Source organism: Cannabis sativa, chromosome 3 (assembly GCF_029168945.1).
Source record: "Cannabis sativa cultivar Pink pepper isolate KNU-18-1 chromosome 3, ASM2916894v1, whole genome shotgun sequence".
NCBI lineage: Eukaryota > Viridiplantae > Streptophyta > Magnoliopsida > Rosales > Cannabaceae > Cannabis > Cannabis sativa.
The window spans coordinates 77,736,772-77,808,860 of record NC_083603.1 but is presented as its reverse complement, the minus strand read 5'-3'; the positions used below and the strand labels follow the sequence as shown (position 1 = coordinate 77,808,860).

The 72,089-nt window shown below is 34.0% G+C and overlaps 3 protein-coding genes across 4 annotated transcripts; 2 read left to right on the top strand and 1 right to left on the bottom strand.

Annotated features, from left to right (window-relative positions):
* Nucleotides 1–39,387: 39,387 nt before the first annotated feature.
* Nucleotides 39,388–42,081, top strand: LOC133035858 (uncharacterized). Of its 2 annotated transcripts, none has more exons than XM_061112287.1 (2): nucleotides 39,388–39,694; nucleotides 41,375–42,081. In XM_061112287.1, exons 1-2 carry the CDS (start codon nucleotides 39,677–39,679, stop codon nucleotides 41,939–41,941), a joined length of 585 nt encoding a protein of 194 aa, XP_060968270.1. In that variant the 5' UTR covers nucleotides 39,388–39,676; the 3' UTR covers nucleotides 41,942–42,081. The 2 variants fall into 2 exon arrangements, with proteins under 2 accessions (XP_060968270.1, XP_060968269.1); XM_061112286.1 differs by having other exon boundaries at nucleotides 39,422–39,698.
* Nucleotides 42,082–42,134: 53 nt separating this feature from the next.
* On the top strand, nucleotides 42,135–49,969 carry LOC133035859 (uncharacterized). The gene is made up of 2 exons (XM_061112288.1): nucleotides 42,135–48,870; nucleotides 48,943–49,969. The coding sequence occupies exons 1-2, from the start codon at nucleotides 48,754–48,756 to the stop codon at nucleotides 49,390–49,392; spliced, it is 567 nt and encodes a 188-aa protein (XP_060968271.1). The 5' UTR covers nucleotides 42,135–48,753; the 3' UTR covers nucleotides 49,393–49,969.
* A 519-nt stretch (nucleotides 49,970–50,488) lies between these two features.
* LOC133036300 (uncharacterized) lies at nucleotides 50,489–52,496 on the bottom strand. The gene is made up of 2 exons (XM_061112854.1): nucleotides 52,350–52,496; nucleotides 50,489–50,869 (listed from the first exon to the last, which is right to left on the bottom strand). The coding sequence occupies exons 1-2, from the start codon at nucleotides 52,494–52,496 to the stop codon at nucleotides 50,489–50,491; spliced, it is 528 nt and encodes a 175-aa protein (XP_060968837.1).
* Between the last annotated feature and the right edge of the window lie 19,593 nt (nucleotides 52,497–72,089).

Genomic DNA, 72,089 nt, shown 5'->3' with positions numbered 1-72,089 from the left:
CAAGGTTAAATTCCTCTCTTTTGGGCCTTGTGTGAGAGTTGGGAGCCTTAGAAGTGTGTACGACATACTGGACCCAGCCCCCCCTCACATGAACAACCCCAATTGTGAAGGTCCATTTGCCTGATTTGGATAACTGTGCTAGGTTAATTATATTAGTTTGACCTATTAAAAATTGATTAGCAACATAATTAATTTCATTCTTCCTTGAAATTAATTTAAGAAAAACATAGTTTGAATATTTATATTCTGGAAAACTATATGTATTTTTCTTGTGTTTAATTAAATATGGAATTATAACCATATAAATTCTTTCTGAATCTTAATTTTATAATTTCATTAAATATTCCTATTTAAGTTGAGATTTAGTTAAATCTATCAAATCAACTTAGATTTGAATATTTTTGAATTTCCTATTATAAATTAAGTTGAGGAATTTTAGGAATTGGTTATTAAGATTCTTTAGATATTTTTTAAGTTGATATTTTATAAATATGGGAACTTAAAATGGAATATCTTCTAAATTAAGTGGTTACTACTTAATTGGTAATATTTAATTGAGTCATTGATTGAAGAATATTTAAGTTGGGTATTGAGATTTTTCTAAACAACTTAAATAAGATATTTTTCAAAATTATTCTATTTTTGAAATTTAATTAAAGTTTTACTTTAATTTGTAATATTTCATTATTGAGATATGGAATATAAATGATTAAACAAAATACATATTTTTTTAAATAATGAGCTTTAATCAAGAGAAATTCGATCTCCATTGTTGGTTTTACATAGCTATTGTTTTAGTGAGTAATCCTCCCTAATGGAGGAACGTTCATTAGCAAGTTAGCTCCGTTTAATCTCGAAAGATAAGTATTCTTATAGGTTTATTTATATGGTTCATGACCACCCTAATGGTGGCGACTATGTAAGACTTATAAGAATACGAAACAATGGTAGAAGCTCATAAGATAGAATTGCCTTGACTCTCGCCTAAACGGGACAACGCTGAATTCCAATCTTGATCGAATAAAAGGTTGCTAGAATGTTTGACATTTTAGATGAATTGACAACTCTATTCAATGGATGATGCTTTGACTCTCGCCTAAACGGGACACTGTATCAGTTCGTTGGAAACCTTGGAAAATAAACTATGTTAGATTTAGTATTTTTATAACATAAGTGATTATTTGTTTTCTGAACCTGTGTATGAATTTATAGAACCAAAACCTTACTTCTGTTTATTAATATGTTGTAGTGCCAATATGAATAACCCTCATCCCGATCCACTCCTAATTAGTATCTTTGCAAAAGAACTCAATAGTGTGAAAATGCATCCTGGTAGTTGCATTAACTCGCACCTATTGTTGATGAATCTAAAATTCCAAAAGGCAAATCTACTAGGAATTGATTTATCAAAGGAACAATGGGTAAAACTCATACTTTATAGTCTTCCTCAGGAGTATAACAGTTTTGTTCTATATTATTTATTGAACAATCCTAACTCCTCCGACATGGACAAACTCGAGTCTGAGTTGAGGGCCCATGAGCGGGATCTGATTGCAATGAGACCTCCTAGCATTGCAAGCTTTAATCAGAGGAAGAAGATTAACCATGAGGGCTCTAACAAAGCTGCTTCTTCAAGTACAATTATCAGACATCATGTTCTATGTGCGAATTGTAATGGAAAGGGACATAGAGAAGAACAATGTCCCAGGCTTCTAGACAATTCAAACGAAGGTGATGCTTTTGTATTTGAATCATGTGTTTTAGAGTACGACAAATCCTCCTGGATTGTTGATTCTGGATCTACTAACCATGTATGTTCTTCATTGCAGCTGCTTGAAACTTGGGAGAATCTTCACCCAGATGAGTTAAAGCTTAAAGTTGGAAATGGCGAGTTGGTATCAGTTAAAGCAAGAGGAACAGCCCGAATCAAGTTTAATTCTAAGAAGTTTTTACTTTTAGAGAATGTTTTATATATTCCTAATTTTAGTAGAAACTTGATTAGTGTTTCATCTTTACAGACACTTTTTTATATATTAAATTTTTCGAGTTCAAATTGTTCAATTTCTCGTAATGGATTTCATATATGTGTTGCAAACATGGAACGAGGGCTTTATGTTTTAAGACCTGATACTCAAATCTCACTAAATACTGAACTTTTCAATATAGCTAAACCTAGAAGCCTTAAGAGAAAATAGATTGATAATGATGATCAAACTTATCTATGGCATTTACGTTTAGGTCATATAGGCTTTGATAGACTCAATAGGCTAACCAAAGACGGTCCATTAAAAAATGTCGTCTTAGGAGAACTGCCAGTTTGCGAGTCTTGCCTAGAAGGAAAAATGACCAAACGTTCTTTCTCTGCGAAGGGAGAGCGTGCCAAACAACCCCTAGGGTTAGTGCATTCAGATGTTTGCGGACCGCTGAATGTAAAAGCCAGAGGAGGTTATGAGTATTTCGTCACTTTCATTGACGATTTCTCTAGATACAGTTTTCTTTACCTAATGCAAAAGAAATCTGAAACGTTTGAAAAGTTTCAGGAATTTCATGCTTTGGCTCAAAACCAATTAGGTAAAACATTAAAGATCTTGCGAACTGATAGGGGTAGAGAATATATGGATATGCAGTTCAAAGATCATTTAACTGAACTTGGAATTGAATCCCAATATACTGCCCCAAGCACTCCACAGCAGAATGGAGTTGCAGAAAGAAGAAATCGCACTCTCTTAGAAATGGTTAGGTCTATGCTGAGTTATTCAACTCTGTCTACGTCCCTTTGGGGATATGCTATTCAAATGGCAAACAACATTTTAATTGTTGTACCATCTAAAGCAGTCCCTAAGACACCCGTCGAACTATGGAATGGTCGTACACCTAGTTTACGCCATTATAGGATTTGGGGGTGCCCTGCTCACGTCTTGAGAAAGAAAGAAGGCAAACTGGAATCGCGAACTAAAGTTTGCATGTTTGTCGGAAATTCTAAAGAGACTAGGGGTGGACTATTTTATAGTCACAAGGATAACAAAGTGTTTGTTTCTACAAATGCTACTTTCCTTGAAGATAACTATATGAAAGACAACAAATCGAAAAGTGAAATTGTATTAGAGGAAATGCTCACAGATACTGTTCCTTCAAATGTACCATCCTCTTCTACTCAAGAAGAGGAACATCCCACTCCCTCAGTTGTAGCAACTGAGAAAACTACTACCAAAGCTCCTGTTCAGAAGGTCACCGCTCCTCGTCGTAGTGGGAGGGTTTCTACAAAACCATCTCGTTATGGATTGGATGGTGAAATCAATATGGTCGTTGGTAACGGTATTGATGACGACCCATTAACCTATAAAAAGGCAATGTCAAGTCCGCAACGGAAGCGATGGTCAGCCGGTATGGATTCAGAAATGGATTCCATGAAAAAGAACAAAGTCTGGGAATATGTAGAACCACCCGATGATTATCGTCCAATTGGATGTAAATGGGTCTACAAGAAGAAAAGAGGTGCTGGAGGCGAAGTCAAAACTTTCAAAGCTAGAATGGTCGCCAAGGGTTATACCCAAAGAGAAGGTGTGGACTATGAGGAAACTTTTAGTCCGGTTGCCATGCTCAAATCCATCCGAATTCTTCTCTCCATAGCTGCCGCTTTAGATTATGAAATTTGGCAAATGGATGTCAAGACAGCCTTTCTTAATGGGCTTCTTGAAGAAACCATCTATATGGAGCAACCAGAAGGTTATGTTCTTCCTGGGCAGGAGAATAAAGTTTCCAAATTAAACAGGTCCATATATGGACTTAAGCAAGCTTTTCGCTCATGGAATAAAAGGTTTGATGAGGTCATTAAAACCTATGGCTTTCATCAGAATGAAGATGAACCTTGTGTTTACCAACTCAAGGAAAACCAAGTAGTAGTATTCCTGGTCCTTTATGTTGATGACATTTTGATCATTGGCAACAATGTCAAGAAAATGACTCACATCAAGGAATGGCTTGACACTCAATTCCACATGAAAGACTTGGGTGAGGCAGCCTATGTTCTCGGTATTCAGATTATCAGAAACCGGAAGAACAGATCCCTTGCTCTCTCTCAAACAGCTTACATTGACAAAGTTCTAGAGAGATTTTCCATGACTAATACCAATGGGGCTAATATGCCCTCTAGACATGGTATCCATCTATCTAAGGAACAGTGTCCTACTGATCCTCAAGAGATAGAAGACATGGCAAAAATTCCTTATGCTTCTGCAGTTGGAAGTCTAATGTATGCTATGCTATGCACTAGACCTGACATCTGCTATGCAGTTGGAATCGTGAGCAGGTATCAGTCAAATCCAGGACGGGTACATTGGAATGTTTTGAAGTATATTTTGAAATACTTAAAGAGTACAAGAGATTATGTATTAGTCTACAAGGGTGGTGCTTTAAATCCCTTAGGCTATACAAACTCAAATTTCCAGGGATGTCTTGAAGACAAGAAATCTACATCTGGGATGGTGTTTACTCTTGGGGGTGGAGCAGTGGTTTGGAGAAGTGCTAAACAAACTGCGACTTCGGATTCTACCATGGAGGCAGAATACATAGCTGCTGCTGAAGCAGCTAAAGTGGTTGTCTGGCTTAGGAAGTTCTTCACCAGTCTTGGTGTAGTTCCTGGAATGGAAAAGCCTGTACTCCTGTTTTGTGATAACAATGGAGCCATAGCCAACAGTAAGGAACCTCGGAGCCACAAGAGAAGTAAGCATATAGAAAGAAAGTATCATATTATCAGAGAATATGTGGCAAGAGGGGATGTACTGGTTGAGAAAGTGGATACGCAGGATAACTTAGCTGATCCATTCACCAAAGTCTTGGCAGTAACTTCATTCGAAAAGCACCGTCAGAATTTAGGATTAATTGAAATGTACTGATTTGTTTTATATTAGTGTAAGTGGGAGTTTGTTGGGTTTTATGCCCTAAATAAAACTCTATTTCAATGTAATCCAAATTATTCAATATCAATAAAGTAACAGAAGTATTTTTCATTCATTTGTGTATGTTTTGGTTCAATTAATCAATTGTTTGTCTATTTGATTTATAAATTCATCCAAACCCCTTTTCACATACTTGATCATGTTTATTGTGTTGTCAACACAGTGGAAAGTAAACATGACTATGTGAATAAAGTATTCCTAGATTTATCAGAACACTAAGTTTTACTGATATGACAATCTACAACAGAGATTACTTGCATTTGGAGAAATGTTATGTTCTTTCCAGAACATAGGTTAAAGTAAAGCTCAGGTTGGATGCATGGAGTATGCATTGGAATGGACCGATATTGAACTTTGAAATAGATTTTTGAAACTTACAGTAAATATCTATTCAATTCAATATCATAAGTTGATCCTAGATCACATGATCTAAATCCTGATATGGTTAGGCTCAATCTCAAGAGTGTTATTCGTGTTCTTTGATTTGTTAGTTAAGCCTAATTTTTGGTCAGGACAATACATACATTTTGGGAACACGGTAGTGCGATTGAGTGGGAGCGCTAACATAAATATGGAATCTATAGCTTCTATCTGGCGAATAGTAAGCAAAGAGTGATTTCCTTCGAGCTTAACCAAACGAGATAAATGATTGAGTACTCATTTCACTTAGTTGAAATATCATTTATACAGGGTTAAGTGTTTTAAGGATAAAATACATTGTAGGGTGTTACGGTAATTTAGTCCCTTTACAGTGTAAATCATCCATATAGAGGATCATTGATCACATTAGGATTATAACAATGGATAACTAATAATGTGTGTATATGGTGGAACATATAGAGCATTCTATATACTGAGAGTGCAATTTTGAGTTCTGTGTGTGGATTGAACGAAGAATTAATAAGTCAGTGAATTTAAGTGGTAAATTCTAGATCTGCTTATTAGAAGCTCGGATATATAGACCCATGGTCCCCCCACTAGTTGAGACAATATTACTTGTAAGACTCATTTAATTGATTTTAATTAATCAATTAAAATTCTCAAGATAGACTGTGTCTATTTGAGAATTTATCACTTATTAAGGGCAAAACATTAAATAGAGATTTTGAAGGGCATATTTATTAATTAGGAAACTTTAATTAGTTTTATTATTAATAAAATAAATGACAATATATTATTTGATAATTAATTTTAATTATTAAATAATTAGATTTGACATTTATGTGGTTGAACAAAGGAATTGGCTGTTTTTGACAAAACAGGAAACTATCAATATAGGAAAAGGAAAGTTGGAAAAGTGGCAAGCCTTGTTTCCACAATGCCTACGCCGGCCACTTAAGCTTCCGTTTCTCTTTGATTTTTTTCAAATTTAAATGTCAATTAATTCAATCATAGCCCTGGGTGGTCTTCTATAAATAGAAGGCAAAGGCTTCAGTTTTCATAACACATTCACAACATTATTCTGACAGAATTTTCTCTCTGAAAATTCTCTCTGAGCCGCCACCCTCTCTCTCTCTCTATTCCTTCACTATTTCGAAATCTATAAGTGTTAGAGTAGTGCCCACACACATCAAGTAATACCTCAATCATAGTGAGGAAGGCTGTGTAGAATTCAGAAACAACAAAGAAGGACTATCGGGCTCAGATCTTGATTATACTCTGCTACAGAAAGGAATCAAGGGTTAGAGATCTGAGTGGGAGGAGACATATATTCCGCTGCACCCAATGTAAGATTTTTGATACTTTTATATGTTTAATTTTCCATCTTTTTAGAAGTTCATATTTAGGTTGTTAAATCAACATACTTGTGAGTAGATCTAAGTTCCTGGTAAAATAACTTCCAACATATGTTTCATTAACATCCTAATATGAATTCTAAAACAATGAAATAAACACATATAAAGTTTAGGAAACCTTACATTGGGTGTAGTGGAATATAATGACTCCTTCTGTCCAGATCTCTAGCCCTTGACTCCTTTCTGTAGCAAAGCATCACCAAGATCAGAACAAGGATCTTTTTCTCTCTTTCCTTTGATGTTGATTCTCTTTCTTGTTGTTTGGAATCTCCTACAGTCTTACACACTATGATTGAGATACCACTTGATGTGTGTGGGCACTACTCTATCACTCAAGGATTTCAAAATTGAAGAAGAAAAGAGAAAGAAAGTGGCGGCTATAGAGAAAGAATAGGAGGCTCAACTTTTTGTCTGACAAAGTTAACAAAAGTTAAGTGTGAATGCGAGCCATCACTATCTATTTATAGGTAACCACCTAGGTTTACGTTAGAATTATTTGGCATTAAAATAAATAAAAAATAAATGATAAAATCCATTAAGTGTGGCCGGCCACGGGCTTTGGATAATGGGCCTCACTTATGCAATTTTGCTGTTTTATCATTTCTGCATCTCATTTTCTCAGAAATGCTAATTTTCAAATTCAACCATTTAAATGCCAATTCTAATTATTTAATAACTAGAAATTAATTATTAAATAATATTGTCATTTAATATATTTATTAATTAGACATATAAAGTCTCTTAATTAATAAATAAACCTAGAACCTTTTTTTTTTACAATTTCGCACTTGCTTAGTGAAAATTCACAAAGTAGACATAGTCTAACTTTAGAATCATAATTGATTAATTAAAATCAATTAACTGAGTCTTACAAGCACTATGGTCTCAACTAGTATGGGGACCATGGGCCTATATTTCCGAGCTTCCAATAAGTCGAACCAAATTTACCAAGTAAATTCCCTAACTTATTAATTCCTTATTGAATCCACACTTAGAACTTGGAATTGCACTCTCAGTCATATAGAACGCTCTATGTGTTCCACAATATAGATACGTCATTAGTCATCCATTGTTATAATCCTAATTTGATCAATGACCCTCTAATAGATGATCTACATTGAATAGGCACTAAATTACCGCTACACCTTCAATGTATTTTATCCTTAAAACACTTAGCTCCGTATAAATGATATTTCAGCAAAGTGAAATGAGATCTCCACCATTTATCTCTGTTTAGCCAAGCTCGAAGGATATCATCGTTTCACTTCTAAATTCCTATAGAAGTTATAGACTCCATATTTATGTTAGCGCTCCCACTCAATTATACTATCATGTTCCCAAAATGTACGTATCACCCTGACCCAAAAGTAGCTTAACTAACAAATCAAAGAACATGTATAATACTCTTGAGATCGAACCTAACCATATCAGGATTAAGATCATTTGATCTAGGATCAACGGGTGATATTGAATTGAATAGATATTACGGTAAATTTTAATATATCTAATCAAAGTTCAATATCGGTCCCTTCTGATGTATACTCCATACATCCGATACTGGTAAACTTTGCCAATGTCCTGGAAAGGACATACCGCTTATCCAAGGTGTAAGAATACCTATCGCTGATTATACCATGCCAGTCTAAATCAAGTGTTCTGACAAATCAGGGAATAAACTTTCGAAGATATAATTAAGATTATATTCCACTGTGCTGACAACACTATAATCATTAACAAATTCATATGTTCTAGACTTAAATAGAATTCATACATTATATATATAATCATGAAATAAATCATGTGAACCATGCAACATAAAATGTTATTTCTAATCTTTATTAATAAGTAAATCTGATTATATTGAAATGGGTTTTATTTAGGGCACAAAACCCAACAGAATGTCCTTCTCTTCAATTTTGGATTCTTCATCCAGACTATGATTGAGGTACCACTTGATGTGTGTGGGCACTACTCTATCACTCAAGGTATTCGAAATTAGAAGAGGAAAAGAGAGAGAGAGGGGTCGGCTATAGAAGGATAGTGAGTGGCTCAAATTTCTGAAGGCAATCTCTTGAATCACTTGGAAACTCTTAATTTGGTGAGAGCCATCACTATATATTTATAGGTAACCACTAGGTTTAGGTTAGTAATTATTTGGCATTAAAATAATGAAAATAATAATTAAAAAAAGCCTCTCCAAGTGGCCGACCATGGTGTTAATGGGCCCAACTTGGAATTTCGCAATTTTAACAATTTTTATTTCTATTTTCTCAAAAACGCCGATTTTCTAATTCTAACCTTTTAAATGCCAAAACTAATTATTTAATAACTAAAATAAATTATTAAATAATATTGTCATTTAACATAATTATTAATTAGACATATATAGTCTCTTAATTAATAAATAAAACCTAGAATCTCTTTTCTTTACAATTTCGCCCTTGCTTAGTGAAAATTCACAAACTAGACATAGTCTAATTCTAGAATTATAATTGATTAATCATAATCAATTATCTGAGTCTTACAAGCAGTGTGGTCTCAACTAGAATGAGGACCATGGACCTATATTATTGAGCTTCCAATAAGCCGAACCGAATTTACCAAGTACATTTCCTAACTTATTAATTCCTTGTTGAATCCATTTTTAGAACTTGGAATTGCACTCTCAGTTATATAGAACGCTCTATATGTTCCACCATATAGATACGCTATCACATTTAACCATCGTTATAATCTTAATTTGATCAAAGATCCTCTATATAGATGATTTACACCGAGTAGGGATAAATTTACCGTTTCACCCCTCAATGTATTTGGTTCCTTAAAATACTTAGCTACCATAAATGATGTTTTAGTGAACTAAAATATAATCACTGAAACAAGAGCTCATCTATTTACGTCTATTTAACTAAGCTCGAAGGAAATCATCACTTGACTTCTAAGCACCTATAGAAGCTATAGATTCTATATTTATGTTTAGCGCTCCCACTCAATCATACTATCATGTTCCCAAAATGTACGTATCACCCTGACCCAAAAGTAGGCTTAACTAACAAATCAAAGAACATGAATAGCACTCCTGAGATTGAGCCTAAGCATATCAGGATTTAGATCTTTTGATCTAAGATCAACTAGTGATATTGACTTGGAAAGATACAACGGTAAGTATTATAATATCTTAACTAAGATCAATATCAGTCTAGTCCAATGTATACTCCATACATTCGAAACTAGTATACTTTACCAATATTCTGGAAAGAACATAACACTTATGCAAAGTGTAAGTATACTTCATCGCTGATTATCACATCAGTGTAAATCCAAAACACTGATGAAACAGGGACTTAGTCTTTTGAATTATATAATCACAATCACATTCCACTGTGTTGACATCACTGTAATTGTGAATGAATATATGTTCTGGACTTAACCGATTTTGTGCATATATTAAACCATAAGCATGAAAACTACATATTAACTTAAATCGCTTCTAATTCTCTTATTGATAACAAATCAGATTAGATTGTAATAAGTTTTATTTAGGACATAAAATCCCAACAATTTGCATAATTTTAAGCATTATGCTCCCATATATAATTACAAAACTTAATGTAATTTTTTTTTACATGTATAACCAATCACATGGGCTTACATTTATACAAGATTGATGATATTAGTTTCAATAAATAAATTTATACCACACTATATTTTTTTTTAAATAATTCTTTTAACAATTGTTTAAACATATTTAATAAAAATAACAAATATAATTACAACCTATTGATTTTGACGGATAAGTCTCTATGGCACGACCTTGGTGCCTAATACATATCATCTATATAATAAGAATGGAAAACAACTTGTTTTTGTCGTTTTCCACTTTTTTTTTATCTTTTATATTTTATTATTTTTTTACAAATTAATTTTTGTACTTGTTATTGCCATCTTAAGGTGGTCAATAAGTGGTACCCAATAATTGGGTAGCAATTTTTTTTTTTATTTTTTATGAATGATCTTTGTACTATATATTTTTTTAGAGAAATGCTAAAATGTACCAGTGGTGCCAAGCACCCTCCTACGTGTCAATATCGCTATTGGTCTAATTTAGTATCGGGTCCCATATAGTTTAATATAATAGCTTTTAGGGAGTATCGCTAGCCAATCGCAAGGCGACACGTCTTAAGGGTGCTAGGCACCACTGGTGCCCAATAGCAATGCTCATTTTTTTATAATTAATTTTTTATACTATTATTACTATGTAGTACCTTAAGGTGCTCAATACCATACCGATGTAATATACTATATTATGAACAGTTTTCTAAACCTTTTATTAAATTAAAATTTGTAAGAACTGAATTGAAATGCACCAATAACGATATGTTACCTTTTGTGGTGCTTGACATCTTAATGTGCTCATTAATATTTTTGTTATTAATATGTATATATTTTTATTAGCTTCGATTGTATTTTTTTATTATTTTTTTAAAATGATCGTTGTACTCTATTTTTTGGTAAATAATTTTTGGTACTATTATTGATATGTGGCGTCTTAAGGTTCTCAATACCATACCGATGTGGTATCTAATAATTTGTTACCAGTTTTCTAAATTATTCATCAAATTAAAATTTGTGGGAACTTATATTGAAATGCACAAATAACAATATGCTACCTTTTATGGTGCTTGACACCTTAATGTGTCTCTTAACATTTTTGTTATTAATATGTATGCATCTTTATTACTTTGATTAGAATTTTAATTTTTTAATTGTATATAAGTTTGCAAGAATATCTCTAATGAGACGTGTAAAAAAATGTAATATATTTGGCAAAAAAAAAAAATTGTGATATATTTGCATCAATTTTAGCATTATGCTCCAATACATAATTACAAAACTTGATGTAGAATTTATTTATTTTTTTTGTTTTTTTTTTTGTTTTTTTTTTATGAATTGTTTTTGTGCTATTTTTTTTGGTAAATACTTTTTTTCTTATTATTATTGCTATGTGACACCTTAAGGTGCTCAATACTAGGGGTGTTCATGTGGACCGGCAAACCGCGGATTCAATTCGGACCAAGACAGTCCAAACCATTTTAAACCGTAACCGGAGGGACCGCTGTTGGTGGTCCGATTGAACCCAACCGTTCTTAGCATTATGGTCCGGTCATGGTTTCTAATTTATTTTTTTGGTTTGACCGGACCGAACCGTGAATAATAATATTTATGTATCAATGTATGTGTATATATATTATTTGATAGTTTCATTCTTCGTTAATCTCGGTCAAACTTCAAATAAATTGATAAAATTATTCTTTTTGGCTTAACTTGGCAGGTTGGCAGCTATTATTAGCTAACGTCAATATAATATCACCAATCAAAAGTCAATTCCAATTTAATTTATTAATATATATATATATATGTATGCATATATAAAGTAGTTACTTAAAAAAAATTAATTTAGGAAATTAGGATGTATTTACCTGTGCCTACTGCGGCACACTGCCTACTAATCAGTCTAATCTATTAAAAATTTAAAATCATTTCCGTAATCCCTATAGCCTATTATTAGTCTATTATAGCTCTTGCTCATTTAAATTGTTTTTTCTTCTCAAGTTATAATCGCCTAGGGGTAAGTGGTAACTACTATATATATACATATATATTAATAAATTAAATTGGAGTGAGAAGGAAAAACAATAATATTTTATATATATACTGGTAGTGATCGTCCATTCTCTCTAATCTATCAAACTCAAAGCCTCTAAGTCTAATCTATCAATATTTATTTTTAGTACTACCAACCATTCTCTTGGTCTTGTCTCTATCTCTCTATCAATATTCATAATTTCTTACAACAGGTATAAATTATTTTATTTATTCAATTTTTGTGTATAGACTATAGATAAATTACATAAATTATAGTATATTGTACAAATACAATCTCGTTTGTATATATTTTTTTATTATTATTATATATAATAATTATTAGTGTTTATAAATGTATATATTTAGTCATTTATATATTATTCTAAAACAAATTGAAACTCCATGAACTTCACTAATTGGTTTTCTCCACAGAATTTATCAACTTCCAATGGCATCAAATATCGATCGTTGATAGACAACACACCGACGTTCACAGAGTACACACCAAACTCCAAGTATGCTTCGAGCTCTTCTTTTATTAATTATATATATTCAAAAATATTCCTACCTGATTATTTATGTATTTTACCAATTTTAATATTTTAATATTATCTATATTTTGTGAGTTTTTATTGTTTTACTTTTGTCATATATATATGTGTGTGTTAATAGTTGTTTTAGACTCTTAGTTTGGTTTTATTTGGCCTTTTTTTCTATTGTTATTTATTATTTATTACTAGAGCCTAGAGATTCTTCCAATATTAAGAGTTTATACTAATAATAAATATTATGTTTATTTAGTTTGAGTGAGATATGGAGGCTGAATAACCTAGTTTAACCGAAAATCAAGGACAAGAACCTCCATCCCAAAATGGTACTCCTACCATTACTAATGAAATTAATACACAACAAAAAAAGTCTAAGAAAATTTTAGATGTTTGGGACCATTTTAAGCCAGTCAAGGAAGGTGATCCTAATAATCGTAGGTGTGCATGTAACTATTGTGGAGCTAGTTACGCTTACAATCCAACAAGGAATGACACTTCTACAATAAGAGCTCATTTGAGTAGATGTAAGAAGTTTCCAGGAAAAGAAGAGGATAAGAAACAAAAACTGTTGTCTTTCACAAAAAGAAGAAAGTAATAGCCGAAGGTGCTAGACAACATTTAGCAAAATATATTATATTGGATGAGCTTCCCTTTAGACATGTAGAAGGAGAAGGGTTTAGGCAGCATTCCCATTACATGAATCCAAAGTTTGACCCTCCATCTAGGATTACTATTGCTAGAGACATTTACAATGTGTATTTAGATGAGAAGAAGAAATTGAAAAGTGTGATGAGTAGGGAAAGAGTATGTTTGACTACAGACACATGGACTTCCATTCAAAACATCAATTACATGTGTGTGACATCACACTGGATTGATGGAGATTGGAAATTGCATAAGAAAATCATTGGTTTTTTTCAAGTCTCCAACCACAAAGGGGATACAATTGCAAATGAAATGATGGGATGTTTGAAGGATTGGGGAATATGGAAGGTGTTTACTGTGACTGTTGACAATGCTTCTTCAAACGACGCAGCTCTTCAAAAGTTAAAAAAGAAATTGTGTGAGAAGAAAGGAGGTATAGTTATTGGTGGCGACTTGTTGCACATGAGGTGTTGTTGTAACATAATTAATCTGGTAGTTATAGATGGTTTAAAGGACTTGAACTCGTCTATTTGTAGTATTCGTAATGCGGTAAGATACGTCAAATCTTCACCGGCACGACTTGGAAAGTTCAAGGACTGCGCGAAGGAGGAGAACATTCAATCTAAAGCATTGTTGTCCTTAGATGTTTCAACTAGGTGGAACTCGACGTACTTGATGCTTGAGGCTGCATTGAAATTCAAAAAAGCTTTCAATAGATTAGAGGGAGACTTGTATTTTACTAGTTACTTTGATGAACCCTTAAATGGTAAAAAGATAAATGGCCCACCAAGTGAGTTAGATTGGGATAATGCAATTGTATTTCTCAAGTTTTTGAAAACATTTTATGAGCTAACTCTCAAGTTCAGTGGTTCACTGTATTCAACTAGCAACCTTTATTTCTTAGAAATTTGTGAGGTGAAACAAGAATTGAATGTTTTATCTAAAGACTCAAACAATTTGCTAGGAAATATGGCAGCTAACATGCGAAGGAAGTTTGACAAGTATTGGGGTGATCCAGAAAAGATGAATGTTGTCTTATTTCTTGGTGTAGTACTTGACCCACGATACAAATTGGAGTATGTTGTTATTTGTTTTAGTATGATATATGAGGAAACAGTTGCCAAAAATTTGTTGAAATCTATTGAGAATAAATTGTGTAGGATGTTTGATGAATATAATGATATCGCGCCTCCACCACCCTCTACAAGATCAATAGATAAAATTTCTCAACCTATGGAGATAGAAGCTTCTACATTAGGTGCTAAAAGACAAATTCTTTCAACTTTCATGAGACAAAAGGCAGTAAAGAGAGGTGGGAGTGAAAATAATGAAATTGATCGATACTTGAATGAAGATAATGATGATCTTGGTGATGACTTTGATATACTAGCATGGTGGAAACATAATGCTAGTAGGTACAAAGTTTTGTCAAGAATTGCTAGGGATGTGCTTGCGTCTCCCATTTCTACAGTTGCCTCAGAGTCTGCTTTTTCAACTGGAGGTCGAATTCTCGATCCATTTAAAAGTTCATTATCTCCTAAGATGGTTGAGGCATTGATTTGTTCAAAGAATTGGTTAAGCTCTGACGGTAAACCAATTGTTATTCAAGAATATATGGATGATTGAAGGTTACAAAGATTGTGTTGAATTTCTTCCAGGTAATAGTCTTTCCACTTTTAAATATTACTTTATTTTATTTCGCTTTATTTATATTTACTTATGTTAATTATATGATAACTTGGTTTCTTTATTTATTTTGTTTATTAGATGAGGCCTCCAGTTTTACACAAGATTTGGAAGTGGTTGATGAGTAAGAATGTAAGATAAATTTTGATACAAATATTTTTTTTTTTTGTAGTTGCCAACTGATCAATTATATATATATACTTACTCATAATAGTGTTATTATGTTTTCATTTTAGATTGAAGGACTAATGGCTAGAGGGTATCGTCTTCAATCAAATATTGTTTTCAAAGGATTATATTTTAGTTTTTAATTTATTAATTTTGGGACTTCTATTTATATTTTTCTATGATTATGGACTCTAAACATTATAAAGTAATAGGTTTTGAGGAATGAGGACATATAATTATGTGATTTGTTGAGTTAGTTTTTTATTACACAGACTTTTCACACTTTCAAGTATTAAATTTAGAATTTGGAGACCTAAAATTGAATTGTTGATATTATATTATGTTGAGAAAATATTTTTCTATAGTATATTTTTATTTTTATTTATTTTTTAAAGAATAATTATAAACTCAAAACCGTGGTTTCGAACCAAACCAATCCGTTTTTAATGGTTTGGTTTGGTCTGGTTTGAGCGATTTATTGGTTCGGTTTGGTTTCTGTTGGACATATTTTACCAGGATCTAGATTTACTAACAAGTATGTTTCATTAACATCCTAATATGAATTCTAAAACAATGAATTTAAACACATATAAAGTTTAGGAAACCTTACATTGGGTGCAGCGGAATATAATGACTCCTTCTATTCAGATCTCTAGCCCTTGATTCCTTTCTGTAGTAGAGCATCACCAAGATCTGAACCTGGATCTCTTTCTCTCCTTCTGTAATACCCGGAATTAAGAAATGGATTATCAAAACCCTAACTAGATAATTATGTATAATGGGGGAATTATATTATTATATAGTTCAATATATGTGATTTATATGAATTTTAATATATTAAAGACCCCGTTGGTGAGCCAGGGGCATTTTGGTAATTATGACCCGAGAATCGTAAAATAATGAAATTAATTTAATTACGTGCTTAATAGAAATATATTATTATATAGCATGCTTGTGTTGTCTTTTCAGGTGTGTTCTGACAGGTTAGCGCGGTATAGTCACAACCGGGTATTTTGGGCTGAACCAGGTTCGGGCTCGAAATGAAATTTTAATTGAGTAATTGGCATTTTATTTATTAGTGAATAATTTGGAATTGAATTGGGTTTATTTATGTGTGAAATGATTTAAATACCCTTGCATATGTGTGTGCATGCGTTATAGCCCTAGGGGCAAAATGGTCATTTTGACCTTTATGATATTTTTGATAAAAGGGTTGAATTTTAAAGAAAAGAAAAAGGAAATTGAATATTGTTTGCTTCACTCTTTGCTTCAGCCGACCCCTTTCTCTCTCTATCCCTAAATCTATTTCTTTCCAAACTTTGATTTTCTTGTGGGAAATTAGCTTTATTTGGTGCTACCTTTGGAGCTTGATACTTTGAAGATTGTTGAGCTTAGCTTGGATTTGGATTGAGGTAGTTTCTTGCTAAATTTTAATAAAATGGCTGCTGTATTTTTTAATGTTTAAAGCATGAAATAGTTGGAGTTGTTCTTGAGATGCATGATAGTGATTTCTTGTTAATTTGAGCATGCTATTACTTGAATCCTTTGAATTTTTATTTAGATGAGAATTGGATGAATTCGAGGGTGTTCTCCATGTTTAATTCTAGCTGTATGTGTGGTTTGATTGCTGAGAATTTTAGTTTGGAACTAACTTGTAAGTTCTAGCTCTTGAACATGAAATTGGGGATTTAATGATTGTTGTGCAATCTGATTTTTGGGGTTTATTGTTGGATGTTGATGCATAAGTATGTGTTTTAGACCCTATAATATTTGCTAGCAGCTATAATTGGTAAATGGAGAATTTGGTTGTGAAAAGCAAGCTTGAGTTCATGGAACTCAAGCTTGGTGCTTTAATGGCACTTTTTGATTTTTAGTGCAATTCTTGTGTTTAAGTTGTGGAATATGCTTATTATGACATATGTTGATGCTCTGGAAAGTTTGGGAATGTTTGGGGATGATTTGAGTGAGTTTTGGAGGTTTAAAGATTGAGAAATTTCGTGTTCTCTGCCCAGACAACCGGAATTCCGGTTGGTTTATCCGGAATTCTGGTTGGAGTTCATCGGGAAATGCTGAATTTTGTTTTGGCCATAACTTTTGACTCGGGACTCCGTTTGGGACGTTCTTTATACCGTTGGAAAACTCTTTTTGAGCACTATGTCATTATCTGTACTTGAAATGCCATGAATTTATTTTATGAATGTGAAATCAGGGGTTAACCCAATTTGTGAAAATCCTGGATTGTGTGTGACTAGGATTACCGGCACCTGGTCAGGAGCACCCGGGGATTTGGAATCTCTACTATTGCGGGACAACAGGTAAGACAGTGATTAGCACGTAGAGTATGCGCAGTGGCGCTTATATTGAGAATGATATGCATGAATGTTTAAGTAACCGGGATTAGGGTTATTACCCTATTAGGAATGGTCTAATAGCCTAGGGTTATTACCCTAGTGATATATGTGTATAAATGCCATGCCATGTTAATTGAAATGGGATTTAAGGATTATGTGCTCAAGGCATAATCAGGTTGGACTCGGTACTCATAACCGAGATGAACCACTTCTAAGGCCTTAATGTATTTAGACGTGTGAGAGTAACACGTGGGTCTACGTCATGTAGATTTAATTAGATGTGTGAGCGCAACACATAGGTCTACGCCACGTAGACATAAATGGGCATGATGAAATAATGATCAAGTCTGTGCTATACAGACATATGTGAATGAGCATAATTTATTTGTTATGATTTATACTGTCTTGCTGGGCTTGGCTCACGGGTGCTCTACTGTGCAGGAAAGGGTAAGGCATTAGCTGATCAGCCATGAGTTTCAGGAGCAGGGCGAAGAATGTACATGTTCATGCCACTTCAGACCAAGCGGGTTATGGGTCTAACAGTGTTGACTTTTGTATTCTGTTTTGCCGCTTAGGTCGGCTAGTAAGAAAGAACTTGTAATAAGTTTGTAAATATTTTTGGGATCCCAACTATTTTGAGAAGTTTAAATATATTACAAGTTTATTTTCAGTCTGTTTAATATAAAAGTTTAAATTCTGCGCTATTTTAATTAGTAATCCCAATTAGGGGATTAGGGTTTTATAATCATTTTGGGTAGCGTGCCTAATTATTTAGGGCGTTACAATTTGGTATCAGAGCGCCAAGGTTTTTAAACTTCCTGTAGACCGGCCGAGCATGTACATTCGTCGTCAGAGATAAGCTCGACTCATGGTGCAGTAAGTATTGAGAGTAAATACTTGACTGTATGTGTGATCATTTGTTTACCGCTTTCCATTTTAGGCAGTATGCAAGCATCTAGAGTATGTATGTGGTATGTGATGCCATGCTATAAATGCTAATTGTTTATGTAAATATGTATGAGGTAAATAGATGAGTTAGGGTTTAAGGCAATAAGTGCGTAAGTGTGGTATCGGTGCTTAACTCGCTGAGGTTGTTGATTACAGGGGTACTAGTAATGGACCCTCCGCAATCATCCAGACCACAGGGCGAGCAAGTAGAGCCCGGGGCTACCCAAACTGATCCACCAGCACCGCCTCCACCTCCGCAAAATCCGAGGGATAATGCGGGGGCCGTTAATGCTAATCCTCCTGCTGACTGGCAGCAGATGTTCCATGAAATGCGAAGTGTCATACTTCATTAAGAGGAAGAGTTGCAACGTTTAAGGCAACAAGCTGCCCCAGTTAATCAAGGGTTACCACCAGCTCCTGTGCCAGTGGTGGGTAACCAAGGGTATATTATGCCGCACCGGGACTCTGTGTTCGAGCGGTTTGTGAAGCTGCAACCTCCGGCTTTTCTGGGAGGCATTGATATTATTAAGGTCGATCAATGGATGAGCACTGTTACCCGTATCCTCGATAATATGGGGGTGACAGGAACTGAGAGGGTGAATTGTGCGGCCTTTATGTTTCAAGATCATGCCCGCGTATGGTAGGATATAGTGAATCAGACTCGAGATGTCAGTGTGATGACATGGGAAGAGTTCAAGAAACTTTTTAAAGAAAAGTTTTATAACGTTGCAGTGAGGACTTCACACCAAGAAGATTTTGTGAAGTTGACTCAGGGGAAAATGTCTGTGGCCGAATATACTCTGGAATTCGATCGGTTATCTAAATTTGCTGGTGATCTGGTGCCTACAGATTTTACCAGAAAGCAGAAACATGTTCGAGGACTAAATTCTACAATTAGTCAGGACTTGAAGATTACCACATCACATGACACTCTATATAAGAGAGTGGTCGACTTGGCCTTAATTGCTGAGGAGGCCGAGCAGCAAGTAATGAAGGAGCAGGCTGCAAAGGATGCCACCATGGCATCAAACCCTCCTGCTGGTGGTAATGTCAGTAAGGGGACCGACAGTGGCAACCCTGAGCACAAACGTAAGGTTGAGGCTTCCGGAGCTTCAGGGGGAAATAGAAAGTTTCGGGGAAACAGAGGTGGCCGTCAGGGTCGCGGGTCCTCATTCCGATCATATCCAGAATGTTCTAAATGCAAGAAGCATCATCCTGGTGAGTGCCGAGCCAAGGCATGTTTCCAGTGTGGCATGGTGGGCCACTTTATCAGAGACTATCCCCAAGCCAAGAGAGAGGAGCCTAAGAAGAATGTTGCTCAGAACCCGGGGCGACTTTTCACTATAACTCAGGTAGATGTTGATGCTAGTCCGTCAGTTGTGACAGGTCAGTTATCTATTAATGGTTGTGCTTATACTGTGTTATTTGATTCGGGAGCTACTCATTCATATGTATCGAGTAGAGTGATAGAAAGTTTACATAAGCCATGTGATATTTATGCTTCGGGGTTTGGAACCCTGTTACCCTCGGGAGACCTGATAGTATCCACAAGGTGGATTCGGTCCTTGTCTTTTTGGATTGACGGTTGTGAGTTGACCGCCAATCTAATTGAGCTGCAATTATCTGATTTTGACATAATCCTGGGAATGGATTTTCTCTCTAAATATGGAGCGATGATTGACTGCAAACGGAAGATGGTGGTGTTTGAGCCCGACAGTGCTAACCCAGCGGTGTTCGTGGGTAAAGTTCAAGGGGCACGCATACCAAGAATATCAATGTTGAAAGCTAAAGACCTGATGGGTAGAGGTTGTCTAGGGTTCATAGTTACTACAATGGACACTAGCCAACCTGTGACATCAGGGCCTGAGAATACGAGATTGGTATGTGAGTTCCTTGATGTCTTTCCAGAAGATTTGCCGAGATTTCCACCTGTTCGGGAAATTGAATTTGTTATTGAATTGGCTCCGGGAGTGGATCCAGTGTCTAAGGCACCGTACCGAATGGCTCCAGCTGAGTTGAAGGAATTGAAGATACAATTGCAAGAGTTACTGAATCTGGGATTCATTAGACCGAGCTACTCACCTTGGGGTGCTCTGGTTTTGTTAGTGAAGAAGAAAGACGGAACCCTGCGAATGTGTATTGACTACCGGGAGTTGAACAAGCTTACCATTAAGAACAAGTATCCTTTACCTCGAATTGATGATCTGTTTGATCAACTGAAGGGGAAGACGGTCTTTTCCAAGATTGATCTTCGCTCAGGCTATCATCAGCTGAGAATTCGAGAGGAAGATATCCTGAAAACTGTGTTTCGTACTCGGTATGGACACTATGAATTTCTTGTGATGTCTTTTGGACTCACTAATGCCCCGCCGGCATTCATGGATTTGATGAATCGGGTGTTTAAGGATTACCTGGATAGGTTTGTGATTGTGTTTATCGATGACATTTTGGTGTACTCTGAGACAGAAGAAGAGCATGAATTGCATCTCAGAGCGGTTTTGCAAAGATTACGGGATCACAAGCTTTATGCTAAGTTCAAAAAGTGTGAATTCTGGTTATCTCGTGTCTCATTTTTGGGGCACATAGTGGATAAAGATGGGATCATGGTGGATCCGGCTAAAATTGAAGCTGTACGGGATTGGCCAGCACCGAAGTCAGCTACAGAGGTCAGAAGTTTTCTGGGTTTGGCTGGTTATTATCGTCGGTTCGTTGAGGGTTTTTCAAAGATTGATGTACCCTTAACGGAGCTGACCCGAAAGAACCAGAAGTTTGTTTGGACTGATCGGTGTGAGAAAAGTTTCCTGGAGTTAAAGCAACGCTTGAAAACCGCTCCTGTACTAACTCTTCCTTCAGATAAGGAAAAGTTTGTGGTATATTGTGATACCTCGAGACAGGGTCTTGGCTGTGTGCTTATGCAGGCTAGGAGGGTAATAGCTTATGCTTCTCGGCAGTTAAAGGAGTACGAGCAGAGGTACCCTACTCACGATTTAGAACTCGCAGTAGTGGTATTTGCGCTAAAGATTTGGCGACATTACCTTTATGGCGAGAAATGTGAGATATACACTGATCATAAAAGTCTGAAATACTTCTTCACCCAGAAGGACTTGAATATGAGACAAAGACGTTGGCTAGAATTGGTGAAGGATTATGATTGTGAGATCCTTTATCATCCTGGTAAGGCCAATGTGGTTGCTGATGCTTTGAGTAGAAAAGGTCAGAGTCAGTTGAGTACTATGAAACAAATCTCCCGACAGTTAGCAAATGAAATGACTCCAGCTCAGATTGAGTTGGTTGTAGGGCAACTGGCTAATATTACCCTGCAATCCACTCTTCTTGAGAGAATTAAAGAAGCACAAAAGCAAGATTCGGAGTTGATAAAAACCCGAGCTAGGGTTTCGGCTGGGAAGGCTAGTGATATATAGCTATGGACTTCGTGGTAGGTATGCCTAGAACCACGAGACAATTTGACTCTGTGTGGATCATAGTGGACAGGTTTACAAAGTCTTCTCACTTTTTACCTGTTCGGACGAATTTCTCCATTGATCAGTATGCTGAGTTATATGTTAGAGAAATTGTGCGTCTGCATGGTGTCCCAAAGTCCATTGTGTCGGATAGAGATCCGAAGTTTACATCAAGATTCTGGGAGAGTCTGCATCAAGCTATGGGTACTCAGTTAAAGTTCAGCACAGCTTTTCATCCTCAGACGGATGGAAAATCCGAGAGGACCATTCAGATTTTAGAGGACATGCTACGGGCATGTGTGCTTGACTTTGAGGGATCATGGGTAAAGTACCTTCCCCTGATAGAGTTTTCTTATAATAATAGCTATCAGGCAACAATTGGGATGGCTCCTTATGAACTTTTATATGGAAGAAAATGTAGATCACCCATACACTAGGATGAAGTGGGTGAAAGAAAGTTCTTGGGTCCCGAAGCTGTTCAGAAAACAAGTGAGGCAGTTGATAAGATTAGAGCGCGAATGCTCGCAGCTCAGAGTAGACAGAAGAGTTATGCTAATCCAAAGCGTCGAGATATTGATTTTCAGGTCGGGGACATGGTATTTCTCCGAATATCTCCGATGAAAGGCATAAAATGCTTTGGGAAGAAAGGAAAGCTTAGCCCGATGTTCATTGGACCTTTTGAAATCCTTGAGAGGATAGGGCAAGTAGCGTACAGGTTGGCTATGCCCCCAGCGCTGGCAACTGTACATAATGTGTTTCATGTTTCAATGCTTCGGAAATATGTCTCAGACTCGTCCCATGTTCTGAGTTATGAAGCATTGGAACTTCAGCCGGACTTGTCATACGAGGAACAACCAGTGCAGATACTTGATAGAAGAGAAAAAGTCTTGAGAAGCAAGACAGTGGCACTGGTGAAAGTACTGTGGAGGAACAGTAAAGTAGAAGAGGCAACCTGGGAACTCGAGACGGATATGCAGCAGAAATATCCGGAGTTGTTCAGGTAAATTTCGAGACGAAATTTCTATAAGGAGGGGGTAATTGTAATACCCGAAATTAAGAAATGGATCAGCAAAACCCTAACTAGATAATTATGTATAATGGAGGAATTATATTATTATATAGTTCAATATATGTGATTTATATGAATTTTACTATTAAAGACCCCGTTGGTGAGCCAGGGGCATTTTGCTAATTATGACCCGAGAAGGGTAAAATGATGAAATTAATTTAATTACATGCTTAATAAAAATATATTATTATATAGTATGCTTGTGTTGTCTTTTCAGGTGTGTTCTGATAGGTTAGCGCGGTATAGTCACAACCGGGTATTTTGGGCCGAACCGGGTTCGGGCTCGAAATGCAATTTGAATTGAGTAATTGGCATTTTATTTATTAGTGAATAATTTGGAATTTAATTGGGTTTATTTATGTGTGAAATGATTTAAATACGCTTGTATATGTGTGTGCATGCTTTATAGCCCTAGGGGCAAAATGGTCATTTTGACTTTAATGATATTTTTGATAAAAGGGTTGAATTTTAAAGAAAAGAAAAAGGAAATTTAATATTGTTTGCTTCACTCTTTGCTTCAGCCGACCCCTTTCTCTCTCTATCCCTAAATCTATTTCTTTCCAAACTTTGATTTTCTTGTGGGAAATTAGCTTTATTTGGTGCTACCTTTGGAGCTTGATACTTTGAAGATTGTTGAGCTTAGCTTGGATTTGGATTGAGGTAGTTTCTTGCTAAATTTTAATAAAATGGCTGCTTTATTTTTTAATGTTTAAAGCATGAAATAGTTGGAGTTGTTCTTGAGATGCATGATAGTGATTTCTTGTTAATTTGAGCATGCTATTACTTGAATCCTTTGAATTTTTATTTAGATGAGAATTGGATGAATTCTAGGGTATTCTCCATGTTTAATTCTAGTTGTATGTGTGGTTTGATTGCTGAGAATTTTAGTTTGGAACTAACTTGTAAGTTCTAGCTCTTGAACATGAAATTGGGGATTTAATGATTGTTGTGCAATCTGATTTTTGGGGTTTATTGTTGAATGTTGATGCATAAGTATGTGTTTTAGACCCTATAATATTTGCTAGCAGCTGTAATTGGTAAATGGAGAATTTGGTTGTGAAAAGCAAGCTTGAGTTCATGGAACTCAAGCCTAGTGCTTTAATGGCACTTTTTGATTTTTAGTGCAATTATTGTGTTTAAGGTTTGGAATATGCTTATTATGACATATATTGATGCTCTGGAAAGTTTGGGAATGTTTGGGGATGATTTGAGTGAGTTTTGGAGGTTTAAAGATTGAGAAATTTCGTGTTCTTTGCCCAGACAACCGGAATTCCGGTTGGTTCATCCGGAATTTCGGTTGGAGTTCATCGGGAAATGCTGAATTTTGTTTTGGCCATAACTTTTGACTCGGGACTCCGTTTGGGACGTTCTTTATACCGTTGGAAAGCTCTTTTCGAGCTCTATGTGATTATCTGTATTTGAAATGCCATGAATTTATTTTATGAATGTGAAATCAGGGGTTAACCCTATTTGTGCAAATCCCGGATTGTGTGTGACTAGGATTACCGCACTCGGTCGGGAGCACACAGGGATTTGGAATCTCTACTATTGCGGGACAACAGGTAAGACAGTGATTAGCACGTAGAGTATGCGCAGTGGCGCTTATATTGAGAATGATATGCATGAATGTTTAAGTAACCAGGATTAGGGTTACTACCCTAATAGGAACGGTCTAATAGCCTAGGGTTATTACCCTAGTGATATATGTGTATAAATGCCATGCCATGTTAATTGAAATGGGATTTAAGGATTATGTGCTCAAGGTATATTCAGGTTGGACTCGGTACTCATAACCGAGATGAACCACTTCTAAGGCCTTAATGTATTTAGACGTGTGAGAGTAACACGTGGGTCTACGTCATGTAGATTTAATTAGATGTGTGAGCGCAACACATAGGTCTACGCCACGTAGACATAAATGGGCATGATGAAATAATGATCAGGTCTGTGCTATACAGACATATGTGAGTGAGCATAATTTATTTGTTATGATTTATACTGTCTTGCTGGGCTTGGCTCACGGGTGCTCTACTGTTCAGGAAAGGGTAAGGCATTAGCTGATCAGCCATGAGTTTCAGGAGCAGGGCGAAGAATGTACATGTTCATGCCACTTCAGACCAAGCGGGTTATGGGTCTAACAGTGTTGACTTTTGTATTCTGTTTTGCCGCTTATGTCGGCTAGTAAGAAAGAACTTGTAATAAGTTTGTAAATATTTTTGGGATCCCAACTATTTTGAGAAGTTTAAATATATTACAAGTTTATTTTCAATCTGTTTAATATAAAAGTTTAAATTCTGCGCTATTTTAATTAGTAATCCCAATTAGGGGATTAGGGTTTTATAAGCATTTTGGGTAGCGTGCCTAATTATTTAGGGCGTTACACCTTCCTTTGATGCTGATTCTCCTTCTTGTTGGTAGCTTTTCCACAGTCTTACACACTATGATTGAGATACCACTTGATGTGTGTGGGCACTACTCTATCACTCAAGGATTTCAAAATTATTGAAGAAGAAAAGAGAAGAAGAGGTTTGGGCTATAGAGAATAGAAAGAGGCTCAAATTTCATCTGACAAAGTTAAGTTTGAATGAGAGCCATCACTATCTATTTATAGGTAACCACCTAGATTAAAGTTAGAATTATTTGGCATTAAAATAATGAAAAAAAATGATAAAACCCTATAAGTGTGGCCGGCCATGGGCTTTGGATAATGGGCCTCACTTATGCAATTTTACTGTTTTATCATTCCTGCATCTTATTTTCTCAAAAACGCCAATTTTCAAATTCAACCATTTAAATGCCAATTCTAATTATTTAATAACTAAAAATTAATTATTAAATAATATTGTGATTTAATATATTTATTAATTAGACATATAAAGTCTCTTAATTAATAAATAAACCTAGAATCTCTTTTCTTTACAATTTCGCCCTTGCTTAGTGAAAATTCATAAAGTAGACATAGTCTAACTTTAGAATTATAATTGATTAATTAAAATCAATTAACTAAGTCTTACAAGTAGTATGGTCTCAACTAGTATGGGGACCATGGGTCTATATATCCAAGCTTCCAATAAGCAGATCAAGAATTTATATCTTAAATTCACTGACTTATTAATTCTTCGTTGAATCCACGCATAGAACTTAGAATTGCACTCTCAGTATATAGAACGCTCTATATGTTCCACGATATAGATACGTCATTAGTTATCCATTGTTATAATCCTAATTTGATCAAGAATCCTCTAATAGATGATCTACATTGAATCGGCACTAAGTTACCGTTACACCTTCAATGTATTTTATCCTTAAAACACTTAGTTCCGTGTAAATGATATTTCAGCAAAATGAAATGAGATCTCCACCATTTATCTCAGTTTAGCCAAGCTCTAAGGATATCATCGTTTCACTTCTAAATTCCTATAGAAGTTATAGATTCCATATTTATGTTAGCGCTCCCACTCAATTAGACTATCATGTTCCCAAAATGTACGTATCACCCTGACCCAAAAGTAGGTTTAACTAACAAATAAAAGTGTTGGAAATTATTTTACCAGGATCTTAGATCTACTCACAAGTATGTTTATTAACATCCTAAATAAGAACTTTCTAAAACGATAAATTAAACACATATAAAGTTTAGGAAACCTTACATTGGGTGCAGCGGAATATAATGACTCCTTCCGTTCAGATATCTAGCCCTTGATTCCTTTCTGTAGCAGAGCATTATCAATATCTGAACCTAGATCTCTTTCTCTGAATCTTTGATGCTAAAACTCCTTTGCTGATGATCTTTCTTCACGATCTTCCTCACTATGATTGATGTATTGCTTGATGTGTGTGGGCACTACTCTAATCACTAAGGATTTCGAAATTCAAAGGAAGAATAAAGAAGAAGTGGTAGCTAAAGATAGGGAGAGAGAGAGAGGCTCAGTTTTTCTGAATCAGAAGAAGTGTTTTTCCTGAAGCCTTCACTATCTATTTATAGCATTCCACTAGGGTTAGATTTGAATTATATGGCATTAAAATAATGAAAAAATCAACTTAGAATACTACAATAGGTGGCCGGCCATACCTTTAATGGATTGGGCCTTGCTTTTTGCAATTTTGCAATTTTAACACTTTTTATATCTGATTTTCTCAAAAATGCCAATTTCCTAATTCAAACATTTTAATGCCAATTCTAACTATTTAATAACTATAAATAATTATTAAATAATATTTTCATTTATCATATTTATTAATTGAACCATACAAAGTATCATAATTAACAAATATGCCCCTATAAACTCTTTCTTTACAATTTCGCCCTTACTTAGTGAAAATTTCACAAATAGACATAGTCTAATTTGAGAATTATAATTGATTAATCAAAACCAATTACATAAGTCTTACAAGCAATATTATCTCAAGTAGTGGGGGGACCATGGGTCTATATAACCGAGCTTCCAATAAGTAGATCAAGAATTTATTACTAAAATTCACTAACTTATTAATTCTTCGTTGAATCCACGCATAGAACTTAGAATTGCACTCTCAGTATATAGAATGCTCTATATGTTCCACCATATAGACACATCATTTGTTATCCATTGTTATAATCCTAATGTGATCAATTATCCTCTATATGAATGATCTACACAGTAAAGGGATTAAATTACCGTAACACCCTACTATGTATTTTATCCTTAAAACACTTGACCCCGTATAAATGATATTTCAACTTATGTGAAATGCGATCTCCACCATTTAATTTCGTTTGGTCAAGCTCGAAGGAGATCATCCTTTGCTTACTATTCGCCAGATAGAAGCTATAGATTCCATGTTTATCCTAGCGCTCTCACTCAATTGCACTACCGTGTTCCCAAAATGTACGTATCACCCTGACCTAAAAGTAGGCTTAACTAACAAATCAAAGAACACGAATAGCCTTTCAAGATTGAGCCTAATCATAACAGGATTAAGATCATTTGATCTAGGATCAACTAGGCGATATTGACTTGAATAGATTTTACGGTAAGTTTAATAAATCTAAATCAAAGTTCAATATCGGTCCCTTCCGATGCATACTCCATGCATCCAACCTGAGCTTTACTTTAACCAATGCTCTAGAAAGAACATAGTATTTCTCCAAATACAAGTAAACTCTTGTTGTAGATTATCATATCAGTAAAACCCTGTGTCTGATAAATCTAGGAAACTTTATTCACATAGTCATGTTTACTTTCCAATGTGTTGACGACACAATAAACAGGATCAAGTATGTGAAAAGGGTTTCAGATGAATCTATACATTATGTACATATAATCATGAAATAAATCATGTGAACCATGCAACATTAAATGTTATTTCTGATCTATATTAATAAGTAAATCTGATTATATTGAAATGAGTTTTATTTAGGGCATAAAACCCAACAAACTCCCACTTGCACTAATATAAAACAAAAAGTGCGTTTCAAATAATCTCAACACCTTGATATACAAATCAAGTGTAGTAGTAGTAAACTCCTCGTAATAGGATCTGAAAGGTTGAATTAACCACAACCTTTTCTCCACTATTACTCTTCCTTTAATCACAAAATCATTGATAATGTGAAATTCCTCTCTATATGTCTACTCTCTTGGGATACTGGAATCTATATCTTTGGCAACTACTTTTGGTTAATCATGAAATTAACACTAGTAGTTTAAGGCAATTTGGAATGATGCCAAAAATGTATAGAACTTTCCTTAGACTGAATAAGTACCTTTCCTGCAACTTTAACATTCAGTCCCTCTCTGGTAGACCTAGAGACTTCAGATAGGTTTTTACACTTCTCCAAAATCACTATTCCACCCCCAGAGTAACCACCATCTTATCAGAAAGATTTACTAGCACAAAGGCAAATTTCGAAATCTGATGTGGTGTAGTCTAAGAGTTTTAAACACACTCTTATAGACTAACATATAGTTCCTCTTCTTAATCTTAGGATTTACTTGATTGACTTCCAATGTTCTTCTCCTGGATTAATCTGATACCTACTCATTACTCCCACTCAACAGCAGGTGTCTGGTCTAAGGCATACAAAAGCATATCTAAGACCTCTCACTGTTGATATAAGAAATTCTTTCATGGCTTTATCTTTTCTGGAATAGTTAAGACTTTCCTTTAGATAAATAAAATCTATACCTAAGAAGTTGGGAAGCTTCTATAGATTGCCATTAGAAAGAAAATGCTTCAGCATCTTACTAAAGTAAGTTGCTTGCATTAGAGTAAGTAATTACCAGGTATACCACAAGCCATAGGTTTAGATAAACTCAAACCTATAATACTAGGAACAGGAAGTTTGTTAAGTCCATAAAATAGACTTATTAACTAAAATTTCCTTTTATGTCCTTGTAATAGAAAACTTTAGGTTATTCCATGTGAATGGATTAAACCATAGTTCTATTGGTTTTCTTCTTAGTTTCTTATCTTGACAATCCATTACTTGTTTAAACTCACAATGGATTTTAATCACTAGTGTCTCCCAAGTCATAAGAAGGTGAGTTCCTAGAAACTCTCCCACTACGACAAGGCACCGTGAATTATGTCTAAGAAAACTAAATGGTATTGATCTCTTCGGTTGTGACAAGACAACAAAGGCAGTGGGATCATCATATGTTATATAAGATGATAGAACACTTTTGGAATCAAGAATTAAATATCTCCTTTATTTGCTACTTGTTTTTCAGACTTAGTCATTTTCTTAGAAAGTAGTATTTGTTTGAACAAACACTTTCTTATCTATTGACAATGGGATGGTCCACCCCTAATCACTTAGAATAGCTAACAAACCATGGTTAATGGTTCTAGCTTTTCTTAAGATTTTGATTAGGTCATCCATGAATCTAGTAATGATTTACATTAAGTACCCAACCATTACATCATTCTGAAATTGTATTACCATAGAAGGATTTAGGCAACGACTAGTAACTAATCATCAATATGCAACTCGAAATTTTTGGGGAGGTAAGTTTTGATATAATTCAAAAATCAATTTAATGATCTTTGAACTGCATATCTACTAACTATTTCTCCACCCCTATCAGTTCGCAAGATCTTTAACCACTTACCTTAATGGTTTTAACCATTGCTAGAAATTAATGAAATTTTTCAAACATTTCAAATTTCTTTGCTAAAAGGTATAATCTTGAGTTATCGTTTTAAGAATACAACGAAAAACTCATATCCACCCCTGAATGTACATCCATCTTCGAATGAGATGAACTACTTTCAGTGGATATAGGCATATTAACTCTTTGCAGAGATTGATCTTGTCAAATCCACTATGAACAAGATACAAATGCCATAGATAAAAAAAATTTGGTAGTGTCTTTTGATGACATAGGTTTAGTTACATCAAAGAGTTCTTAGAATAGTGCAAGTGGATCCTGGTCACAGAATACCTAACTCATATTCCATACAGTTTGAATCCATTAATAAAAGATGGATATTAAACACTTGAGAAAGTGTAACTGTATTGTATCTGGAATTAGAAATATAAGAAAATTTCTGTTTGGATTCTAAAATTAAAGTCAAAGACTTAAATTCAACCAAATATAATGAGTAATTCTTTCTTGGACCACCACTACTAATACAAACTCTAAGTCAGATTTGCCCATACAAGTAGGAGATTTCTAAGATTGAGGATTTATATCAATTGGGAATAGAATTTCGGGATTATAATCATATGCATCATTTAATTTCTTAAGAGAAAATATAATGACATGAAATGATTTATAGACCATTCATCCAATGATATATATTTTGAAGCTAATTCGAAATGGATAAGCTAAGAGGAATTAGGATAATTTCGTTTATAAATAAGAATCCAACGATGCTTCGATTAGCGAAAGACAAAGTAATCTTATTTATGTAATCTTCTTGTTTCATATTGTAAAAATACTAGTCTAAGGTGTCATCAATTGATGAACAGCTAGATGTTGCATATACAATATTTATCTTTCGAGATCTTACATTATTATGTATGTCTAATGGTGAAAATCCATTAGGGATTTATCTCATTAGAAAAACAAACATGTTAGACCAACAATGAAGATTCGAAATTAAACTACAACTTAATAACAAAAAATAACATGGTTCAATATAAATTCATACACAATTCAGAAATTATTAAACATATAGCAAGTAGGAATGACAAGTGAAAATACTAAAACTTACAATCCTAAATAATTTCCAAGGTTTTCAACAAACTGAGACAGTGTCCCAGTAGGCGAGAGTCAAAGTATCATTTATTGAATAGAGTTGTCAGCTCATCTAAAATAGAAACCATTCTAGCAACCTTTTATTCGATCAAAATAAGAATCCAACGTTGTCCCGGTAGGCGAGAGTCAAGATTATTCTCATTTTATGAGCTTCCACCATTGTTTCATGTTTCATAAGTTTATCTCTAAGTAGTCACCGTAGGGGAGAGTCTAATAGAGACGAAAACTTACAAAACACTTATCAAATGAAATCTTACGGTGTTAAATGCGTTCAACGAATAACCATCCATAGGGGGACGAAGTCTAGCGTCTCGAGGTTATATTGAAAACATTTAACTTTTGTAAGACCAACAATGGAGATCGAATATCTTAATAATAATCAAGCTCATTATTTAAAGTGAGTTGTATTTTCTTTGATTCTCTTTACTTAATTTATTTATTTTAAATATATATTTATTTAAAATTTTCAATTTAGAATGAAAAATTCTAAATATAAATTTTAATTTAATATTTATAAATTTTACTTAGATGGATATGAAAATAACATGTATTTCTTCCATCTTAGTAATAATTTCCAATAAATATTTAGAAAAATATTCAATTTAAGTTGTTACAAAATTAATATAAATTAATTTACAACTCAAATTTAATTTTCTATAAATATATACTGCATTTCGAAAAATTAAAGTATTTAAGAATACAATTTTCGAAAATGCATGTTAAAATAAAAAATTAATCCTGGAAAAATTATTCTAATTTAATGTTGGCCCAAAATTAATTAATAAAATTAATTTACAACAAAAAATATAATTTTCCTATTTAATTAAATATATAAGAAAAATTTCAAATATTTAAGTATGATGATGAAAATCAACTTAAATATTAATTTTTTATTTAATTAAATACACTAGAAAAATACTTCAAGCAAAAATATCATCTATCTAGATTTTCCTTTGACTAATTAATTCAATTTCTAATAATATACTTTAATTCAATTTATTTTAAATTAATCAATAAATGAAAAAATCATTGATTTAAGTTGATCCAAGAATTAATTAAAATAAATAATTAATTTACAACTTAATCTATTTTTCAAGATAAAATTCGAAATTCTAGCATTTAAGAAATGCAATTTCGAAAATTGATTAATAAAATAAAGAAAAAATATATTTTGAAAATTATTTAAATTTAGTTGAAAAAATAAATTTCAACTAAAAATAATTTTCTATTTAATTAAATGTCATGAAAAAGAAATATTTAAGTATGATGATAAAAATCAACTTAGATATTTAATTTTCAAATTAATTAAATGTATTAAATTCAAGAAATAAATAATTAAGTGTAGAGAAGGCTTAATTATTAATCTCTAGTTTAATACTAGGAAAAAATATAGTTAAAATAAATTGTACCAAAATTAATTATTTAAATAATTAATTTCACAATTTATAATATTTTCCTATTTAATATTAGAAATAATAAGTAGTCTAGAAATAACTATCTAGAAAATATGTTATTTGACTAAGTATCTTTTCCACAAAATTTGAAAAAATATCTAATTTAAGTTGTATTAGAAAAAATCTAGAACTTAAATATTTTCAAATTTAAATTTAATTAAATATCAAAAATTAAGTTGTAACCACTTAATTTAAAAAATATTCCATTTTAAGTTAATATTCGAAAAGATATTAACCTAAAAAATATCTAAAATATTCCATTTTAAGTTAATATTCGAAGAGATATTAACTTAAAAAATATCTAAAGAATCTTAATAACCAATGCCTAAAATTCCTGAACTTAATTTTAAAATTTGAAATTCAAAAGATATCCAGATTTAAGTTGGTTAGTTGTAGATAACTAAATATCAACTTAAATAAGAATATTTAATGAAAAATTTAAATTAAGTTCCAAAAAGAATCTAGATGGTTATAATTCTATATTTAATTAAATACAAGAAAATACATATAGTTTAGCTTAGAATAAAAAAATTCTTTAAACTATAATTTTCTTAAATTAATTTCAAAATAAATGAAATTAATTATGTTGCTAATCAATTTTTATTAGGTTAAACTAGTGTAATTAACCTAGTACAGTTGTTCAAATCAGGCAAATGGGCCTTCACAATTGGGGTGGTTCATGTGAGGGGGTGCTGGGTTCAGTATGTCGTACCCACTTCTATGGCTCCCAACTATCACACAAGGCCCAAAAGAGAGGAATTTAACCTTAATAAGAACAACTGTTATTAATTGAATAAGCCCAATAACTAAATGGGCCTAAATAAATTCTATCAAGAACTATGATAATTTATTTTAGCAACAACAACCTATATGTATCTATAATCAAATTAAACACATAGGCTCACCAAGCACACTTTGGATGGGTCCTATCATGTTGCTAGGTCATACACAGATGAAAGAAGATTGTAAATATACCTGTTACAAATTATTAACTTGACCAAGGGAGCCATCAGATCATTAGATCTGGCAAAAAGTAACCATGGCTATTTCCAATCAAGTAATAATAGGTTTTTAAAACTTACAAACAAGCTAAAACACATACTCCTGCAACAAGGTTAGCTGGATAGTTGGATGTAGGATTTATTTAATTTTAAATTAAATTATTAATTTCGAAATAATTAATTAATTAAAAAATAATTTTTCGAAAATTTTAAAAAAAATTTGAAAATTCGAAATTTAAAAAAAAATTAAATTTAAAATTAAACCTACAATTTTGAAAAATTAGGTTTCAACCAACCTAAATATCATTTCAAAATTTGCTAATTACTTTTAAATTTTAAATGTTATTTTATAAATAAAAAATTAGAAAAGATAAATAAATATCTTTTTCAAATTTTAAATGTAATTTAAATAAATAAAATAACAAAATTTAAAAGATTAGCAAAATATCTTATATCATTTAAAAATTACATGATTATAAATATCTTATTTTAAGTTTAAAATAAGATAAGATATAATCAAATTTTAAAATAAGATAGATATTTTAAACAAGAAGATAGATACTAATTCTATTCAAATTCAAATTACACTAATATCTTGAATTAAATTTAAAAAATATTAAATTAATTCAAAATGATAATCAGAATTGAATTAGGAATAGTAATAGTATAAATACAAAACTATACCAAAAATCGGAAGTTAATTCCATGAAAAAGCATGAAAAATCGAAGAAAAACAAAAAAAAAAAATGTGAACTGTACGGACAGATTTGCGATCGCAGGAAAATATCAGCACAGCCCCGTTTTTTTCAAATCTTCAAAAAATCATAACTAATTCAAATAAAATCCAAATTAAGTTCTGTAAAAGGCTAACTTGCTTAATTTTTTCCATACTATCCAATAAAAATAATTCCAGAGATAAAATCGCAATTATTTTTCACGAAAATTTTACAAACATCAATCAATCATCAAATAACACTCAATACAACATGATACCATCCAAAGAACATACAAACAATCGTTTTAAAGTCCAAATTTCTTGCAAGTAAATCAATTACCATGGCTCTGAGGCCAGTTGTTGGAAATTATTTTACCAAGATCTTAGATCTACTCACAAGTATATTTATTAACATCCTAAATAAGAACTTTCTAAAACGATAAATTAAACACATATAAAGTTTAAGAAACCTTACATTGGGTGCATCAGAATTAAATGACTCCTTCCGTTCAGATATCTAGCCCTTGATTCCTTTCTGTAGCAGAGCATTATCAATATCTGAACCTGGATCTCTTTCTCTGAATCTTTGATGCTGAAACTCCTTTGCTGATGATCTTTCTTCACGATCTTCCTCACTATGATTGAGGTATTGCTTGATGTGTGTGGGCACTACTCTAATCACTAAGGATTTCGAAATTCAAAGGAAGAAGAAAGAAGAAGTGGTAGCTAAAGATAGGGAGAGAGAGAGGCTCAGTTTTTCTGAATCAGAAGAAGTGTTTTTCCTGAAGCCTTCACTATCTATTTATTGCATTCCACTAGGGTTAGATTTGAATTATATGGCATTAAAATAATGAAAAAATCAACTTAGAATACTACAATAGGTGGTCGGCCATACCTTTAATGGATTGGGCCTTGCTTTTTGCAATTTTGCAATTTTAACACCTTTTGTATCTGATTTTCTCAAAAATGCCAATTTCCTAATTCAAACATTTAAATGCCAATTCTAACTATTTAATAACTATAAATAATTATTAAATAATATTGTCATTTATCATATTTATTAATTGAACCATACAAAGTATCATAATTAACAAATATGCCCTTATAAACTCTTTCTTTACAATTTCGCCCTTACTTAGTGAAAATTTCACAAATAGACATAGTCTAATTTGAGAATTATAATTGATTAATCAAAACTAATTACATAAGTCTTACAAGCAATATTATCTCAACTAGTGGGGGGACCATGGGTCTATATAACCGAGCTTCCAATAAGTAGATCAAGAATTTATTACTAAAATTCACTAACTTATTAATTCTTCGTTGAATCCACGCATAGAACTTAGAATTGCACTCTCAGTATATAGAATGCTCTATATGTTCCACCATATAGACACATCATTAGTTATCTATTGTTATAATCCTAATGTGATCAATTATCCTCTATATGAATGATCTACACTGTAAAGGGATTAAATTACCGTTACACCCTACAATGTATTTATTCCTTAAAACACTTGACCCAGTATAAATGATATTTCAGCTTATGTGAAATGAGTACTCCACCATTTATGTTCGTTTGGTCAAGCTCGAAGGAGATCATCCTTTGCTTACTATTCACCAGATAGAAGCTATAGATTCCATGTTTATGCTAGCGCTCCCACTCAATTGCACTACCGTGTTCCCAAAATGTACGTATCACCCTGACCTAAAAGTAGGCTTAACTAACAAATCAAAGAACACGAATAGCCTTTCAAGATTGAGCCTAATCATAACAGGATTAAGATCATTTGATCTAGGATCAACTAGGCGATATTGACTTGAATAGATTTTACGGTAAGTTTAATAAATCTAAATCAAAGTTCAATATCGGTCCCTTCCGATGCATACTCCATGCATCCAACCTGAGCTTTACTTTAACCAATGCTCTGGAAAGAACATAGTATTTCTCCAAATACAAGTAAACTCTTGTTGTAGATTATCATATCAGTAAAACACTGTGTTTGATAAATCTAGGAAACTTTATTCACATAGTCATGTTTACTTTCCAATGTGTTGACGGCACAATAAACAGGATCAAGTATGTGAAAAGGGTTTCAGATGAATCTATACATTATGTACATATAATCATGAAATAAATCATGTGAACCATGCAACATTAAATGTTATTTCTGATCTATATTAATAAGTAAATCTGATTATATTGAAATGAGTTTTATTTAGGGCATAAAACCCAACAAAAAGAACATGTATAATACTCTTGAGATCGAACCTAAACATATCAGGATTAAGATCATTTGATCTAGGATCAACGGGTGATATTGAATTGAATAGATATTACAGTAAATTTTAATATATCTAATCAAAGTTCAATATCGATCCCTTCCGATGTATACTCCATATATCTGATACTGGTAAACTTTGCCAATGTCCTGGAAAGGACATAACACTTATCCAAGGTGTAAGAATACCTATCGCTGATTATCATGTCAGTCTAAATCCAGTGAACTGACAAATCAGGGAATAAACTTTCGAACATATAATTAAGATTATATTCCACTGTGTTGACAACACTATAATCATTAACAAATTGATATGTTCTGGACTTAAATAGAATTCATACATTATGTAAATAATCATTAAATAAATCATGTGAACCATGCAACACGAAATGTTATTTCCAATCTTTATGAATAAGTAATCTGATTATATTGAAATGAGTTTTATTTAGGGCATAAAACCCAACAGTTTCCAACATTCAAAAAACCGCTACGTTGGTTTGGTTCGAAAAATATGAAAATCCAGACCAAACCAATCTGTGAACACCCCTACTCAATACATACCAATTGATGTGGTATCCAATAATTAGTAAGCAATTTTCTAAATCGTTTATTGAAATTAAAAATTTTGAGAGTTGGTATTAAAATACACCAATAATTGTATGTAGCCTTTTGTGGTGCTTGCCATCTTAATGTGTCTCTTATCATTTTTGTTATTAATATGTACATATCTTTATAACTACGATTAGAATTTCATTTTTTTTTTGTTAATTATACATAAGTTTGCAAGAAAATCTCCAACGGGAGATGTAAAAATTGTATATTTGGCAATCAAATTTTTTTGTGATATATTTGTATCAATTTTTAGCATTGCGCTCCAATAATGTGCAGTTGCAAAACTTGATGCAAAATTTACTAATTTTATTACAAGTATAAAAAATAATAATTTTATTATTAATTTTTTAATATAAAATAATAAAAAATAAATAGTTCATAATTAACGCTAAAAATATACTAATAAAATAATAAAAGTGACATAAAAATAAATAATAAAGTTGTGCATTTATCATGATGTAAATTTTGTATTATAATAAATATTTTGTCAAATTTAGCTCAATATTTACTATGTGGTAAATTTACATCAACTTTTGACACACCATTGGAGAATAATTTTTGCTATGTGAGCTATATTTAAACTTTGCATTACATATTAATTTACATCTCTATTGAAATTGCTCTGAGTTTTTTATAATTCTTTTTATTTTTGTCTTATTCATACTGTTTATAATTAATTATTTTTATTAGTATTTTATTTTTTTCTATCAATTTATTTAGTTTATTTTTTAAAAAATCCACATGTGTTGGATATACATTAAAGTTTTTGAAATATGTGCATTTCATAATTTAATGATTCTCTATAAATTTGAAATAAATATATCCCTTTTGTTGAAATAGATGAAGTAATTTAGTTGGTAGATAATTACATATTAAAATATTTTCAAAACCATAAGTAAATTTTATAATAAAATTTATGTGGGGTCCTGTATAATAATACTTGAGTATAATAATATATTTTTGTAAATGTTTTATGTTTACTTTTAATAATTTTTTTTTTGATTTTAAATAAAAAATAAAAAAAAAAAATTATGCATAAAATTATTTTTTTTTTTTACTTTTTTTGCTTATTTATTTATTATTTGTAATTTTTTAAAAATTTAAGGAAAACATAATTTTATCTTTAAAATAAAATAAAAGCTAATTAGAATTTTTTGTCTCCTGAATTTTGACATGTACCAAATTATGCCCCTAAATTTTTTCGGTGGTTAAAATTTTTTTACAAACTATTGAGAGTGTTGAATTTAAAAACTTGTATGTGTCAAGCTTCGTGCTCTTCTATTTCCTATAGTCCCTACTCTGTTTATATTTTTCTCAATGCGAATATTAAAATTATATATTAGTAATTTGTATGTCTTCATATATGTATTTTGGGATATGATTTTGTCCCGTTATTGTACTTTCACGGATTGTAATCCGTGATGTACGACAGTCGTCAGATATTTGATCTGACGGCTGAGATTGATCTAAGGGTAATTAGGGTTAAAAAGTAGAAACATACCCTGACACTCAATTAATGTACCCTGAGACTCATGTAATGTACCACGGAATACATTCCGTGAAAGTACATCATCGGACAAAATCATATCCCTATGTATTTTATCTTATTTGTACCAATTATAATTACATGTTTAATTAATTATATATTTTTTTATTATTTTTTTCCTCTTTATTTTTTTTCTTTATTTCTAATGACTTAATACATTCTAATTAAAATATATTATTGAAAAACGGGTGATAGTGCCATCTGCACCAACCTTCACTAGTTATATTCTAATTCTAATACTAACCTTAAAATAATAATAAGAATAATATTAATAATAAAACACTAGCAAAGTTCATATGACAAAGTTATTAGCGGAGTGTGGTTTCGTCTTTCCACATACTCTTTCCATTTGGAAAGGGTTGAGAAACTTGCTGAGTGACAGAGCCGGTGAGTAAAGGAGAGAAATGGAAGAGAAGAGTTTGGACTTTGTTCTTGTTCCGCTGGGCCTCTTTCTGATGGGAGCTTACCACGTTTGGTTGTTCTTCATTATTCATCGCCATCCCAGGAAAACTGTTATTGGTCTGAATGCTCAGTCTCGCCACCAATGGGTCTTTTCCATGATGTCTGTTAGTACTTCCTTTGTTCTCTCTCTCTGTTTGACCAATTGTTTATTTTTTATTGCCATTTGTGGTTGTGATCTGCATCTTTTTTTAAGTAATATGAATAACGATATTAAAGGATTTTAAAATTGAGACGAGGAAGCGTATAGGATGATTATTTAGTTGCTTTTTTTTTTAAAAAAAAAAAAAAAGAAATTAAAAAAGAAAAGACAAGACAAAAAATTGATAAAAATTTGGAAACTAGAAATAATAGGTAATGCAGACACCTAATTCCCTTGGTGATTTTAATAGATCCACCTCAAAAGTAACTTCTGGTGGATTTCTTCCATCCATGAACAAGTATCTTATTCCATTAGACTATGCAGATAATAAAACTTGCATAATTTTCTATAAGTTACTAGAAAAACAGTCATCACAATACTCTAATAAGAATATCAGATTCATATTAGCTTCTGCTTAAAGTAGTTACCATTGCATTTTCTCTGCATGGCTTGTGGATATGAAATTTATTGATAATAGGGTCCTCCTGCGATGTTTTGTTCTTGGAACAATTATTTGATGAGCCAACAAATAAGTAGCTGGTTGTGTGCTGGAATTGATCAAGTCCTTGACAGTCAATTAGTTGTTTCGTTTATTATTTTAGTAGTATACTAATTCAGTTTAGTTTGTTAACTGAGCTTGTTTAGCTACTTACTTGACTATATATAGGCTAGCTGCCCCTGTATCAAACCTATTGTTAAATTAGGTTGTGTTTGGTAACAATTATTTAAATAATTTTTTGGTTTCTTAATTACGAAAGTGAAAATATTTTCGAAAACATGTTCGGTAACCGCTATTTTTTAAAATAAGAATGATAGTTTTAAAAACAAAAATTCTACTCTTAATAATTTAAGATGGATAGATGGATTATTAAGGTATGCTTTACTTTACGGTCAAATTTGATGGAGAAGAACTTTGGAAGTTTTCCACCAGTTTATTTAGTAATGTATGATGTATTGTTAATTTAGGATAAAGAAAATGTTAGGGAATGAAGAAGGAGAGGTTGAGAAAAGAGTGAGACAGAAGAAGATCAGCAAAAGCAATAAGAGAGGAGTAGTTAAAATTATTAGGCTTTCCAAGAGAAGACCATCATAAGATAGAAGGGGAAAATTTTATAAGGCTTTCTAAGTCTTCATATTTCGGTGAAAAAGCTTAGAGGCAAAATAAGGCCTCTGGGCTCTGAGTAGACAGTATGGAAATAGTGAAGCAAGTATTAAGTAATGTTGAGAATCAAATAAACGTTCTTAGCACCATTTCACCTACACTGACCATTAATATGCTGCAAGAATGTCTTACAATCACTATGAAATGTATTGAATTAGCGGCGCTTTCTATGATCCTTTGTGTTTTTGTTAATGTAATTTGGGAGGAAGTCTTTGTTTTTTACAATGACAAGAAATTAAAAGCGCTTGTAGTATCAATTGCCCATCTAAACTTTTGCGTACCACTTCAATTAATAACTTGAAGGTTGGAAGGTAATTTACTTACTTTCTTTCTTTCTCTTCCAATGTGTTTCATGTTGTGGGTAAATGTTTAAAAGAGTAAGTTGGGTTTCAATATGCTCCTTACAAAGTTATTTATGGAACCTTTACATACATGGTGGTAGAGTTAATTCAGGAGTTTGACTTCCTTGATTGTTTCAGGACCCCTTGAAGAATGGTGTTTTGGCTGTTCAAACAATACGCAATAACATCATGGCATCTACACTTTTGGCAACAACAGCAATCACTCTCAGTTCGTTGATTGGTGTGTTTGTTAGCAGCACTTCGAACTCTGAGAAAATATCTACATCTGTAATAGTTTACGGCAATAAGTCTCCTACTCTTTCTGCAATCAAGTACTTTTCAATCTTGCTATGTTTCCTAGTTGCCTTTCTTTGCAATGTACAGTCTATAAGATACTATGCCCATGTAAGTTTCTTGGTGACTGTCCCTACATGGAACGACAGGAAAGACTCTATGGAGTATGTTGGAAGGAATTTGAACCGAGGAAGCTTCTTTTGGTCTCTTCGACTACGAGCATTCTATTTTTCTTTTCCTCTCTTTCTCTGGATCTTTGGTCCTATACCCATGTTTGTTTGCTCTTTCATAATGGTATTTATTCTCTATTTCTTGGACACAACCACTACTATTACAAGGCAACTTCATAGTCACTCGTTTAAAGAGGATCACAAAAACACTGGCATGGAATCAACTAGTAATCCAATGTGACTCCTGGTAAAATTCAATGTCAAGCACCTAGATTGATTTTCAGGATCATATTACTGAAAGAGAAAAAAAAAATTATTTTTGTTTTGTGAGAAACCTGAATTTACATATGATAATTTCCATGAATATCCTTTTACTGTGAATTATGTATTTGATATGTTTTCTCTGCTATAGTTTGATACACGGACAATACACTTGCGATTGATTTGAACTTATTGATCACGTGCTTAAAGGCAATTGTGAGCTTTGTATACTGTATAAAAGCATGTTTTAAGGTGTTAAAAATCTGTAAGTTATCTAAAATTATAAATATTTTATTTTATCACTCTTTCCTTATATTTTGAGATACTCTTAGTCTTAGTATCTAACTTTTAAAAGTCTTTAATAGTAAGAACTATCAAAAAATGTTATTATAGTCTTATGCATTATTATTTAATATAGAGAAATATGACATGAATTTTAAGTTACACTAAATTTAAAAGTAGCTCATAAAATAACACAAGTATAGTTAAACATTCGCATAATTAAAACAATGCCAATTAAAATAATTTTCAAATTCAAACTAGGCTAATTAAGATTTTTACCTCTTGAATTTTGACATGTACCAAATCATGCCCCATGAACTTTTAGAACCGTTAAAAATTCTCCGAAACTATTGAGATTGTTGGATTTAAGTGTCCAATTTTAGTAAGGAAAGTCTACAATGGACGGAAGTTCAAGGACATGATTTGGCACATGTCAAAGTTAGAGGATCATGATTTGGTAAATATAAAAGTCTGGAGAGCATGATTTAGTATATAAACAATCATCGAATTAGTAAAATTGAATGAAATTAGACAGAAGTCCTTAAATCTAACAATCTCAATAGTTCAATGAGAATTTTTAGCGACCATAAAAGTTCACAAGTGCTCTAACCTTATAACTACTTTTCTGATCTTTAAAAATGAGCTAGAGGAACTCTCCTTATATAGGTGAAGGATGTCCTATTAAATATGAATAAAATAATCCAAAAATATGAAAAATACATTTAGGTTATTTTTGACCGTAGATGATGATCCAATGGTGAAATTTAACTTCTAAGGTTGATTGTCAATTTTTGGAGTTCGAGTCGCGACGGTGGGACCCGCTCTAGGTAAGTTGTAGTTTAAATTTGTCACTCCCTTGGGATGAAATTTGGAGTCGATAGCTTCAGAATTGCGATTGAAGTGTAGGAGAACAAATGATAGAGCATTGAAATAGCTTGGAAATGCAAGTTTAATCGCATAAATTGGATAAATATTAAGTGAGTTATGGTCGTTTTACTGAAGGTTGTTCTGGGCCAGTGCCCAAGTTGACATCCTAGCGCCCAGATTGACATGTGAGTGAGAAAAAGCATCAGGGGTTTAATTTTTGATGCCTAAGTGATATTTTGACATCACTTAGTCCATTTTTGTATTATGGCAAAGTTGGTCACTAGTTCTCGAAGATGTTGTTGTTCTGCAGAAACGAGAGACTCAAAACTACCCGGTTTCCCAATAAATCACCTTGTCGGAAAAGTGAAAATATGAAGTTGTGAATTTGGTTGTTCTGACTTCATGGCTCTCAGTTATTGTGAAAAACTAGACGAACAGTCGAGATGGAATTAAAATCCGATAAGTAGAACCCAATGCACCAAGTCATATGTCAACCCGAGCGTTGGGTGCTTATTTCAGAGCTTCCAGGATTTTATTTTGATGCTTCCAAGGTTCTAGAACTTGAGGACAGGGTTTCCCACCTCGCTTTTGACCATTTAAGGGAGAATTCTTGGAGCAAAATTGGCATTTGACTGATCGAAACCAGCACACCATGTTATTTTTGATTTCTCCCCGAGTTTGCATGTATCTTCGTTATTTTTGATGACGTAAAAAGTGTTCGGTACAATTTTTTTGGGAAAGTAATTGGAAATGGCCTAGGTTAAAAATATCTCGACTTGCGCGCTGGCCCAGCACCAGGTGTCACCCTGGGCGGTTGGTCCACTTTCAGGCCACTTGGAAGTTCCTTTTGGTCTCTGAAAATAGTTGAATCTTAATCTTTGGCGAAAACAGAGAACATGCCCATACGACTTTTTGAAAAAACTCCTCGAAATTGGCCCAGGTTAACAAAATGTCAACCTGGGTGTTGGTCCCTTGTTCTAACACCCAGTATGTATTTTTTTTTATGAATACGAAGAAGATGCATGAGTTAGATTTTTTTATCTAATGCTTGGAAGTGGCCCAGATTGACAGATTGTCAACTTGGGCGCTAAGATGCCTAGGCACCGGGTGTCTGGGTGCTCAAAAATAAAAGTTCTCAAAATCTAATTCTAATGCCTCAAATATATTTGTGGTATGAAAGTTTGACCCATTTGCACTAAGATGGTCCCAAAAACTAAAACCCTAGTTAATGTTGTCAACTTGGGCACTGGGTGAAACCCTAGATGTCCAAGTTGACTTTCGAGGTGTTGGTTCGTGTATTTTTAGCTCCTAAGGCCTAGACTTGGTTGTTCCGTGTCTAAATGGTACATGATACTGAATGATAGTGAGTTGGAAACTGCACCCTAGTTTTTCCCTTTGGGAGTTGACCAATCAGGTCTATTCTCCATACAACGAAGGGCCGAGGAGACTGCATCATCGTGAGCTCGATGGGTGGAGCTCTAGGAATCTTCGAGAATCTTTGGCCCTTGTCACATGTTTTGACATAGTCCATCAAATCCTCGATCATTGTTGGCCAAAAGTACCCCTGTCAGAGTATCTTTTTGGATAGGCTTTGCCCCCGACATGATTGTCGCAGAAGCCTTCATGCACTTTTATCATCAAACGCTTGACTTCTATCTTAGTGACACACCTTAAGAGCAGCATTGAGAAGCTTCATCTATACTTTACTCCATCTAGGATTAGATACCTAGTAGCTTTTCTTCTCATCTTTTTTGCCTCATTTTTGTTTTCAGGCAAGGCTCCAATTTGGAGGTAAGTTGCAATAGGTGTCATCCAGGTTGGACTGTCGTCCATCATGTCGAATTCTTTAGGGATGGTAATGCTACGTTCTTTCAAGAACTGTATTGGCACCAAGTTTTCCTTGTCGGCAATGGTGTTGCTTGCCAGACAGGTAAGTGCATCTGTTGTGGCATTCTGTTCTCTGGGGATCTGCCTTATTGTATAGCCTTTGAGCTAACTTAGCAAGTCTTGGATCTTGCTCAAATAGGCCATCATTATTTCACCTCGAGCTGTGTATTCACATAGGACATGATTTATGACTAGTTAAGAGTTGCTATATATGTCTAGGTGGTCAGCCCGTACTTCGTGCGCTAGTTGAGGTTAGCAATCAGGGCTTCATATTTAGCCTTGTTGTTAGAGGCTTTGAAGCCAAATTTAATTACTTTATGCAGCTGTTTTCCCAGGTTTTATGAGGGCAATGCCTGCACCGGACAATGTTGGAAATATCTTACCAGGATCTAGATTTACTAATGTTGACCTCACTTTTAGCCAACGACAATGAGTCTAATTTAGTAAGCGACAAGTAGTTTATAACAATTGAAATATAATAAAGCAATATAAGGACACAGTAATTTTATAGAGGTTCAGCCTCGAGCAATTCGGTAATAGCCTAATCCTCGTTATTTGTATTAACTCAAGAACGAGGAGAAAGGTTCCTTTTCTTATAGCTCTTGCAACAATATCTTTGAATATGAATTCTTAGATAATATCTCTCAAGTGAAATCTTTCGACCCTTTGCCCAGTGAACATGCATCACTATTTATAGGGCTATGAGCTTGAAGGAGAAGTATTTCCCTTCTCGTCACAATGGATATAAGCAGAAAGATTGCATAGTAAATGAGAATACACTGATCGTGGGATTTGGACAGCTTGCCATATCTCTACAATTTGATCCCCAAGTTATAAGGATTTCTTTGATGACTCACGATGCGAAAGCTAAATTTGCTAAGTGTTGATCACTCTGTGCGGATTGTTGATCGCTTGGCTTTGAGCATCCATATGAGGTATCCTATTCGAACTATATCTTGCGAGCAAATACTTAGAGTCGATTCCACGTGTCACCATCATGTGATTCCACGTGAGAGTGTAAAAATTGGGATAATATTTGCCCCCCAAGTCTATACGGGACTTCCGAAGGAACGTGTAGACTTCATCCGAGCTATCTTTGCGTTTGAATGGGAGACACATGTCAAGCGCATCTGTTCTCGACTCAATGTGAGGCTGACTGGGCGTCCCTTCGGTTTTTAGCTAATAAATGCTCTAACAATTAATATTTTGAAATTCGATTTTCTCTCACCACGATTGACGACAACACTTGATTACTTTTGATTTCCAATATTCGCTTTTGGGGGAAACCAAAGCGTCTAAGGTTCTTTTGAAATGATTACCCCTTTTCATTGTTTGCCTATAAATACCAGTGAGCATTTGTGCACAAACTCATTTTCACCATCTTTCCTTGCTAAGTAAGTTGAGAGCGAAAAGAGAGGTTTTTGGCTTCGAGTTTGCTGAAGTGCCTTCATCAAAACTGCTCGTTTGGCTTGGCGTATTTTGAATCCAGACATCTGATCCTTGAGTAAGTTCTCAATTTCCTTTATGTTTACTTTGCACATTTACTTTCTGAATGTACCTTCGACTTTTTTGTAGAAGATATGTAGGAAACCCTAAGTTTAGAAACTCTGTAATTTTCCTTTGTCGTGGTTCATGCGATTTCATCGTCCATGATGCTTTGCTTTTTGAACCGTATAATGCCTGTCTTTCATTTTGCTTATTCTAAGCTTCATGAAATTTTTTGCCCTAACTCGAGAAAATTTCAAACTTCCTGAATTTTGACTTTTCGTTGAATATTCTTATTCTTTAATTTGTTGAGTACTCCTGGTCGGCATATTTGCTTGTTTTAACGTTTGATATTCCGACCAAACACTCATCTTGCGTGTTGTCTTTTATAGATGAACCCAGGTGAGTTTTGGGGAAGCGAACACCGAATAGACCAGGACTTGCTTCAACTCTTGCGCGAGGATCATCCTCGTCTTCGTTCTAACCCAACTTCTTCGAGTGAAAGGCACCTTCCTTAAATCTTTTGTCCAGCCATAGAATGATGGCTCGTACTAAGAAGACAATGCGTAGGGTTGACACATCTGACCCTCAAGTGGCCTGGCACGCCCAGGAGGGGGAGGATCATGAAGGGGACGCTGAGGTCCAAGAGATTGAAGAGCAGGACGATGTCCGTCCTAGCAATCCCTTTGAGGCAGAGGAAGAGGAGGAGGTTGCACTCCCAAACTATGGGGGATACAATGAGGCTGGGGAGCCAGTCGATGCTGATGGCGACATCCTGGTTGAGGGCGTGGACTACGCCAGTGAGGAACTTACTGCTGCGGTTCCTCATAGAAGGCAAGGTACCTTGGGTGCCAGGTGGGTGAGCCCTCCGTCCAAGGTTATTGAGGCGTGCCTGCGGGATCTCGACCAAGATGGCTACCTGGGCGAATTGGACTGTTACATTCCCGCTCACAATAACCGAGCCGCAAACCTTGAGAGGGGAATGTGCTCTTGGTCGGGTGCTCATGCCTAGAAAAGGGCATTGTTGCCTTTGCACCCGTATTTTAGGAATGTGGCAGACTTCTTCCGCCTCTGTCTGACCCAATTTACTCCCAAGGGCATTAAATATCTGTCCGCCCTCTTCGTTCTCTATGCCTCCCAGAAGTGGGATATGCCTTCTCCCCACGAGGTTAGCTGATTTTTTGATTTAAAGTCCACCCCTAAGCAAGGCAGGTCGGGGTACTTATACTTCTCTCAACCAGACTTCAAGTGGTTGACGGGCACCGGGGATAAGGCCATTAGCAAAATTGGGCATTTTTTTGATGAGTACTTCATGGTGGATGGCATGGGCACCACCCATACTCGGTTCCAGCAAATCCCCACATATCACCGCCCTCCCTTCACTCTTGCTCTTAGAGATAGAGCTCAATGGCTTGCTCAACTGCCGGGGGATGACCGGAATATCATCTAGTTGACATCCGAGGACAACTTTGTGAAGTACGGGCTCTATCCGAAGGATTTCATTCCTAAGCCAGTGAAGGGGAGTTAGAGGAAATCTGGCGCTTGACGGGCTGAGAGAGCTCATCAGGAGGATGAGCTGATTCAACTAAAGCATGAGGCTAAGTTGAAAGGAGTTTCAAGGGCCAAACAGTATGCTCAAGAGCCCTTGAATCCTGAAGATGAGGCTGAGGAAGAGCAGGTGACTCCGCTCAAAAGGAGGAAGAAACTTTCAGCCCAGTCCAGGCCCGTTGAATATGCCATTCAAATTAGGGAGCCCAGTTCACTTGCTCGGCCATCTTCTCCCGTGCTAGGAAAAGGGAAAGCTGTTATGGCAGAGATAAGAGACTTGTCAAGTGATGATGGACTTTCAAGTCTTGCCCGGATAATCGTCTTGCAGGCTACTCCGTCTCATTTTTAAACTTCCTGACTATTGTATTTTATGCTTCTGATGTCTTTTTCCTCTAACCATGTTGTTTTTGTTCCATGCAGACATGTCTCAAAAGATGCTCGATGCTCTGAAGAAGAGAGTTGGAGGAAGCTCAAGCGTATCTCCTCTGGCCAAGAAATCTAGGGTCATTGAGGCGACCCCTTCCAAGAATAAGGCGCCGGCCGAGGAGGTTATTGACCTTTTCGAGGAGCTAACTATTGCAAACCCCTCTACTCCAAAAGTTGCTAAGTCCAAAGATTCTCGAGGGGGAAGCTCGGACAGGCTCGACCAATCAAAAGGTGGATCCGAGCAGATGCGGGACTCCACCTTTGCCAGTGCAGCTAGAGGCTAAGAAAGGCAAGGAGATGCTCGCTCATTACATGAACTGGTTGGTTCCTGAGGTAAGTGAGCAACTGGCCAGCGCTGACTACGAATCTTCTCTGGAGCTGCTGATGGGAGGAGTCTTGAAGGAATTCATAAGGGTAAATCTTTCTTCACAGTTTCCTTTAATCCTTTTTCCTTGGCTCAGATTCTAAAGCTTTTTCTCTGTGCAGGCTGGTCTGAAGTTGGCCTACACTTACTCCCGAGCTAAGTCTGTTGCCTCCAAGAACGCTGCTCTGTCCAACACCATGAAGGCGGAGGTGGACTTGGCCCGGAAGGACGCTGATGATGCCAGGGTGGAGCTTGGAGTTGTTCGGATTGAACTGGGTGAGGTCAATAAGAAGCTTTTTATTGCTGAGAAGAAAGTAGCCGAGTTGGCTAAAGATCTCGAGGCTTCTGACCAGCTTGAGGCTACCATTGGCTCCCTATCGGCACAAGTTAATAGCCTTCAAGAGGAAAGGGGAGTTCTTCGGACTGTCTTCCATCAGCAGGATGAGGAGAAGAAGACCAAGGAGGAGGATCTTACAACCGAGATTGAGAAGTACAAGTCAGAGGTGACGAGGCAGGAAGAAAAAGTGCATGCCTTAGAGGCAGCTGGTCTCGAGATTTTTTATGACTTTTAGAAGGCTAACCCCCAAGAAAATTTTTATTACCTGGGCGAGGCCAAAGACATGTATCTCGAGTACTGTGCTTCTCAAGTGGCTTATGGTGAACCAGATGCGACTGCTTCTACCTCTGGCCAGCTCCTACCGGCCTAGAAGATCCGAACCGAGAGCCTGGGACTCCAACTGTTTAACTGCTTCTCTTTTATCCTTCTTTTTATATATCTTATTCGGCCATAAGGCCTTTTTTTAAGACATCATGACCGGCCAAGCGGTCTTTAAAATTGGAATTATTTTTCATTTTACAGACAACAGGCTGACCGGACAGATTTTAATCCTGGTATTACGTGCTTTTGTTATCTTTAATGAATTTCATTCTCTGTTTATAATAATCGTGCAATTGTGTTTGTTTTATCTTTACCAAATGCTTTGTACAGGTATAGGTGCCCCCCAAGTGACCGAGCAGACTTATGACTCTTGGTCACTTGTTTTTTACAAGTATGCTTTTGGAGTCTTGGGTTCGACCAGACCTTTTGTACGCACTGGATGGTAAATTAGCAACATGTTAGTAATTTCGACTCAATTTGAATTTTGAAATAAACATATTTATTCATTTATTAATTGAAAATGTGTTTGTTACCGTAGTAACTTACATCAGGGCTATTTGATCTAATATGATCTTTTAGCTTAACATAAAATAAAACAAATTACAGAAATTAGAAATTGTACTTTAAATGGTGGTCATCCGACCTGAGTACTTTTTCATTTTTTTCGAAACCTTTGAGCGTAGTCCGCCTAACAGGCCATTCACTTTAAAGTAAATGTTCGTCCGACCTAGTATTATATTGGTAGTATTTTCTTAAATGTTCCCCATTCCAATATCGTGGTACTAGAACAAGTTACATTTTTTCATCATAATTACCTAATTTGTATGCTTCGGATTCAAGGACTTCGACTACCTGATATGGTTCTTCCCAGTTAGGTCCTAGTACACCTGTCGTACTGTCTTTGGTGTTTAGAAATACCCTGCTTAGGACCATGTCTCCCACAAAAAAATTTCGAGCCTTCACTTGTTTATCGAAATACCAAGCTACTTTTTGTTGATGGGCTACCAACTTTAAGTTTGCTGTGGTTCGCTTCTCTTCGATTTTTTATCAAGTGATTCGGCCTGGAGTACGTGATTGGTATCTTGATTGTACGTCGATCTCCTGTGGAATGGTGGCTTGAGTTCTACAGGCAGCATAGCTTCGTATCCATATGCCATAGCAAATGGAGTCTCTCCGGTTGCCGTTTTCTCAGTTGTTCGATATGACCATAGTACTTTAGGAAGTTTCTCCGGCCAGTTTCCTTTGGCATCTTCTAGTCTTTTCTTTAGTGTGTCCTTCAAGGTCTTGTTGACTGCTTCAACTTGACCATTCGCTTGAGGATGTTCCACTGGGGAGAAACTTTTGATGATACCATGGTTCACACAAAAGTCAGTGAAGGATTGGCTGTCGAACTACTTGCCATTATCCGAAACTATTTTGTACGGCAATCCGAACTGGAAGATTATGTTCTTCACAATAAAGTCTTTAACTTTCTTTGATGTAATGGTTGCGAGTGGTTCGGCTTCCATCCACTTAGTGAAATAATCAACCGCTACCACTGCATATTGCACTCCTCCTTTGCCTTTGGATAACTGTCCGATCAAGTCAATTCCCCAAATGGCAAAGGGCCACGGACTTTGCATCTGAGTTAACTCGTTGGGTGGAGCTCGAGGTATCTTTGAAAATCTCTGGCATTTGTCACATTTCTTAACATAGACCTTTGAATCTTCAATCATTGTTGGCTAGAAATAACCTTGCCTTAGAATTTTCTTAGATAAACTCTTCCTGGCAGCGTGATTTCCACAGAATCCGTCGTGCACCTCAGATAGGAGTCGTGCAGCTTCTTCTTGAATAACACATCTGAGCAAAGGCGTGGAGAATCCCCTCCTGTACATGATTCCCTCTACTATGATATACCGTCCAGCCTTCCTTCTCATCTTTTGAGCTTCATTCCGGTTATCTGGGAGTTCCCCAGTGTTGAGGTAGCGGCTATCGGTGTCATCCAGTTTGGGGAAGTATCAATCATTTCGATCTCTTCCGTGCCAGTGATGCTAGGCTCTTCGAGGAACATGATAGGAACCAAGTTCGCCTTATCACTTACATTACTGCTTGCCAATCGAGCCAACGCGTCTGCAGTTGTGTTTTCTTCCCTTGGAATTTTTCTGAGACCGTAGCTTTTGAATTGTGCGAGCAAGTCATGTATTTTGCTCAAATATGCTATCATCTTTTCTCCCCGAGCCTCATATTCTCCGGATATGTGATTTACCACCAGCTGTGAATCACTGCAGATTTTAATGTTCTCGACTCTCATCTCTCGGGCCAACTTTAGGCCAGCGATTAGAGCTTCATACTCGGCTTCGTTATTAGATGCTTTGAATCCAAACTTGACTACAGTGTGTAGGTGTTGCCCCCAGGTGTGACAAGGGAAATTCCTGCACCAGATAGCTGATCTGTAGCCGACCCGTTTACGTGTAGTTTCCAAGTCGGCTTATCTTCACTGTTACTTGGCTGAGGTGTTTGTATCGGCTCAGGGTTGCTTTCTGGTACGCTTTTTTCTTTGCCTGCGCATTCTACTACAAAATCTACTAAGGCCTGGCCTTTGATTACTGTTCAGGGTTGGAAACTAATCTTGTATTGGCCCAACTCCACCGCCCACTTAAGTAGCCGTCCAGAGGCATCCGACTTTTACAATATTTGGCGTAATGGTTGGTCAGTGTACACCCGAACAAGATGAGCTTGAAAATAAGACCTTAACTTTCTTGTTGCTAGAATAAGGCAGTAAGTGAGTTTCTCTATTAATGGGTATCGACCTTTGGCTTCAATGAGTCTTTTACTGATGTAATAGACCGGGTGTTGTATGTTGTTCTCTTCTCTGATTAGCACGACACTCACAGCATGCTCCGTGACAGCTAAGTATATTCCAAGTTCTTCTCCGTCTAGAGGCTTTGAGAGTACAGAAGGTTTTGCAAGTTGTGCTTTTAGTTCTTGGAAAGCTTTTTCACATTCCTCCGTCCACTCGAATTGCTTGTTCCCTTGCATGATGTTAAAGAATGGGACACACTTGTCTGTTGATTTTGAAACAAATCTGCTGAGTGTGGCGATTCGACCAGTCAAAATTTGCAATTCTTGGTTTTAGTTGGCACTTCATATCTAGGAGGGCTTGAATTTTTTTTGGATTGGCTTCAATTCCTCGGGCATCGACAATGAAGCCCAGAAACTTTCCCGAGCTGACTCTAAAAGAGTACTTTAAGGGATTTAGTTTCATGTTGTACTTTTTGAGGACCTTGAAGCATTTGTCCTGTTCATCTATGTGCCCCCCAGCCTTCCTGAATTTGACGAGCATGTCGTCTACATACACTTCCATATTTCGCCCGATCTGGTCTTAAACATTTTGTTTACCAATCTTTGGTATGTTGCTCTAGCATTTTTTAGACCAAACGACATTACTTTGTAGCAATATAGACCCATATCTGTTCGGAAACTTGTATGTTCTTGGTCTGGTGGACGCATTTTGATCTAATTGTACCTCGAATAAGCATCCATGCAGCTTAATATTTCATGCCCTATTGTTGCATACACGAGCTGATCGATTCTTGGAAGTGGAAAACAGTCTTTGGGGCATGCTTTGTCGAGGTCTGTGAAATAAATACACACTCGCCATTTCTTGTTCGGCTTGTGAACCAGTACGGGATTTGCAACCCAAGCTGGGTAGAAAGCTTCAATTATGAAATCGTTGTTGCGTAGCTTTTCTACTTCTTCTTTTAGGGCTAGTGCTCGCTCTTTGTCCAATAGCTTTCACTTTTGTTGAACTTGCCAAAAGTTGGGATCAATATTTAGGACGTGCGAAATGATAGAAGGATCAATTCCGGCCATATCTGCATCGACCAGGAAAAGACGTCTAGGTTTGCTCTCAGAAATTTTATCAATTCTGATTTTACTTCGAGCAACAAACCTTTTCCGATCTTTAGCTTTCTGGCCGGATATCTGGGTCGATTCGATCTCTTCCAATTCTTCCACAGGTCCAACATTGCTGCTTGGGTTCCCAAGTTGAGGATCCACTTCTTCATCCCCTCCTCGGGAAGCTCCCTACTTGGAAATGTTTTTTCCCTTGTCTGTGCTCTGGCTGGAGGATACTTCCTTCTTAGCCTTGGCCACTGCAAGGTTATAACATTCTCGAGCAGTCTGCTGGTTACCTCTCAGACACCCTACCCCATTCTTCGTTGGAAACTTCAGGCACGAGTGGAATATTGATGTGACAACCTTTAAGTCATACAAGGCTGGACGACCTAGAATTACGTTAAAATCTGAAGGAAAATCTAATACCAGGAATTGTGCCATGATAGTCATGCTTGTCAGAGCTTGTCCAACAGTGAGGGGTAGACGAATTTGTCCTAGAGGTGCGACTCCTTGACCGGAGAAACCATACACAGGCAGGAGACATGGGGCTAGATCCTTGAGCTGGAGTCCCATCTTTTCATAAGCAGTTTTGAACAAGATATTGGAAGAGGCTCCATTATCAATCATGGTTCTGGCCACCATCTTGTTTGCTATCTGTACCTCCACGACCAACGGGTCATTGTGTGGAAACCTGATTTTGACAGCATCTTCGTCGTTGAAGGTTATGGTAGGCCCTCCTGCCAGTGGGATTTCGGGCTTCCTTTCTTCTACGACCAGGATCACTTCTTCTTGCTCGTGCTGTGCTATTTAGGCATACCTCTCCTGAGCTTTTGTCGAATCTCCAGCTATGTGCGGGCCTCCAATGATGACTTGCAGATGTCCATCTACCAGTGGAGGTAGCAAGTCTTGGTTATTGTCATTCTTCTGATTCTGATCGGCCTTGACATACTTTTGTAAATGCGGGTTATTTTTCCTTATCAGGAATTCAATTTCCCGCTTCAGATTGTTGCATTCATTGGTGTCGTGGCCGTAGTCTCCATGAAATCGACAAAACTTGGTCATGTCTCTCTTGCTAACATCTTTCTTCATGGGCATGGGCTTCTTGTACGGGGCTAGCGACTGAGTGGACATGTAAACAATTTCTATATCCTCAATCAAGATGGTAAATGCAGTGTACTTTGCTTAATTCTTCCGGGGAGCTTGCTCGGTTTTGTCGGCGAATTTGCCTTTCTTCCCATTCCCTTGTCTATTGTTGTTGTTAGAAAGTTTTCCATTTGAGCTTGAATTATTTGGGTAATGGGGGAGTTGGGCGGACGTTCCAGTGGAAGGAGCTTTTGACTTGCTAGGCTTTTGCTCACCTTCTGCTCGCTGAATAGCTTCTTTGAGCTTGAGGAAGCCTTCAACACGGTCAAGAAAATCGCTCATTGAGTTTACCGGGCCGTTCTTCCTTATGTCCTTCCAAAGTTCACCAAGGACTTCAATGCCCCCCAGTATTGCGGACAACTTTCCATGAGTCGCCTCTGTCATGAATCTGCCGATGTATGCTCGGAGAGGCTCACCTGGTCTTTGCTTGACTTTGATCAAGTCTCCTAGATGCAACAGAAGTTGGTGAGAGGAGGGGAATTGTGCATGGAATTCTGAGGAGAAGGCCTTCCATGAGTTGAACTTTCTAGGGGCTAGCTTGAAATACCATTGCTGGGCGGCTTCCGAGAGGGTAGCAGAAAAAATTCTGCAACACTCATCCCCTCGTATCCCTTGTAGATCCATATGCATTTCGAAATACTTGAGGTGGGAGAGAGGATCTTCTCTTCCAGTGTACGTTTTCTAGGTTGGCATTTTTAACTTGTGGGGCAACGGCAGGAGATTGATCTCGGGAGAGAAAGAAGTTCACGTGCTCGGTCCAACTCAAGATCATTATTTCTCTGTCCAGCCATGCCTTGGAACATACTCTTTAGTTCGTCTAGTTGTGCCTGCATGGCTGGACTAACTTGTTCGACATTTTGGCCAATTTGAGTCACGTCAGTATCTTTCTGAGCAGGAATTTGAGCATGGGTTCCATGCTGTACGATCGTCGTGCCAAGCTGATCGTCTACTCCTCTCCTCCTGTTCAGATCGCTTCTTAGATCATGAGTCGTCCCCAACCTATCGAATACAGAAACGCCTGGTTGTCTCAGCGATTGATTGGCTTGGTTGACAGGTGGAATGGCACCGTTAGCCTGGTTGGAATTATCAGGTATGACTTCTCCTGATGAATTACTAGACAATGTCTGCCCACCTACTGCTTGGCCCACAAGGGGAACTTGTGATCGGAGATTTGGTGGCTGACCATTTATAGTGTGGGAAGTATTCCTCGCTGGATCTTTGTCAGTTTCACACAGGGGGATGACATTCGGGGGTTGCTGCCCGACATTTTGGTAGGCTCTTCGTATCAGCACAGTAGCTTGCTGACTACGATTGTCAATCTCTGCATGATGGGCCCTTAACGCTTCCATCTCCTTGTCTCTCAACTCGGTAATCATGCGCCTCTGCCCTTCAAACGCGAGATTTACCACAGCGCGGAGTTCCTCCTGATCATGATGTAGGGTGTTGGTATGACCCTGCATGAGTCCAAGAGCAGCACAGAGATTTCGGATCTCATTATCATCTCCAATGGTCGTTCGAGCGTTGGTGGCAGGCGAAATGTCTATGTTATGAATGCCCTGGCTGGGTGCTGAACTGGTATTCCCAGTCTCTTGCACACCAGGCGTGATTTCATCCACAGGAGTCCTCACACCATGGCCCGCGTTTGACGGTTGCTCGGGATTAACAGCTGGCAGAACCCTTGTATTTCCTGGATTTTGCAATGCAGGATCCACCGCCTGTGGATTTGCTAGATCAACCAGGCCCCTACGAGTCTGTACCACCATCGTACTTGTCGTTAAATTTAGAGTGAAGAGTAATTATTGATACTTCTCTCAATGAAAGCACCAAAATGTTGACCTCGCTTTTAGCCAACGACAATGAGTTTAATTTAGTAAGCGACAAGTAGTTTAAAACGATTGAAATATAATAAAGCAATATAAGGACATAAGAATTTTATAGAGGTTAGCCCCGAGCAGTTCGGTAATAGCCTAATCCTCGTTATTTGTATTAACTCAAGAACAAGGAGAAAGGTTCTTTTTCTTATAGCTCTTACAAAAATATCTCAGAATATGATTCTTAGATAATATCTCTCAAGTAAAATCTTTCGACCCTTTGCCCAGTGAACATGCATAACTATTTATAGGGCTATGAGCTTGGAGGAGAAGTATTTCCCTTCTCGTCACAATGGATATAAGCAGAAGATTGCATAGTAAATGCAGAATACACTGATCGTGGGATTTGGACAGCTTGCCATATCTCTGCAATCTGATCCCCAAGTTATAAGGATTTCTTTGATGACTCACGATGCGAAACCTGAATTCGTTAAGTGTTGATCACTCTGTGCGGATTGCTAATCGCTTGGCTTTGAGCATGCATATGAGGTATCCTGTTCAGACTATATCTTGCGAGCAGATACTTGGAGTCAATTCCACGTGTCACCATCATGTGATGCCACGTCAGAGTGCAAGAATCGGGATAACAACTAACAAGTATGTTGAATTAACATCCTAAATATGAATATCTCTAAAACAATGAAATTAAACACATAAGAGATTAGAAAATCTTACATTAGTTGTAGCTGTATATAATGACTCCTTCCACTCGGATCTCTAACCCTGTTCCTTTTTATCGCATAGTATTATCAAGATTTGAGCCTGGATCTCTTTCTCTCCTTCGGGTCTGGTTACCACTGTCTTACTCACATTGACTGAGTACTTGACTTGCTATGTGTGGGCATGACACTCTATCACTCAAGGTTCGAATATGGTGAAGAACAATGAAGGAGGTGAAATCACTATGGAAAGAACTCTCTCACCTACTAGTTGTCTGACATAGAAAACTAGGTTTGATTTGGTTGAAGGCATCAAGTGGATGAGTGAGAGCATTATGTTCCTTTTATAGTTTTTCAACTAGAGCTTAGAGCTAAATTATATGGATTAAAAAAGAATAAAATATTGGACAAAAATAACATTAAGGCCGACCATATAAAGGACCACTCTCTAGTTACAATTTTGCTACTTTTTTTTAACCACTTATTCTTCTTACAATAATACCATATTTTCCAATTCAATCCCATAAATGCCAAAACTATTTATTTAATAATTATAATTAATTATCAAATAAAATTGCCATTTATATTGTTTATTAATTAGACCATAAAAAGTCTCTTAATTAATAAATTCACACCAAAACCTCATTTTTCCCAATTAAGCCCTTGCTTAGTGAAAATTCATAATTAAGACATAGTATAATTTTAGAATTCTAATTGATTAATTAAAATCAATTGACTTAGTCTGCAAGCAGTATTATCTCAACTAGTGAGGGGACCATGGGCCTATATAACTGAGCTTTCAATAAGTAGATCTAGAATTTACCAAGTAAATTTCCTAACTTATTAATTCTGCCTTGTGCCACTATAGATTTGGAACTAAATAGCACTCTCAATTATATAGAACACTCTATATGTACCACGATATAAATATGTTATGATTATCCATTGTTACAATCCTAATAGTCAAAGATCCTCTATAGACGATCTACATTGAAAAAGGACAAATTTATTGTTCTACCCTTCAATGTATTTTATCCTTAAAACACTTAGCTACCGATAAATGATACTTCAGTAAACTAACATAATTACTGAAATGAGGCCTCAATCATTTATTTTTATTCAGCCAAGCTCAAAGGAAATCATTGTTTCACTTCTAAATACTTATAGAAACTATAGATTCTATATCTATATTTAACACTCCCACTCAATTGAACTACCATGTTCCCAAGATGTAAATATCTACTAGAACCATAGGTTAGCATCCATGAACAACTTGAAGAACATAAATAATACAACAAAGTTGAACCTAACCATATCATGATTAAGATCCATAGACCTAAGATCAACCATTAATATTGACTTAGAAAGATATAACGGTAAGTTTATGATAAATGTATACTCCATACATCCGATACTGGTAAACTTTACTAATGCCCTGGAAAGGACATAACACTTATCCAAGGTGTAAGTATACATTATCGCCGATTATCATGACAGTCTAAATCCAGTGAATTGACAAATCATGGAAATTAAACTTTTGAACATATAATCATGATTATATTCCACTGTGCTGATGACACTATAATTATGAACAAATATATATGATCTGGACCTAATAGAATTTATAATCGTGAAATAAATCATCATGTGAACCATGCAACATAAAATAATTTTTGATCTTTTATTAGTTAGTAAATTTGATTATATTAAAATGGGTTTTATTTAGGGCACAAAACCCAACAAACTCCCACTTGCACTTATATAAAATAAAAAGTGCATTTCAAATAATCTCAACACCTTGATATCCAGATCAAGTGTAGTATGTAGTATTCTCTCTATAATAGGATTTGGCAGGTTGTATTCAATACAACCTTTCTCCACCATTACATATCCTTAATCACAAAGTCCTTGATGTTGTGAATTTCCTCCCTATATGTCTACTCCTCTAAGGATACTGGATTCTTTACTTTTTGACAACTACTTTTGTGTTAGTCAGGAAGTAACACTAGTAGTTAATTAATTATTGGTACAATGCCAAAAACTATATAGAAATTTCCGTAGGCTGAATAAGTATCTTTCCTATAACTTTAGCATTCAGTCTCACTGGTAGAGTTAGAGACTCAGATAAGTTTTTACACTTCTCCAAAATCAGTGCTCCACCCCCAGAGTAATCACCATCTCATCAGTAGACTTTCTAGCATCAAGCAAGTCTAGAAACCTAATTTGGTGTAGTCTAAGAGTATTAAAATACCACCCTTATCGACTAGCATATAGTTCATCTTCTTGATCTTAAGATTATTTAATTTTCTTCCAATGTTTCTTTCCTAGATTAATCTGATACCTACTCATTACTCCCACTCAACAGCGAGTGTCTGGTCTAATGCGTAGTAAAGCATACCTAAGACCTCTCACCATTGATCCTAAGGAATTCTTTCCTTGGCCTTTATCTTTTCTGGAATAGTTGAAACTTTTCCTTAGATAAATAAAATCTATATCTAGAAGTTGAGAAGCTTCTATTAATTTCCATTAGAAAAGTGCACCAGCAACTAAAGTAAGTTGCTTGCACTAGAGTAAGTAAATTACCAGGTATACCACAAGCCACAGATTTAGGTAAACTCGAACCTATAATACAAGGAACAGGAAGTTTTGTTAAGTCCATTGAATAGACTTATTTTTCAAAATTTCCTTTCTTGTCCTATAAGAGAAAACTTTTTGTTACTCTATATGAATGGTTTTAACCATAATTCTCTTGGCTTTGCTTCTTAGTTCTTATTCTGACTTTCCATTACTTGTTTAAACTAACAATGGATTTTAATCACAAGTGTCTCCCAAGCCATAACAGGATGTGTAAGTTCCTTGAAACCCTCCCACTACGATAAGGTACTGTGACTTTCTATTTAAGAACGTAAGTTGTATTATTCTCATCGGTTGTGTCAATACAACATAGGTAGCAGGACCATCTTATATGGAATAAGATGATAGAACGCATTGGAATAATAAAAAAATAGGGAAATTTTTATATATATATACATTATATACATTAATATTACAAAAATAACGTTATATAAAAACAATCCATCCATATACCGTGACACGTCATCACCCATACCGTTATTAGCCGGGATTATTTTGGAACCACCGGCGATGAAGGAGACGCGCCCATAACTCCACTTTTCTCGGCCATCCCTGCGCGTGGTTAACTTGATTAAAACGGAAAGAAACCAAACCAAACTTGAACGAAAAAACACCATTGACGGAGACCTCGACAGATTTGAAAATTGGAGAATCGATCATCATATCTCTCAAATACGTTGTTGTATACAACAAGCAAATCATCATCTCTCTAAATCGATCTACAATTCAATCGACCAATAAACCTATCAGTTGATCACAACAAAAAAAAAACAAAAACCAGAGATCGTTGCTTCAAGGAAGAAGAAGTACGTCAACTTCGACATCAAAATAAACTAATAAGTTTATTGACGTATGTTTGATTATAGTTTACTATGTATTGAAAAAAAATAAATTGTTGTTCCAACAAATAGAATCTACTAAGTTTATTGACATATATAATGGTAGACCATAAGAAATGAACTGAATTATGATTCCAATATACGAAAAGAAAAATAAAAATTTGTTTCAATATGCTAAAATAAACTAATAGATTTATTAGCATATCCGATGATAGGCTATATGAAAATGCTACTATGTAAACAAAGAATGAAAATATATTTCAATATGTCAAAATAAACTAATAAGTTTATTAGGCATATATGAGTATAGGCATATATGCCAAATAAACTTATGAGCAAGGAATTTCATCATATTCAAATCTTTGACAAGTGCATATATTGTTATTCAGGTTTACTATATAAGACATGTTACAGTAATGTACTTTGTATACAACCAGATTTGATGTCTCAACTTGAAAAAAAATAGACTAATTAGTTTGTTATTTTATATTCACACATTGTGTTTGAAACAAAAAATGAATTGTTGTTCCAATATACACGAAAATTAGACTAATGTGTTTCTTGGTGTATATCATTATGTTTGATTATAGTTTACTCTGTATTGAAAAAAATAAAATATTATTCCTCCAACAAATAATAACTAGTAGGTTTATTAACATAATGTAGGCCATATGAAATGAACTAAATTGTTGTTCCAATATACAAAAGAAAAATAAAATTTGTTTTAACATGCAAAAATAAACTAATAGATTTATTAGCATAACTAATAGTATGTTTTCTATATGAATTACTTTGTATATGATCTATGTTTCTTTTGTATATCAGTTTGGTAAACCAATATCATAAATATATTCAATATTTAGTTTGAAAATAAAAAGAAAATTATAAACACCATTAATAATTGTAAACATATCAGCTTTAAAAAAATGTTGATTGTGAACATCTAACTTGATATGAAAGCAACAAAAAATATTAAAATTTATAAGAGGCAGCTTTGCAAAATATGTTTACAAATGAGGTTTACAGAAGGAGGTATTAAAAAAATTATGGAAAATTTGGAAAATCGTGATCATGTGCTCTGCACCTCCTGACGCACGTCCCATCCAACTGTCGCTGACGTCATCCTTCTCTTCAGCTTGTTCAAAACCATATAAAATTAATAATTAATATATAAAAATAAAAGAAAATATGGAATATAAACCTTTTCTAATACTTAATAACTGATAGCAATTTGAATAAGAGCTGCAAAAATGGGCGCGTGTGAACAGTTGAAGCCTGCAAAAAGAAGACGTGATGGACGTGAGACACACATCTCAGTCAACTTTCAATAATTAAATTTAAAACGGTACTCAAAACGGTACACTTTAGTATAACATTGAACCCATCACATTTTTGTAAAATAAATAAAATAAATGTATTGAGATGTAAATTTTCCAAAAAAATATCTCCTCTACTTTGCTACTTTATTTTCAGACTTAGTCATTTTCTTAGAAAAGTAATATTTGTTGAAGCAAACACTTCTTATCCTAATGACCAGAGGATGGTCCACCCCTAATCACTTAAAATAGCTATCAAACATCTAACTTAAGTTAACAGTTCTAGCTTTTCTTAAGTTCACGATCAGGACACCCATGAATCTAGTAATGGTTTATATTAAGTATACAACCATTCCATCATTCTGAAATTTTCCTATCACTAGGGTATTTCCCTAGAAGGACTTAGGCAATTGTTAGTAACTAATCATAGACCTTATACTATCATCAATATGCAAATCGAATTTCTGGGGAGGTAAGTTTGTTACAATTCAAAAATTCAACTTAATGGATCTTTGAACTGTATATCCAAATATTTCTCCACCCCTATCAGTTTGCAAGATCTTTAACCACTTACCTTAATATTTTTCAACATTCCTAGAAATTCATGAAATTCTTAAACATTTCAAATTTCTTTGCATAAGGTAAAATCTAGAGTGATCGTCTTAAGAATTTAACGATAACTCATATCCACACCTGAATGTACATCCATATTCGAATACAGATGATCCTACTTTCAAGTGGATATTGGCATATTTTCTCTTTACAGAGAATGATCTTGTCAAAACCACTATGAACAAGATGCAAATGCCATAGATATATAAGAATGTGGTTGTGGTCTTTTGATGACTTAGGTCTAGTTACAGTGAAGAGTGTTGGGTTTTGTGCCCTAAATAAAACTCATTTCAATATAATTAGATTTACTTATTAATAAAGATCAGAAATAACATTTTATATTGCATGGTTCACATGATTTATTTCATGATTATATATATATAATGTATGAATTCTATTTAAGTTCAGAACATATAATTTTGTTAATGATTATAGTGTTGTCAGCATAGTGGAATATAATCTTAATTATATGTTCGAAAGTTTATTCCCTGATTTGTTAGTTCACTGGATTTAGACTGGCATGATATAATCAGCGATAGGTATTCTTACACCTTGGATAAGTGTTATATCCTTTCCAGGGCATTGGCAAAGTTTACCATTATCGGATGTATGGAGTATACATCGCAAGGGACTGATATTGAACTTTGATTAGATTTGTTAAAATTTACTGTAATATCTATTCAATTCAATATCACCTGTTGATCCTAGATCAAATGATCTTAATCCTGATATGGTTAGGTTCGATCTCAAGAGTATTATACATGTTCTTTGATTTGTTAGTTAAGCCTACTTTTGAACAGTCAGGGTGATACGTACATTTTGGGAACATGATAGTATAATTGAGTGGGAGCGCTAACATAAATATGGAGTCTATAACTTCTATAGGAATTTAGAAGTAAAACGATGATATCCTTCGAGCTTGGCTAAACAGAGATAAATGGTTGAGATCTCATTTCACTTCACTGAAATATCATTTATACAGAGCTAAGTGTTTTAAGGATAAAATACATTGAAGGTGTAACGGTAATTTAGTTCCTATTCAATGTAGATCATTTATTAGAGGGTTATAGATCAAATTAGGATTATAACAATGGATAATTAATAGCGTATCTATATCGTGGAACATATAGAGCGTTCTATATGACTGAGAGTGCAATTCCAAGTTCTAAGTGTGGATTCAATAAGGAATTAATAAGTTAGGGAATTTACTTGGTAAATTCGGTTCGATTATTGGAAGCTCTGTTATATAGGCCCATGGTCCCATACTAGTTGAAACCATACTGCTTGTAAGACTCAGTTAATTGATTTTAATTAATCAATTATAATTCTAAAGTTAGACTATGTCTAGTTTATGAATTTTCACTAAGCAAGGGCGAAATTGTAAAGAAAAGAGATTCTAGGTTTTATTTGTTAATTAAGAGACTTTATATGTCTAATTAATAAATATATTAAATGACAATATTATTTAATAATTAATTTTTAGTTATTAAATAATTAGAATTGGCATTTAAATGGTTGAATTGGAAAATTAGTATTTTTGAGAAAAAGGAATTGAGAAATTACAAAATGGAAAAATTGCAAAGTGAGGCCCATTATCCTCTAATATGGCTGGCCACTTTGTATAGGGTTTACCATTTATATTTTTTCATTATTTTAATGCCATACAATTCTAACCTAAACCTAGATGGCATTCTATAAATGGAAAGTGATGGCTACAGGAAACTTTAAACTTGCATCTTATTCTTTTTCAGAGAAAACCTAAGCCTCCTAGCCGCCCCTCTTCTTCTCTTTTCATCTCTTCAATTTCGAAATACCCTAGTGATAGAGTAGTGCCCACACACATCAAGTGGTATCTCAATCATAGTGTGGAAGATTGTGTAGAATCCAACAATCAAAGAAGGAGAGAAAGAGATCTAGGTTCAGATCTTGGTGATGCTCTGCTACAGAAAGGAATCGAGGGCTAGAGATCTGAACGGAAGGAGTCATTATATTCCGCTGCAACCAATGTAAGGTTTCCTAAACTTTATATGTGTTTATTTCATTGTTTTAGAATTCATATTAGGATGTTAATGAAACATACATGGTAGTAAATCTAGATCCTCCTAAAATATTTCCAACAAAGAGTTCTTAGAATAGTCCAAGTGGACCCTGGTCAAAGAATACATAACTCATATTCCATACATTAACATACAATTTGAATCCATTGACAGAAAATGGATATTAATAACTTGTGAAAGTCATACTATATTGTCCAATGTATTCTAGAAACTGAAATTAAAAAAAATTCTATTTGGAATCTAAAATTTAAAGTCAAAGACTAAAATTTATACCAAATATACATGAGTAATTATTCTTTCTTGGACCACCACTACTAATCTAACTCTATGTTTCCTATAGTAAGCATATACAAGTAGGAGATTTCTAAGATCGAGGATTTAAATCATTACTTGTAGGGAATATAGTCATCTGCGCCATTCAATTTCATAGAAGAAAATTAGAATGACATCATAAGCAGATGATTTATAAATCATTCATCCAAATATACTATTTAGGAAAATTCTAAATGAAAAAGCTAAGAGAAAAAACTAAAAGATAGTTTCGAATTAAATAACGATGTCCTGTTTAGGCGAGAGTCAAAGTTATTGTTATTTTATGAATCTCTTCATTGTTTCATATTGTAAACACTAGTCTAAGTTGTCATCTTTGGATGTACAACTAGATGTTGCATTTACAAATACTTATCTGTCAAGATCTAACACTATTATGTTTGTCTAATGGATGACAATCCTTTGGCATTTGTCCCATTAAAAACAACAAGCTAAGTTAGACCAACAATGAAGATTCAAAATTACACTACAACAATAATAACAGAAAACAACACAGTTCAATATAAATTCATACACATTCAAAAATTATCATACATTTAGCAAGTAACAAAGACATGTAACAATACAAAACAAGCACATCTTAAATAATTTCTAAGGTTTCTAACAAACTGATATAGTGTCCCGGTAGGCGAGAGTCAAAGATATCATTCATTGAATAGAGTAGTCAACTCATCTAAAATGGATACTGTTCTAGCAACCTTTTATTCAATCAAGATTAGAATCCAGTGTTGTCCCATTTAGGCGAGAGTCAAGGCCATTCTATCTTATGAGCTTCCACTATTATTTTATACCTTGTAAGTCTTACTCTTAGCAGCCACTATTGGGGTGGACGTTACTAAGAATAAAACACTTACAAATAATAGTTATCTTTCAAAATTCTACAGCGTTAAATTACTAATGAACGTTCATCCATTAGGGATGATTACTCACTAAAACTAGAACTGTGTAGAACCAAGAATGGAGATCGAATGTTCTTATAACTAAAGCTCATTATTTTAAGGATTGTATTTTTATATAATATAAATATTTTAATCTATTTATTTAATTAAAATTACTAATTTAGATTGCTCTAAATGTAAATTTTAATTTAATATTTATAAAATTATACCCTAGGAAGATTTAAAAAATAAAAATTTATTTTCCATCCTTAGTGTTAATTTTTCAATGAATATTATGAAAATTACTTAATTCAAGTTGGTCCAAAATTAATTAAAATTAATTTTAAACTCAAAATTTAATTTTTTATAAATATATATGTGATAGAATTCGAAATTTAATGTATTAAATGATACATTTTCAAAACCATTCTAAAATAAAATAAAATAAAACTAGAAAAATTATTCTAATTTATGTTGACCTAAAATTAATTAAATTAATTTTCAACATAAATATAATTTTCATATTTAATTAAATCTCTTAAGAAAAATATGAAATATTTAAGTTTCTTGAATAAAATCAACTTAAATATTAATTTTTCTATTTAATTAAATATATCTAAAAATATACCAAAATGTCTACCTAGAAAATATCTATCTAAATAATTTATAATCTCATTATTGATTTTCTAATTAAAATATAATATATTTTAGTCTATTTATTTTAATAAATCATTAATGAAAATATAGCTTGATTTAAGTTGATCTAAAATTAATTAATAAATTAATTTTCAACTTAATCTAATTTTCAAAAATGAAACAGAGAAATTTGAACATATAATTTGGATAATTAATGTTTTTTATTATTTTAATCTTAAAATAATAATTGTCTAACAATATCTATTTTAAAATTGATTTATTTTGTTATTTTAATTTTATTAAATTATAAGATTAGAAAATAATATTGAAAATATTTTCTTGGTTATTTTCAAATCATTCATCTTATTAGATATTTAATTTAATTTGATAAAATAATTTAAATAAACCTAGATATTTTAATATTAGTTTCATTTTGAATTTTAAATTTTTGAAAAGATATTTTAGGTTGTTTTTAACAACCCTAAATTTTCAAAATAGTTGGTTAGTTAAATAATAATTTAATTATTTGAGTTATAGCTATCTTACTTCACATATTGTTACATGGACATTGCTTGTTTATTTAAATTGTTTATTCAATTTTTTTTTTTAACAAACCTATTATTTATTTGATCTTAATTGCTATGATTAACTTGTTGACAGATCCAATGATCTGATTTTATTCATAGTCCAATTATTAATAGATCTTATAAATAATTTGTAACAGGTAAATTTTGTATTTCTTTCATCTGTGTAAACCTAGAAACATGATAGGGCCCATCTAAATCAATTTGACCTGTGTGAGTCTATATGTTATTTTTGGGCTTAGATGCATATAGGAAGCCTATTTATTTCTAGATATTTAAATGGACTAGATTGCTAAAATAAAATATCACCTATGATAGTTTTATTCAGGCCCAATTAGTATTGAGCTTATTCAATGAATAATAATTATTTAATTTATGGTTAAATTCCTCTCCTTTGAGCTTTGTGTGAGAGTTAGGGGGCCATTAGTAGTGGGTACGACATACTGAACCCAACCCTCTCTCACATGAACAACCCCAATTGTGAACGCCCATTTGCCTTATTTAAATAATTGTATTAGACTAATTGTATAAGTTTAACCTAATTAAAATTGAATTTAGCAACATAATTAATTTTAAAATAAATGAAATTAATTGTTCATTGAATTATTATAAAATTAATTTAGAAAAACACACTTAGTTTAACGATAAGATTGTAGATAGTGATTTCTAGTAACTAATTTATATTTTTTAATATTTAATTAAGTAGAAAAATATATTTAAGTTGAAAATTAATTTGTTAATTAATTTTAAACCAACTAAAATTAGAATATTTTTTCTTAGAACTTAAATAGAATTAATATTAAGTTGATTTTATTCAAGATACTTAATTACTTATTTCTTTATTATGAAATTTAATTAAATTAGAAAATATATTTAAGTTAAAAATTAATTTGTCAATTAATTTTGGACCAACTTAGATTAGATTATTTTTCTTAGATATTAAATTAGAATTAATAATTGAGCTGATTTTATTTTAGATACTTAATTATTTCTATTTTAATGAATTTAATTAAATAGAAAATTATGTTTAAGCTGGAAATTTTTCACTTTCAGATCAACTTAAATTAGAATAATTTTTAGAGTATATTTTATTTTATTTTAATAATTATTTCTCACATAAATTGTGAAATGCATTTATTTAATGTAGATATTTTGAATAAATCAATGATTTTTTCATTTATTGATTAATTTAAAATAAATTGAATTAAAGTATATTATTAGAAATTGAATTAATTAGTCAAAGGAAAATCTAGATAGATGATATTTTTGCTTGAAGTATTTTTCAAGTGTATTTAATTAAATAGAAAATTAATATTTAAGTTGATTTTCATCATCATACTTAAATATTTGAAATTTTTCTTATATATTTAATTAAATAGGAAAATTATATTTTTTGTTGTAAATTAATTTTATTAATTAATTTTGGGCCAACATTAAATTAGAATAATTTTTCCAGGATTAATTTTTTATTTTAACATGCATTTTCGAAAATTGTATTCTTAAATACTTTAATTTTTCGAAATGCAATATATATTTATAGAAAATTAAATTTGAGTTGTAAATTAATTTAAATTAATTTTGTAACAACTTAAATTGAATATTTTTCTAAATATTTATTGGAAATTATTACTAAGATGGAAATAATTCATGTTATTTTCATATCCATCTAAGTAAAATTTATAAATATTAAATTAAAATTTATATTTAGAATTTTTCATTCTAAATTGGAAATTTTAAATAAATATATATTTAAAATAAATAAATTAAATAAAGAGAATCAAAGAAAATACAACTCACTTTAAATAATTAGCTTGATTATTATTAAGATATTCGATCTCCATTGTTGGTCTTACAAAAGTTAAATGTTTTCAATATAACCTCGAGACGCTAGACTTCGTCCCCCTATGGATGGTTATTCGTTGAACGCATTTAACACCGTAAGATTTCATTTGATAAGTGTTTTGTAAGTTTTCGTCTCTATTAGACTCTCCCCTACGGTGACTACTTAGAGATAAACTTATGAAACATGAAACAATGGTCGAAGCTCATAAAATGAGAATAACCTTGACTCTCGCCTACCGGGATAACGTTGGATTCTTATTTTGATCGAATAAAAAGGTTGCTAGAATGGTTTCTATTTTAGATGAGCTGAGAACTCTATTCAATAAATGATACTTTGACTCTCGCCTACCGGGAAACTGTATCAATTTGTTGAAAACCTTGGAAATTATTTAGGATTGTATGTTTTAGTATTTTCACTAGTCATTCCTACTTGCTATATGTTTATAATTTCCAAATTGTGTATGAATTTATATTGAACCATGTTATTTTTTGTTATTAAGTTGTAGTTTAATTTCGAATCTTCATTGTTGGTCTAACATGTTTGTTTTTCTAATGAGATAAATCCCTAATGAATTTTCACCATTAGACATACATAATAGTGTAAGATCTCGAAAGATAAATATTGTATATGCCACATCTAGCTGTTCATCAATTGATGACACCTTAGACTAGTATTTTTACAATATGAAACAAGAAGATTACATAAATAAGATTACTTTGTCTTTCGCTAATTGAAGCATCGTTGGATTCTTATTTATAAACGAAATTATCCTAATTCCTCTTAGCTTATTCATTTCAAATTAGCTTTAAAAACATATCATTGGATGAATGGTCTATAAATCATTTCATGTCATTCTATATTTTCTCTTAAGAAATTAAATGACGCATATGATTATAATCCCGAAATTCTATTCCCAATTGATATAAATCCTCAATCTTAGAAATCTCCTACTTGTATGGGCAAATCTGACTTAGAGTTTGTATTAGTAGTGGTGGTCCAAGAAAGAATTACTCATTATATTTGGTTGAATTTAAGTCTTTGACTTTAATTTTAGAATCCAAACAGAAATTTTTCTTATATTTCTAATTCCAGAATACAATACAGTTACACTTTCTCAAGTGTTTAATATCCATCTTCTATTAATGGATTAAAACTGTATGGAATATGAGTTAGGTATTCTGTGACCAGGATCCACTTGCAGTATTCTAAAAACTCTTTGATGTAACTAAACCTATGTCATCAAAAGACACTACCACATTTTTTTTTTAATCTATGGCATTTGTATCTTGTTCATAGTGGATTTGACTAGATCAATCTCTGCAAAGAGTTAACATGCCTATATCCACTGAAAGTAGTTCATCTCATTCGCAGATGAATGTACATTCAGGGGTGGATATGAGTTTTTCGTTGTATTCTTAAAACGATAACTCTAGATTATACCTTTTAGCAAAGAAATTTGAAATGTTTGAAAAATTCCATTCATTTCTAGCAATGGTTAATACCATTAAGGTAAGTGGTTAAAGATCTTGCGAACTGATAGGGGTGGAGAAATAGTTAGTAGATATGCAGTTCAAAGATCATTAAATTGATTTTTGAATTATATCCAAACTTACCTCCCCAGAAATTTCGAGTTGCATGTTGATGATTAGTTAGTAGTCGTTGCCTAATTCCTTCTATGGTAATACAATTTTAGAATGATGTAATGGTTGTATACTTAATGTAAATCATTACTAGATTCATGGATGACCTAATCAAAATCTTAAGAAAAGCTAGAACTGTTAACCATGGTTTGTTAGCTATTCTAAGTGATTAGGGGTGGACAATCCCATTGTCAATAGATAAGAAAGTGTTTGTTCAAACAAATACTACTTTTCTAAGAAAATGACTAAGTTTGAAAAATAAGTAGCAAATAAAGGAGATATTTAATTCTTGATTCCAAAAGTGTTCTATCATCTTATATAACATATGATGATCCCACTGCCTCTGTTGTCTTGTCACAACCAAAGAGATTAATACCATTTAGTTTTCTTCGACATAATTCACGGTACCTTGTCGTAGTGGGAGAGTTTCTAGGAACTCACCTTCTTATGACTTGGGAGACACTAGTGATTAAAATCCATTGTGAGTTTAAACAAATAATGGATTGTCAAGATAAGAAACTAAGAAGAAAGCCAAAAGAACTATGGTTTAATCCATTCACATGGAGTAACCTAAAGTTTTCTATTACAAGGACATAAAAGGAAATTTTAGTTAATAAGTCTATTCTATGGACTTAACAAAGTTCCTGTTCCTAGTATTATAGGTTTGAGTTTATCTAAACCTATGGCTTGTGGTATACCTGGTAATTACTTACTCTAATGCAAGCAACTTACTTTAGTAAGATGCTGAAGCATTTTCTTTCTAATGGCAATCTATAGAAGCTTCACAACTTCTTAGGCATAGATTTTATCTAAGGAAAAGTCTCAACTATTCCAGAAAAGATAAAGCCATAAAAGAATTTCTTATATCAACAGTGAGAGGTCTTAGATATGCTTTTGTATGCCTTAGACCAGACACCTGCTGTTGAGTGGGAGTAATGAGTAGGTATCAGATTAATCCAGGAGAAGAACATTGGAAGACAATCAAGTAAATCTTAAGATTAAGAAGAGGAACTATATGTTAGTCTATAAGGGTATGTTTAAAACTCTTAGACTACACCATATCAGATTTCGAAATTTGCCTTTGTGCTAGTAAATCTTTCTGATAAGATGGTGGTTACTCTGGGGGTGGAATAGTGATTTTGAAGAAGTGTAAAAACCTATCTGAAGTCTCTAGGTCTACCAGAGAGGGACTGAATGTTAAGGTTGCAGGAAAGGTACTTATTCAGTCTAAGGAAAGTTCTATACATTTTTGGCATCATTCCAAATTGCCTTAAACTACTAGTGTTAATTTCCTGATTAACCAAAAGTAGTTGCCAAAGATATAGAATTCAGTATCCCAAGAGAGTAGACATATGGAGAGGAATTTCACATTATCAATGATTTTGTGATTAAAGGAAGAGTAATAGTGGAGAAAAGGTTGTGGTTAATTCAACCTTTCAGATCCTATTACGAGGAGTTTACTACTACTACACTTGATTTGTATATCAAGGAGTTGAGATTATTTGAAACACACTTTTTGTTTTATATTAGTGCAAGTGGGAGTTTGTTGGGTTTTACGCCCTAAATAAAACTCATTTCAATATAATCAGATTTACTTATTAATATAGATCAGAAATAACATTTAATGTTGCATGGTTCACATGATTTATTTCATGATTATATGTACATAATGTATAAATTCATCTGAAACCCT

Bases quoted from the DNA above. Each gene is read 5' to 3' on its own strand.
- LOC133035858 (XM_061112286.1), top strand. From the start codon at position 39,537: ATGGAAGAGAAGAGTTTGGACTTTGTTCTTGTTCCGCTGGGCCTCTTT. The intron at 39,699-41,374 runs GTTAGTACTTCC...TGATTGTTTCAG, and splicing joins GGGTCTTTTCCATGATGTCT to GACCCCTTGAAGAATGGTGT.
- LOC133035859 (XM_061112288.1), top strand. From the start codon at position 48,754: ATGCTCGCTCATTACATGAACTGGTTGGTTCCTGAGGTAAGTGAGCAA. The intron at 48,871-48,942 runs GTAAATCTTTCT...TTCTCTGTGCAG, and splicing joins TCTTGAAGGAATTCATAAGG to GCTGGTCTGAAGTTGGCCTA.
- LOC133036300 (XM_061112854.1), bottom strand. From the start codon at position 52,496: ATGCAAGGGAACAAGCAATTCGAGTGGACGGAGGAATGTGAAAAAGCT. The intron at 50,870-52,349 runs GTGAGTGTCGTG...AATGGCAAGTAG, and splicing joins TAGCTGTCACGGAGCATGCT to TTCGACAGCCAATCCTTCAC.